Source organism: Nicotiana attenuata, unplaced genomic scaffold (genome assembly GCF_001879085.1).
Source record: "Nicotiana attenuata strain UT unplaced genomic scaffold, NIATTr2, whole genome shotgun sequence".
NCBI lineage: Eukaryota > Viridiplantae > Streptophyta > Magnoliopsida > Solanales > Solanaceae > Nicotiana > Nicotiana attenuata.
Genome location: NW_017671739.1, coordinates 155,923 through 209,534, shown reverse-complemented (window position 1 = coordinate 209,534; position 53,612 = coordinate 155,923). Strand labels below are relative to the sequence as shown.

Here is a 53,612-nt window from a genome sequence, read left to right as displayed (position 1 = left end):
CCCCACCTATCTTCCTTCTTCCTCCGATCGCTGGGATGGTCTGGTGACTGTATATGGGATTGCTACCGTCGCCGTGAATAATCACCTCTTGGTGATTCCATTCAAACTTCACTGCCTGATGTAGGGTTGATGCTACGGCCCCAGCGGCATGAATCCAAGGCCGCCCCAGAAGCAAGTTGTAAGATGCGGGCACGTCTATCACTTGAAAATCAACATCAAACCAAGTAGGCCCCATTTGCAGACATAAGCTAATTTCCCCAATAGTGGACCATTAGGAACCGTCGAAAGCTTTGACGTTGATGGCTCCATCCTTGATCTCATGCAGGCTCTTTCCCAACGTTCTAAGAGTTACCAATGGACAAATGTTGAGGCTGGACCCTCCATCAATCAGGATTCTGGTGATAAAATAATCTTCACACTGCACGGTGATGTGCAATGCCTTGTTGTGACTCAACCCTTCTGGTGGTAGCTCATCTTCATGAAAAGTGATTTTGCGACTTTCCAATATGTGACCCACCATGTTTGCCATTTCTCCTCCAGTGATATTACTGTGTACATATGCCTCACTCAGCACTCTTAACAAGGCATTCTTGTGTGCATCGGAATTCTGTAGCAAAGCAAGGATAGAAATCTGCGCTGGTGTTTTGTTCAACTGATCAATGACTGAGTATTCCTTCGCTTGTATCTTTTTCCAGAGATCATCGGGCCCAGTTTTAGTGATGGCTTGTCAACCAGAGGTCTGCTTACTCGACTAAGCCAAGTGTTCCGGAGTATAAACCCTGCCGGTTCTTGTCATACCTTGTGCCGCAACTGTTTCCCCAAACTTGGCTTTCCCCTTCCTTCTTGCCTCGGCTGTGTAGTCCCATGGTATGGCTTTTGCGTGGAATGGCGTTGCGGCTGTCATTGCTGCTAGAATGGGCACCCTTGCTTTGGAAGGTAATACAGCAACTTCAAATGGCTCAGGCGCCTTTGGGGACCCAAACTCGACCTCAATTGGTGTTGGCGTCTTTGCGGAGGCTGGTGTTTCAAAATCAAGTGGTATGGACATGTTCACCTCAGCATCTTCAGAAGGCTGAATCTGGACTACAATCAGATTAAGGGTGACTGTTGGTTTCTTTGGATCGTCGCCTTCTGTGATCAAACCGATTGATCCTTTAGGATCCCAATCATCCTCTATTTCAATCATATGAACACCTCCACCCTTGTGGTCCAGTAGAGGGTTATTGTGGACATTCGGGGCTGGCTCCTTTGCCACGATGATCTTGTTGTCAATCAAAGTGTGGATCTTATCCTTCAGAGAGTGGCATTCATTAATGGTATGCCCCTTCATGCTAGAATGGTGTGCACAGGTTTTATTTGGGTTGACCCATTGGGAAGGGTTTTCAGAGGTTATAGCAGGGATAGGGGTGACGTAACCAACAGCTTTGAGCCTTTCATACAGCTGGTCGATTGGTTCAGCAATGGCAGCATACTATTTGGGAGGTCTACGATCGAAATTTGGTCGAGGTCTAGGAAAGTTTGGCGAGTGAGAGGTGATTGATGGTGGGATGGTTGAGTGTTTTAAGCTTGGTAGTCGTGTGCGGGTTGGGAATATCTGGGTGAAGCAGGTTGGTATGTAGGAGGTGGAGGCGATTGATAGGTAGGCGGTGGTGTTTGGTAGGAGGGTGCGGGTGTTTGGAAATTTGGAGTGGGCTAATATGTAAGTGGAGGTATTGGGTAAGTTTGGTATTTGACAGGTGATTTGGTTCTCTGTGCAACCATTACGGCACCTACGTCCCTTTTCTTGGACGTACCACCAGACTGTAGCGCCTTGTTGGTGGTTTGCAAAGCTTCAAAGTTTGTAACCATACCACTCTTGATACCTTCCTCGATCCTTTCTCCTAGCTTGATGATGTCAGAAAATTTATGGTTTTCGATCAACATCAGTCTTTCATAGTATTGCGGATCCTGAGCCCGGACGAAAAACTTGTTCATCTGTTCTTCACCTAAAGTAGGTCGAACCTTAGCAGCCTCTAATCTCCAACGAGTGGCGTACTAGCGGAATGTTTCTGTGGGTTTCTTCTTTAGATTCTGAATGTAAAATACATCCGGTGCATTTTCCATATTGAACCTGAATCTGTCCATGAAGTCGGACGCCATACTCACCCAGTTTGACCACTTCTTTGGGTCTTGGCTAATGTACCAGGACAGAGCATCTCCTTTCAGGCTTCTCATGAAAAGCTTCATGCGGATCTTCTCATCTTCTCCTACTCCGACCAGCTTGTCGCAGTATGTCCTCAAGTGAACCCTGGCATCCCCTGTACCATCAAACATTTCGAACTTGGGAGGTTTGTACCCCTCGGGCAGTTCGACATCGGGCTGTATGCATAAGTCTTCATAGTTTAGCCCCTTAATTCCCTTACTACCTTCAACGCCTTGAATTCTGGTGGTCAACTTCTTAAGCTCTTCGGCCAGATTTCTGATGAGCAAGTCCTTATCATCGGACTCGAGTGTGCTTGAGATGGGCTGGGTGGAGTGTTGCATGGTCTCCACGTAGATGGGGGTGTTGTGTTGGGTGTGGCAGTGGTCATTTGTGGAGTTCAACGGTTACGGGATGATCAGTGGAGTGTTGTTGGGAGTGTGGCAAGTATTGCAGTGGTGGTGAGGAGCGGGCTGTTTTGGGATGTTTTGTGGAGGTATGGGATTCTGAGTATTTGGGAAGGTAACTTCTGGAGTGGTAAGGGAAAATGACAGACTTGCCAAATTCTGGACTTGATCAAGCTCTTCTTGGAATTTTAGTAGTTTTTGTTCTATCTGAGAGGCATTTTCCTTGGGGACCATAGCACCACGAGTGACCTCTAAACGTTCAGCTGAGTTGTTCGAATCTTCCATTTTTCTTTTGCTTTTGTGCCTGATGGGACTGGGAGGGGGAGTAGGTGGAGGGCCCCTGGATCTGGTAAAGTATGCTGATGTTGCCAGAGTTCACGAACTAACCTTTGGGGAGGGGAATAAATAAAAAGTAAAACAAAAGGTGACAAGTTAGTAAGGATCATAAGGAAAAATGTTGCGATATTTAAACACGTGTGCAGGAAATATAAAGCGTGTCCTAATTTTGGGGGACCTCGTTGTGCCCGAGGTAGGCCTAGCGACAAGTAAATTTGGAGAACTTGGAATGCTAAATGCCTCATTTTATTGATAAAAAGGTAGACGAATCCCAAAACGACACTAAATAACAGGAAATAAAAATGTCACTAGTGGCCATAGGCCTTATTACATTTCTCAAAGCAAAAAGGAAAAGCTCCTATCTATTTGGTCCCAGAAGGACCTTCCCCAGACTCGGCAGTATTAGCTTCCTCGAACAGCTCTCACGGCTCGCGCAATCCTAGCAGCAGGTAAGCTCTGGCCAGATGTCCTCCTTCATTCCCTTCAGCAACTCGGCAGTCTTCGACCCTCTTTAGAAACTTCTTTTCCAGTTCCACTATACCTCGCTCTAAATAGACCAGTCGTTTGTTGGCGCTGACAGCCATATCCTTCCATTCTTCAATTAGTTTTTGATTGGCTTCTTGTATTTCACGATGCTCATTTTCACATTCCCGCATCCTCTTGCGCAGTTGGTTGTACTTTACTTGTGCTTCAGCCTTTTCATCGATGATTCTGTGACCTCGAACAAACCCAGGTTGACCCAAACCGTTGTGATTGTCCTCCAGCCAGCCTGAATAATGTGGGGTGCAACCAGCATGGTAGCAATCCGGTTGGATGGTGTCTTTTCCCAAGACAATTTTGCAGTGCCACATATGCTGAGCCTTGCACCTATGCGGACTATCGTCGTTCTGGAAGTCAGCCCGAAAGTGACTCATCTTGTCGACCCTTGGTATAACCTGCTTCCTACCAGCCTGTCTCATAGCTCGAAGAGGGACATAAGGGTAGGTCCCCCTCAAACCGATCAATATCAGAAATGGCGCATCCCTAGATCGAACGATGAATTCTTCAGTAGGGAACCACTCGAACATCCATTGCACTCGGTCCTCACTCAGATTATCAAAGAGTTTGACCCATTCTCTAGCATTCTCCGGTTGGGCGAACATGTTGGGCATGTATTCGCTTCGGGTGATGAAAGGAGATATGATCGTCCCAGTCTCTACAATGGATTTCCTGTCGGTATTCACCCTTTTGTAGATGTTCCATGAGCCAAAGTTGAAGTAGCAGATTACAACCCTCGAAATGCTTGGCTCCCTGTTGACACCTTTCTAGGGCTCGGTATATCTCTGCAATGATCATTGGCACGAGACTGAATGGTTGTCCATCAATTCCTTCCATTAGAGTTTTGGTGACCATAGCTAGCCTGGTATGGATTCTTTCTTTCTTCATTGGAAACACTATCATCCCCAAGAAACAGAACGTGAAGACAAAGACCCTTCGATGGATATGCCCAATGATGTAAGGGCGAACTCGTCAGGATAAGTACGGTAAGATTTGCTGTGACCGTGCCTTTCGTACAGATAGTCAAAGGGAATGTACGACTCCTTCAAACATGTCAAGTCAAGATTCTTCTTTAGACCCATCGTTTTGAGAAAACCTCTAACCTTGCGGTTTTCCGGCATCAACAAACCTGGAGTTTCCCACGGTATTCCAGCCAGTCCTCCTATCTCCTCAAGCAAAGGTGTCATCTCAATGTCTCCGAAGCGGAATACCGACCTATCACAATCCCAGAATAGAGTGGCAGCTTCTATGATTTTGTTGTCGGGTTGAATTTCTAGGAGAGAAGGTAGGTTTCCTAGATATTTTCGGACAAGAGCTTGATCACTGGAATGAAGATCTTCCCACCATCTTAACAATCTGGGGTGAATGTTGGTGACCATGCTGAATCTAGGGACCTCGTGCCTTATTTCTGCAAGACAAAAGTGTTAGACCCTTACCCCCACCAGACTCGACTATTTAATATCAACAATTATCATAAGAAGCATTTAGTTCTCCAAATGAATCACAGAATCTGTTTGGGTTTCAAGGAAACCCAGTGGACTTTAGACAAGGCTATCTTAAGGAGTCATTATGCGGACAACATAACTGACTCGGCTAGGTTTGACAATGATGCATGCACAATTAAACAGAGTAGGGTTTCTATGGAGTATTAAACTGGTACCCTTGAGCGGACAACTCAAGAGGGAAAGGAACGAAAACGTCGACTACACCGTTGATCGACTGGTTTTACCGCAAATATGCCTTTGCCGGATTTAGGGGGTGATAATATCGGAAGGGCGTAACCACTAATTATAAGCGTTGCAATGGTATTTTGTTTGGCACGAGTGGAATATGATGTTGAATATGTAGTTACAATAATTAAACAAATTATCATGTATTTGCACGTTCATCGAGTAATAATTACAACAGTTTCTCATAATTTACAACAGTATTAAAGGAAAGCGATAAAGGAAAGCATTAAGAAAAGAAACAAAGGGCCAAGTTAATTTCGTAGTAGAAGAAAGAATAAATACTTAAAGGCATTTAAACAAGTAAAGACATGTAAAGAAACATAAAGTCACAAATAGCATGAAATGGTAAAAGCCTTAAAGAAGTCCCCAGCAGAGTCGCCATGCTGTCGATGCCCCCTTTCTCTCACGAAATCGGGTTTATGACATTTGGGCGGACAACTCATTTCCTTTTGGGAATTGGGTTTGCAATTGAAGAGTCGCCACCTAATGATTAAGTGCATTAGGACACTAAAGAAATTTGATTTAGAAAAACCAAAGATTGGGTAAGGTCTTGAAATTATCTCGAGGGGAAGGTGTTAGGCACCCCTCAAGATCCACTAGTGTGGTTCCCGGCCATGCTACAATTGTGACTTTAAGTGCAAATGACAAGTGAACAAGCAAGAATTGCAAATACGAGATAGTTTTCACATAACGGTTGCAAGCAACTGAAGCAAAAGAAGTTAAAGAAGCTGAAAGTTGGGAAGAAAGCAATTTTAAAGTTCTAAAAATAAACAAGTAAAAGGAAGGTTATACGTAATTGATGCAAGTAATTGAAGTAAAAGAAAAGTTAAAGAAGCTGAAAATTGAGCAGTTTCTCTTTTTTTTAAATAAAAGAAATTCTGAAAGATTAAACAAGTAAAGGGAAGGGGGTCCTAGGTTTATAAATAATATGGATCACCCCCACACAACACCCGGTAACCGTTTATACACGTGGTGTTATCGCATGGTCATCGTATCCATATCTACCCTTTCCCACCCCGTTAAGGTATTGAAGCGCGGAATAGTCTCGTTACTTATTGCATGCTATTATCCGTCCCAATCCTATCAGTCTCGGAGGCATTTGGGACTACTAGTCCTAAAAGGGGAGGGAAATTTGGGGCTTTTCAGAGTTTAAAAGGATAAAATTCTAAGGCGACAAACAAAAACACATAAAGCAGATATGGGAAACACATAACAGTTAAAAAGGCTCAGACAGGCCTCCTCACTTAAAGACAGATTGTTTAGCATGTTTTGCACGTACTGGTTATGGTCTGAATTAACTTAAAGCGTTAAGGCAGGCTGATTTATCACATATTTTCAGATAAGAAGTCTGAATTAGGCCTGCCTGCTGGTTGTAATTATAAAAGATTGGTGCAGTTGATTAATTACCTAATGGCTTGCCTAGGTGAAACCTATAGGCATGATATCTAATAATGCAGGAGTACACTGATTTTAAAGAAGGCTTGCTGATCATAGAAAAACACAAGTTCTACGGGTATTGGGTATCGTTACCACTGATTTTAGACTTGTAGACGATTCAGATTCAGCTGATTACTCCTATAGGACCCTAGTCCACACACAAGATTCAGCTGATTACTCCTATAGAACCCTAGTCCACACACAAGATCAAACTCGCCAAAAACCCCAAATCCTAGGGTTTTCAACCCGAATCAGATGCAGAGACGAGAAGACAAATAACTAAAACATGCTCAGAGGTCTCTTTCAGAGACTCATGAGAAAACACACAGGTAAAATAGCGGGTTCGAAACAAAATGAGTGAAGAAACTGATTTAAAGCATAAAGAACATGTTTTAAGAAGAGCTTGGAACTTAAACAAGTTCAGAAGACAAAGAGGTAGTATAAACTTAAGGAAACAGTAGATGAAACATGTTTAGAAAGAACTCAAACAAAGTCCTGAAGAAGGCAAATAAAGAACTAAGAGCTTAGTAGAAAATATAGTAAAGGAACACAGGGGTAAACGAACACATAAGATAAACGTGTGAAAGCATGATATAGAAACCAGTAGAAGAAAGAACGGAGCACAATAGAAGAATATGCATAATAAGGCAAACATAAGAACACAGGAGAATGGCATGCGAGGTAGAAAAGAGAACATAAAAACATAGCATAGACAGATTCACACAAAGAAAAGAAGAAGAGGAGTCTGAAAACATTTTAAAACTTTTTCAGAAACCCTAAATCGAAGAGAAACAAATTTTGAAAAAAAAGATTGGGGAAAACGTTTTAAAACTCCAGTAGAACACAGATATAGCATAGATCTAAGGAAACAAACAGAGAAAACCTCGAATAGCTTAGGGTTTCAGAGAAACCCTAGAAATGAGAAAGGCTTGGAAGCAAGTCCGATCTTGAGTCGGAGAGGTCAGAAATAGGCTCCTGATGCTTGGATACGCCGGAGCGAGGCCGGAGAGGCCTCAAAGCCATGGATCTGAGAAGATTTGAAAGAACACCATCGAGGTCAGACCTCGAAACTTCGAACACCCAGGGTTTAAAGGTGGAGGGGGGTGAGTATAGGCCATCCATGGCCTGAGAAGCCATGGATTCCGGTGAAAGTGCGGCTGAAAAGGGCAGAAGATGACTAGGGTTCCGAGGAACCTTCGAGAGAGTTTTGGGAGAGGAGAGTGTTTGAAGGAGGCTGAGAGATGGAAATGAGGGGATTAGGGTAGGGTTAGGTGAATTAAAAGGCAAGGGGTGATCGTGGCCGTTGATCAAAATGATCAACGGCCTGGATTAAAAGAAAAGGCCAGGCGGGTTAATTGGTTGGGTCGGGGGGTCGGGTTACAATTGAGATTGGGCTGGTCTAATTGGGAGTTTAGGATTGGGTCAGTTGGAGGGGTCAATTTGGCTATAATTGAAATAAATTGGGGCTACATATTAAATAGCCAGTTTTCCCTTTTTATTTTATAAAAAATAGTAAAAATGATTCTGAAATTAAATTAAAAGTACTGAATCAGTAAAAACTATATAAATATTAATTTAAAAATATTGGAACCAAATTTATAATTATAAAATGCTATTAATCTTAAAATAGGCTAAAATTGCAATTATATGCAATTGAGCTTTTAAAATACCAAATAAATTTGTGAAAAATATACAAGAATTACCTTAACTACATTTTGGTATAAATATGGGAAATAAAACAAATTATCCACCAAAATAATAATTTTGGGAATAATTATTGATTTTTATACTGCTAAAATGGCAATAAATTGATTTTAAAAATCTTTTAGAAATTAGGAAAAATACTAAAATACTTTGGCATGCTTATATATGCATGCATATGTTATTTTGAAGTATATATAGGGAAAAATTGGGTATCAACAGCATCGACATAGCCCCTGACAGGAACTCATTGTCAAATCTAAAGAAAAAGTCCTCGGAAAGCTTCCGAGAGTACGCTGTCAAATGGCGTGAGCAAGCCGCCAGAGTCAAGCCTCCAATGGATGAAACAGAGATGGTCAGTGTTTTTCTTCAAGCCCAAGAGGCCGATTATTTTCAGAACATGATGTCTGCGATGGGGAAACCGTTTGCCGAAGCCATAAAAATCAATGAAATGGTTGAAAATGGGTTAAAGACAGGGCGCATCCTAAGTCAGTCTGCTATAAGGGCTACCTCCCAAGCAATTCAAGGCGGGTCTGGAGGTGTAGCAAACCGAATGAAGAAGGAAGAGGCGGCAATGACAACTTTAAGTGTAAGAAAACCCCGTCCACCCAAACCTTATCTCCCTGAAAGAACCCCACAATATTACTATCCCCATTAGGATGTGGCCTACGCTATGGTTCCTCAGCCATACGCAGTGATGAACGCCCGACCCTACGTTAGGCCACAACAACAATTCAATCAAAACCAAGCTCCATTTCCCAGAAATCAACCTCCTCACCAAGCTCAGTATAATCCCCGACCTCCACAGAACAACTTCCCCTACAACGCCCGTGCCCGGGAACCACCCAAGATCACACACTTCACACCCATTGGTGAGTCATATTCCAGCCTTTTCCCCAAACTTGTCCAGATGGGTTTGTTGCAGCCTGTACCCTGAACCAGGCAGAATCCAGCGTCGCCCACTTACAGAGCCGGTACTCGATGTGCTTACCACTCAGGGGCGGAAGGGCATGATACAAATGACTGTTGGACCTTGAAAAGAGCTGTGGAAAACCTCATAGAACAAAAGCGAATAGTTCTAAAGGACGAAGACGTTCCAAATGTGACCAACAATCCATTGCCGGCTCACAACAATGGCCAGTTATTGGCATGATCTGTGAAGATAACGAGTTTGACCCAGCCCTGAAAGCTATCATTGCCATCACCGGTGTTGAGAAGAAGCCCAGGGCAGTTGTGAAGCAAGGTAAGGGAGAGAAAAAGAGCAACTCTACCCCTTAAAGTACAAAAGATAAAGTGGAAACCAAAACTGGGGCGGTACCCCCAAAAGATGCCATTCTTTATGTCCCTCGAGGGCCCAGGAAAGAACAAACAACATTCCTCCTAAGAAGTTCGAGCTGAATAGGGGGCCTAAAATGTATGTACCCAAAGGAACTTATATAGAACGGGGACCAGTGATTCCACCCAAGTTGAGCGAGCCAGTGATTATTAGCCGTGCAACGCAAAGGCCTATGAAAGACCCCACCGCAGTCCCTTGGAGGTATAACAGAACAATTGTGACATACAAAGGGAAAGAAGTCGCAGGGGAAGTAAATGAAACCAACCCATCCGGGAGGTACCTCAATCTGGAAGAAGTGAACAATGCCAAGCAGAAGCGCTTCCCACTGAAGAAGCCTGTGAGTGCTGAGGAGGCCGAAGAATTTTTTTGGAAAATGAAAACTACGGACTATGAGGTTATAGACCAACTCCGAAAATCTCCTTCACGGGTCTCATTCTTGTCCCTATTGGTGAGCTCAACCGAGCATCATAAGGTGTTGATAAAAACCCTCAATGAAGCCTATGTTCTGGTTGAAACCACAATTGAACAACTGGAGAGGATGGCGGAAAGATTCTTCGCAGTCAATCAGATTTCCTTTAGCAAGAATGATTTGCCCCCGGAAGGGGCCGCCCACAACAAGGCCCTTCATCTGACGGTAAAATATGAGGGGTACTATGTGAAAAGGGTCATGTTGGATGGCGGATCTGGAGTTGATATCAGCCCTCTCTCAACTTTGCAAAGAATGGAAATTGGAACTGAGAGGATCAGACCTAAAAATGTCTGCGTGCGTGCATTTGATGGCATCAAGAGAGACACCCTAAGTGAGATCGATTTGATATATACCATCGGTCCTGTGGATTTCGAGGTGACCTTTCAGGTTCTAGACATGGACACTTCTTACAATTTCCTCCTGGGAAGACCCTGGATTCATGCTGCGGGGGCCGTACCTTCCACTCTCCATCAGATGGTGAAGTTTGAACACGGAGATCAGGAAATTGTGGTTCATGGAGAGGACGAGCAATCTATTTATCGGGACCCGTCAGTCCCATGTCTTGAAGCAAGGGAAGGTAGTGAACATATAGTCTACCAAGCCTTCGAGGTCGTGGTCGCAGACCAATGTGAAGAAGGAAGCCCATGTCCTTAGCCCTTTCTCTCAAATGCATCAATTATGGTTGCCAAGGAAATGATCGGGCATGGATATAAACCCGGGAAGGGGCTCGGGACATCATTGCAAGGAATCACAGAACCTGTTACTTTGGCAATTAGCGAGAAGTTCTTTGGTGTAGGCTTTCAGGCCACGCCAGCTGATGAAACATGGGCAAATGAGCGGAAGAACAATGGTTGGGTCTTGCCTCAGCCAATCCCTCATCTGTTTAATACATTCATCAAGCCCAAGTACATAGAAGAGGAAGATAAGGCCTTCATGGCCGAGGAGATTGAACAAATATGTGGAGCTATGAGGCTGATGCTATATGAAACCCACATGGTTCAGCCGGGAGAAGGCTCGAGCACCGCTGAGGTGCTGTATATGGGGCCAAACGCCAAGTTGCAAAACTGGAAGGCTACTCCATTCCCAGTCAGGCGGGAATCCCAGTAGTCCAGTCTTGCCACCTTTTCTACATCACGAGTTATTCCAGGGTGTAACTCGGATGTTTCCTTTAGTTTACTGTCTTTAAAATTCCAATGTAAACCCTATTATCTTCAAAATTCAAAGAAATGAAATCAATGTTTCACCGTTCATCTCTCTCTTTATTCTTTCTAATTTTTTGTTACTTTTTTCTTATTTCTTCTTTCAGTTCTAATAATGCGGCTTTAAATAACATGACATGCTTGCGGACTTCATGCCCAGATCCAAACACGCTATCTAATTGTGAAATAATGAATCAAGAACCGGAATATGATGAAGAAGGGGCTTTTAGGGAAATAAACCGAGAATTGGAACAATTCGAGAACAAACCTAAGCCAAACTTAAATGAAATCGAGCCGGTTAATTTGGGTAGTCCTGAAGAGGTCCAAGAAACCATGATAAGCATTCATACGGATGAAAGAACCAGGGATGCATTGATCCAACTTTTGTTCGAATTTAAAGATGTGTTTGCTTGGTCCTACGATGACATGCCAGGATTGAGTGTTGACCTGGTGGTGCACAAATTGCCAATTTACACCGATTATCCCCCTGTCCAGCAAAAACAGAGGAAATTCAAAACTAATATTAGTGACAAGATCAAAGAAGAGGTCACGAAACAATTGAAAGCAGGTGTGATCCGGGTGGTCCGATACACCACTTGGTTGGCCAATGTGGTCCCAGTGCCAAAGAAAGACGGGAAAACCCGAGTGTCTGTTGACTATCGGGATCTGAACAAAGCAAGTCCCAAGGACGACTTCCCTCTGCCAAACATTCACATCCTCGTTGACAACTGTGCCAAACATGAGATACAGTCTTTTGTGGATTGTTATGCTAGATATCATCAGGTCTTGATGGATGAAGAAGATGCAGAAAAGACAGCCTTCACCACACCCTAGGGCACCTATTACAGGGTCATGCCTTTTAGTTTAAAGAACGCCGGGGCAACGTACATGAGAGCTATGACTACCACCTTTCATGACATGATGCACCAAGAGATCGAGGTATATGTGGACGGTGTGATCGTTAAGTCCAAGACAAAAGATGACCATGTTCGAGATCTGAGGAAGTTCTTTGAGCATCTGCGCAAGTATGATTTGAAGCTAAACCCGGCTAAATGCGCATTTGGAGTCCCATCTGGGAAGCTTTTGGGATTCATAGTCAGTCAGAGGGGCATTGAGCTAGATCCAACGAAGATAAAGTCTATTCGGGATTTACCTCCTCCAAGAACCAAGAAAGAAGTTATGAGCTTGTTGGGAAGGTTGAATTACATCAATCGGTTCATTGCTCAGTTGACTTCCACATGTGAACCCATATTTAAGCTATTGAAGAAAGATGCAGCGATCAAATGGACAGATGAGTGTCAAGAAGCTTTTGATAAAATCAAAGAATATCTGTCGAATCCGCCAGTCTTGGTCCCACTCAAACCTGGGAGGCCTTTGTTTTTGTACCTGACAGTTTTGGAGAACTCTTTTGGTTGTGTCCTCGGGCAACATGATGAGACCGGGAAGAAAGAGCGGGCAATCTACTATTTGAGCAAAAAGTTCACAAGCTATGAAGCCAAATACACCCTGATGGAAAGAACTTGTTGCGCCCTAACTTGGGTCGCTCAGAAGCTTAGGCATTATCTGTTAGCCTATACCACCTACCTCATCACCAGGTTGGATCCTTTAAAATACATATTCCAGAAGCCGATGCCCACGGGAAGGTTGGCAAAATGACAAATCCTGCTCACTGAGTTCGACATAGTCTATGTCACTCGCACGGCAATGAAAGCTCAAGCCCTAGCAGATCACCTGGCTGAAAACCCTATTGATGATGAATATCAGCCTTTGAGTACCTACTTTCCGGACGAGGAAGTAAGCTCTGTTGAGGTAATTTCAGAAGACGCCAATGCTTGGAAAATGTTCTTCGATGGAGCGGCGAACGCAAAAGGTGTCAGGATTGGGGCAATTTTGATCTCGCCCACTGGTCAGCACTATCCAGCCACAACTCGGCTTCGGTTCTTCTGCACAAACAACACTACCGAGTATGAAGCCTGCATTATGGGTATGAATATGGAAATTGATCAAGATGTGAAAGAGTTGGTAATTATGGGAGATTCGGATCTAATTATCCGACAGGCTCAAGGAGAATGGGAAACTCAGGATATTAAGCTTATACCATACAGGCAATATGTGGAAGATCTTAGCAAACGATTCAAATCCGTTGAGTTCAGGTACGTCCCTCGGTTTCACAATGAGTTAGCCAACGCACTCGCTACCTTGGCATCAATGTTGCCATATCCGGGCAATCTCCACATTGACCCGGGAAATTCAAATCCTAGAAAGGCATGGTTATTGCAACACAGTTGAGGTGGAGCCAAATGTACAACCATGCTACCATGATATCAAGATGTTTCTGAAATAAAGGAATATCCGGAACAAGCCAATGGAGATCAAAAGAGAACCATTAGAAGGCTCGCCGGAGGTTTCTTCTTGAGCGGTGAGGTCTTATACAAAAGGACTCCGGATCTTAACTTTTAAGATGCGTTGACGCCGAGGAGGCCGGAAGAATCATGTATGAAGTGCACGCAGGAGTGTGCGGGCCCCACATGAATGGGTACGTTTTGGCAAAGAAGATCCTTCGAGCAGGCTATTATTGGTTGACTATGGAAAAAGATTGCTTCAGTTTCGTCCGGAAATGTCATCAGTGTCAGGTGCACAGTGACTTGATTCATGCACTGCCTATAGAACTGCATCCCATGTCAGCACCTTGGCCATTTGTTGCCTGGGGCATGGACGTCATTGGGCCGATTGAGCCAAAAGCTTCAAATGGGCATAGATTCATATTGGTCGCTATCGACTATTTCACAAAGTGGGTTGAAGCAATTACTCTAAAATCTGTCACCAAGAAAGTTGTGGTAGACTTCATGCACTCCAATCTCATCTGCCGTTTCGGTATCCCTGCAACTATCATTACAGATAATGTTGCGAACTTGAATAGTCACTTGATGAGGGAGATATGTGAGCAGTTTAAGATCACGCATCGAAATTCTACTCCTTATCGGCCCAAAGCCAATGGTGCCGTCGAAGCAGCAAACAAGAACATCAAAAAGATTTTGAGAAAGATGATTCAAAGTTCCAGGCAGTGGCATTAAAAGTTGCCGTTTGCATTGCTGGGATACCGCACTACTGTGCGCACATCAGTCGGAGCAACCCCATATCGTTTGGTTTATGGCACTGAAGTCGTGATACCCGCAGAAGTTGAAATCCCTTCTCTTCGGATCATTGTTGAAGCTGAAATTGAAGACAGTGAGTGGGTCAAAACCCGTCTAGAACAGTTAACCCTGATCGATGAAAAGCGAATGGCTGCAGTTTGCCACGGGCAGTTGTATCAACAAAGAATGGCCCGTGCCTACAACAAGAAAGTGCGGCCTAGGAATTTTGAAGTGGGGCAACTCGTTTTAAGGCGTATTCCTCCATCATCAGGAAGCAAAAGGAAAGTTTGCTCCTAACTGGAAAGGCCCATACATTATCAGAAAATTATTGCCAAGAGGGGTGTTATACCTGGGAGACATCGAAGGAAATGACCCCGAAACATTTGTAAATGCAGACGCAGTCAAAAGGTACTATGTCTAATCCTTCTGCAGCAACGACATTATCCGATTGGGATGACGAAGGCTTTCATTCTCGCTACCCCAAACACTCCAATCCTTTGCTAACCCTTTGAGCCGGTTACCTTTCTTTCATTACCCTCTTTGGAACTTGAAGACGTTTGTAAAAAAAAGCATCAAGAAAAAAAAAACAAAAGAAACAAAAAAAAAATATTTCCCTGAACTACGTTCGACTTGATTCCGAAAGGATACGTAGGCAGCCTCTCTCTGGGGTTCAGTCACACCAAAATAAAAATCCAATTTTCCCCAAAAGTGAAACTGGGGCAGATGTTATAATGGTCCGGTGATAATCCCGCCTGAACGGTTCCAAAGTTGTATTTTAATCCAAATTCTTTTTACCCCAAACCTTGTTCAAGTCCTTCCGATCAATTGGTGAAAAGTGCTCAAAATCGGAGAACGCAGTTTGTTTGGATTCAATGCAATCAAGATGAGAGAAATAAAATGAGAGAGTCTTATCAGTGAAAACCCACGGGCACCATAAGTCGATGGTGAGCAGAGAAATTGAAAATGAGAGAGTCTTGTTAGTGAAAACACGTAAAGAGCACTATAAGGCGACAGTGAGAAGAGGAATGAGAGAGGTCGATTAGCGAAAATCCGCAAAGGGCGCCGTTGATCGAAAAGAAGAAACCCCTCACCACCATTGGCACTGAAAGAGTCCCGGGAAGGTTTCTCGGTTTTAAAAACATGGGTCGAAATGGGTTTATGAGAAGTTGGATAGTTGTGCAGATCGGGCATCCAGTCCAAGAAGCATGTCATGTCTATTAAAGTCTGCATGCACTCCAGATAAGTCCTTCTTTCCTCCCCGACAGGGATGCTTCTCTTTAAATTCACTTTCTCGTCTTTTGTTTACTTTTCTTTGAATCCCTTTCGGTATGACTCTGTTCCGAAAGTAATAAAAAGAAAAGGTGGCAAGATTGGTTTTACGGGGTTCTGCTTAATAAAAGCCAAGTCTAAAGAAAAGTACCCAGCCTCAGCGGGTACATCAAGTCGATCCCGACTTGCCATGATGGCCGATGCTCTGAAATCAAAGTTATTGAAAATGAAAGAAATCCAAAGTCAAGTGCCCATTAGAAGCAGAATAAAATGAAAGGGCCAAAACCCCATACGGGTGAACCGTCATCTGGAAAGTTTGGAAAGTTGAGTTCCTTGGTTTTAGGAAAGAGATCAATCTTCAGAAAAGCCAGCAAGCAGCAGAGGTTCTCGCCAAAAGAGTTGGGCCGAGATCAAGTGATCAAAAACAATCAAGGCCACAAAACCAACCACCGTTTCAAACTAACAATTGTTCTTTGTTTGAAAATTTGAGACAGGTGCAATCCAAAGCAATCGTGCAAGAATCAGGTGCAACCAAAAAAGGAAAAAGAAATGCTCAAGTGCTAGAAACGGCTTTGCACCAACAATCAACAAAAAGGGAAGTCCCCTCCGAGTTTTTTCCGCATTTACTCATTCTATGAAATAAGTAAAAATGGAGAAAACAAAACAAGATGAAAAAGAGATAAGAAGAAAATTAAAAAAAAAATAATAATAATAATAATAATAATTAAAAAAAAATGATAGTTCGGAATCCCCAATCTCAATCTTTTACGTTTTTCCAACATAGGGCTCCAATCCCTAGTTGAGATTTTAGACATAGGGCCTCCATTCCCTAGTCGCCTTTTGCCAACATAGGGCTCCAATCCCTAGTTGAGATTTTTAGACATAGGGTCTCCATCCCCTAGTCGCCTTTTGTCAACATAGGGCTCCAATCCCTAGTTGAGATTTTAGACATAGGGCCTCCATTCCCTAGTCGCCTTTTGCCAACATAGGGCTCCAATCCCTAGTTGAGATTTTTAGACATAGGGTCTCCATCCCCTAGTCGCCTTTTGCCAACATAGGGCTCCAATCCCTAGTTGAGATTTTTAGACATAGGGTCTCCATACCCTAGTCGCCTTTTGCCAACATAGGGCTCCAATACCTAGTTGAGATTTTTAGACATAGGGTCTCCATCCCCTAGTCGCCTTTTTCCAACATAGGGATCCAATCCCTAGTTGAGATTTTAGACATAGGGCCTCCATTCCCTAGTCGCCTTTTGCCAACATAGGGCTCCAATCCCTAGTTGAGATTTTTAGACATAGGGTCTCCATCCCCTAGTCGCCTTTTGCCAACATAGGGCTCCAATCCCTAGTTGAGATTTTAGACATAGGGCCTCCATTCCCTAGTCGCCTTTTGCCAACATAGGGCTCCAATCCCTAGTTGAGATTTTAGACATAGGGCCTCCATTCCCTAGTCGACTTTTGCCAACATAGGGCTCCAATCCCTAGTTGAGATTTTAGGCATAGGGCCTCCATTCCCTAATCGCCTTTTGCCAACACAGGGTCTCCATTCCTTGGTTGAGTTTTTATAGATACAGGGCTCCATTCCCTAATCTCTTTCTCTTAAAGACGCACAATCCTTGTTTTATCGCTTTCAAATAAAGAAATAGTTTTGATTTTAGTTACAAATAACTCACGAAATTTTCCTAGTGAAAACTAGGGCAGAAAAATTTCGTTCGTTTGTTTGTTTTGGTGTCTGAGCAGGTTTGACCTCGAGGCACAGGGTTCGAGACGACCCAAAGAATGAGTCTCAATCCAGAACAAAGAAAAGAAGAAAAAAGAACAAAAAGAAGTGAACTCAAAGTGCAGAAGCGGAGAAAGATGCGAGTTACTTAAGATATGATTAAAGTCGCAAGATTCACATGTCCCGCCTTGATCCAAAAGCTGAAGAAAAAGGAATCAACACCTACAGCTGACGAGCATCAAGATTCAAATCGGAGTCTGCAGCAAGAACCAGCCAAGACTCAAGATCAAGCTTCAAAAAATTTATAGATAGGAATCTTGTAACTCGTAGCTGATAGGCTTAGCTAGTTTAGCTTCTTTTTTTTTACTTTCCACTTTGTTATAATAAGGAGTTCAGCAAGCAGTAGCAGTAGCAGCAACAGTGAAATCACAGCTTTCCAGTAGTCCCAGCTACCAATACTTCCAGAACTACACTGACCTGATTCCTTTATAGCCAAGGATATGTGGGCAACCTCTGAAGCAAGGTTCGGTCAGGCTCTTTCAAAAATACTTCTCTTGGAGTTTCAAATGGGCAAAATCCCTCATAATTGCTCATTTTATCTTTGCCCGAAAACCCTTCGTGTCTCCGAGCAAAGAGGGGCAGCTGTGAGCACGTGATTTTTGCCTCATACGAAATACTCCTATAAAATCCCTAAAAAAATAGGTTTTCTGTTAATTATTTGCCATTATAGGAATTTTTATAGAATTTTTCTTAATTATTTCTGGTTCTGTGCACGTTTAATTTTTATTTAAATCATGAAAAATACCAAAATATTATGCATTGCATTTAGGATTTGTTTTTACATTTTTAAGAATTAATCAGTAATTATTTGTTTTATGAAAATTTGAAAATCACAAAAATAGCTCATTTTACATTTTTATCTTTTAATTCTTAGTTTATTGATTTTTCTCTTTTAATTTTGAGTTAAGTGATGTTTACAATTTTTGTAATTAATTAATTAGTTTAATTTCATATTTTAGGTAATTTAGGATTTTTAAATTGCTAGGATTTTTAATTAAAAAAAAGAAAAAAAAAAGAAAAGAGAAAAGGAAGAGATTTTAAAAGGATTTTCAGAATTGGATCTCCAAAAAGAGCCCAAAGATTCCTACCCAAACCCAGGCCCAAACCCCAGCTAACCCGATCCAGCCCCATTTGACCTCAAAACGACCTCGTTTCGTTCCGATTTGATCTCAGTCGTTGGACTTTATCCATCCAACGGCCTGGAACTGATTGATCTTTTAGTATATTACTGTCCGAAGAGAGCCTACCCCCCCCACCCCAAACCAACCTCGACATCCACATCTCATCTACTAAAGCTACCCCAAACCCTTGCCGTCTAGGATTCCCTCGCCGGCTCCGCCATCAACCGCCCACCGGAAATCGCCCACGGCGGCACCGGTACACCAAACCTCTCCAAATTTACACCATGAATTCCCCATACCCTCCTCATTCCAAATCTCCAACCCTCTTCCCTCGAATCCCGGCCAAAATCCTCGAATTTTAGATCAAAAAATCACGGCCAAAAACCTAACTACTCCAATCCGCTCCAAATTCACACCCTATTATCCTTGCCCCACTCTAAACCTTAAGCTACCATTAGCCCCTCCAAATCGGCCTCAATTTGTTCAAATTTCAGATCTTAGATTCTGAAGCCCTAAAAACCTAACCTGGTCACTTCCAAGTGTTTTAACGGCTCAAACCTACATGAGTCAGTTGCTCTTAACAAGAGCAATTGATTTATGTGGGTTTGGTTTGTTTCCAAACCTGCCAGAGTCCGGTCAAACTCCGGCAAGTCTACTGTTAAGCTAGGTATTTCTCTTTTGCTCTTTCTGTTATTTTTCTTCTTTTAGGATTTCTTCTCTTTGTGTTCACGTCTCTGATTAATCGCATGTTTAGGTTTAATTTTAGAATTTTCTTTTCTTCAAGACTGTTTAGTTGTTTAATTGTTCTTGGTTAACTGAAGCATGTTTTCAATTACATGATTTAAGTTTAATTAGGGTTTCTCCTTAGGATTGAATGCACGAAATGTTTCTGTTCTTCTTTGTTGTATTTTGTTTTGTTCTCAACACTTTATCTAGGATAATTTATGTTTTCTTTTGTCTTTAAAATTCCATTTATGCTTTCTGAGTTTAGTTCATGCTAAATGAATTTTGGGTTAGTCTAAGATTCAATTGCATTTCTGTTTGTTATTTGATCTATTTGCCAGTATTTGTTTGCCTTGTTCTTGTTTGCCATAGTTTGCATCATTAGAAACTTAAGCGGGATCAAATGAACAAATAGAAACTTTAGGGGGCTTAATTGAACCAAAAGGTTTAGGTAAAGATGAAATAGGCAGGAATTTAAAGGGTAAAATTGGTATTTTACATTGGGTAAAAATCAGAATGTTCTAAGAATATCACAGTTGTCCTTATCCTTACCAAAATGCTGATTTTGGATAAGGAAAAAGGACAATACAGCTGTAAAAATGTACTGTATTAGGTTAGAATATTCCCTTTTGATGCTTTGTTTGTGCACTCTATAAAAGGAAATATTCCCTCACACAATGACACACACAATCATTAGCAATCATAATCGTTAGATATTCCTTAGCATTTTCTGCACTAAAAGTTCTGAAAAACAAAGAGAAAATTCCTAAAAAGTTCTCTGAAAAACTTCAACTTTTCCGGTTAGATTTCTAGGCTGGTATTCTGGTTTTGGAGGTCTTCTGATTTGGTTGATTCTGGATATGTTCTAGGTTTGATTCTCACTGTTGCTGTCTGTTTTTGCTGGTCGCTTCTTTTCCAAAGTTCTGAACTAGTATTCAGCTCTTTTTTACTGCTTGTTTCCTGCTGTTACAAGGTATTCTACCTCCTTTCATGTATTGTTTTGTTTTGAAATAATGTAGCATCAGTAAGTTTGTGATAAAACATGTATAATGAATGAGCTTCCATGTGATACTTGGCTGTTTTCTTATGAATGTAGTAGATGTGACTGTTTGAAAAATGAATATTCAATTGCTGAATGGTCTCCTTTCTCTTTTTGTTTAATTGTTTATCATTTAGATTAAAACATGTTAGTTAATGAATCTAAAAAATGTTGAAACCTGCTTTTATCTCTGTTGTCTTGTATTTGAGTGACCACAAGGTCAAGAAATCTCAAGGTTGGAAGGCTGACTTGTGAGAAATAGCTCCATAGCTGATTTCTTGCAAGTTTGAAGCTTGTTTCAAGAAATTCTGGTGGCAATGGAAGTCCTGAAGTTAGGAGAATTGTTACTTTTCTGTTTATTTTAATTTTTGAGATGTTAGTTACACTTAGGAGTATGCTGTAAATTCATAGTAAGCGGACAGTAGTAAATATGTGGATCATGCTATAAACTTATGGATTGTCAATGGACTGTTGAACTATTTTAACTTCAAAAAAGATTGATTATGTCTTATTATTAGCTTAGGTTTATGGCAATATGATTTCTTTGCATAGCCTATCATCACAGAAGGGTTTGAACGTAACACAAAGTTGGGCCAGACTTGCGATTGAGTCCAGATGGGGAAAATAAATTTCAACAAGTTTGGGCCTAGGCCTTTGGGCCTGGGCATTGAACCCAATAGTTTGGCTCAATTATAAAATTTCTTTTGAAGATACATAGTATAAATGTATATATTTTATGTCTTGCAAATCATGTTAGTGAAATTAATCTTCGGATTTGGATTGCATTTTAAAGTTTTTATTTCTGATTTTCCTATAACAAAAGTGAATCATTTCTGCAATTTTTAGCTTTGGAACGTGAAGGGTAGATAGGCCCAGCTAGTCGCAACAGGGCCCGCCTGACATAAGCCCAATGTGGGCCAAACTTGGTGTAAAAATCAGGTGTAGCAATGGCCCTTAAATTCCTCATTTCTGGGCCAAATTCCAAGCCCAAGGCAGCTTTAAAAACGCTGATGGACCCTTAACCAAATGACCTAACGGGCTACTGCTGGCTCAATTCCCCTTATCCAAAACGATTAAAGGTCCAGTAAATGTACCCCAAACCTGCCGATAATAATAACTTTGTTAAGCTTAAGTTAGTTTTAAAATAAGTACATTCTTAGAATGCCTTAATTTAGTATAATCCTCTTAAAATCAATTGAAGTGTGCCATGCCAAATAAACCCCTTAACTCATGGCCCTCATAAGATTAGACCAAGAAAGAACCTTTATAAAAGATTTGAGGCGTGCCATAAACTAAATATTGATGGCCCTCATAAATATTGTTATTAAAATTGGACTTCCGTAGTTTTCTTTAGGCTCGATTTAGACTAGTTTTGTGATTATGTATACGTTCGCGTAACATAAATTGCGAATTTAATTCTAAAAGAAAGTAACTCAAGGGATGCGTTCGCGCAACTTCAACCAAACTTTTCTTAATAAAATAAACAAATCATTATTAATTGTGGACACGTTCGCGTGACATAGTTTTTGACGCGCCAAAGGAAATGAGTATACGTACGCGTACCTCATTTCTTTACTTACGAATAATTAAAGTGATTTAAAAGCGGTAAACAGATAAATGCACATAGGTCTTAAAAATGAGTAGTTAAACAATTTAAGCCAAGTAATAATCACTAAGCGACCGTGCTAGAACCACGGAACCCGGGAATGCCTAACACCTTCTCCGGGGTTAACAGAATTCCTTATCTAGAATTTCTGGTTCGCAGACTCTTTAAAAATAAAACTTTCTCGATTTGGGATTTAAAATAAACCGGTGACTTGGGACACCATAATTTATTCCAAGTGGCGACTCTGATAAATAAAAATAATCCCATCTCGATTAATGTCACTTTAATTGGAAAAACTCCCTTATATACCGCCCTCGGCGGGTGGTAGAAAAAGGAGATGTGACACCCAGATTGCTTTAAATCGTACAAAGACCTTTGTAATATGGTCGAGTACGTTTCTCGAGACTTTGAACTATATGCTTCAGGCATTCTAAATCTTTTAGGGATCTTCATATAGAATTAATCAAATGAGTCATATAGGTTATGACTTACATTTAAATGGCATGACATATTCAGGTGTCTGGACTACAGGTCCGATCCTCACAATCTTTTACAATATTGTGTACAATATTGTATCAAATATATCGTCGACGATCATTTTGTATCGGTTCGCAAGCGACATAACTTGTTGAGATCTCATCACTTTCTTTATTTTCAGGTACCTGAACTTCTTCAGGAGTTTCATAAAATGTTATGTCGTGGGCTCTTCTACAGCTTATTTCCTCCTTATTATGATCATTTTGATCATTTTCTCCTATCCTTTTCAAGGATTGTTACCTTTGGAACCGAATGGTCTACCACGTTTCATGCATACAGTAAACTCCATCCTTCAGGGACTTTAATTTTAATAGAAGCATTTGCAACAGAAATATGATATTTAATTTTGGATCAGCAAATGCTTCTGGCATTTGACTTGAAGTATCTTCTGAGTAAGGATCATACTAATGATAATTCGATTCATATAACATTTTTTCAACTGCTTATTCCATCCCCTAATGTTAGAAAAACTAACATATATCCCAAATCTTCTTTGGGAAACCTATCTTTGTGCTTTCTGGTAGAGAAATTAATCATATACCACGCATCAAAAGTTACTAGATAGTAAAAATATTTGGTTTCTGATCCTAAACCAATTGTGAGGGGAGGACTTATCATATATTGTTGGTCTGATGTATACAAGTGCTGTTGTATGCAATTTAGAAAATCTTAGACCAACACATGAAGCTTTGTTCTCATAAGCAATAATTTAGCCATTAATATGAAGTATTCAATGCTAAACTGGCTTGGATATAAACCAGCGTTATCAAGATGAACTGTCTTGATTTCATAATCTGAAAATTATGCTCTTATTTAAGAAAAGCAATTTCAAATGCCAAACTGTAGGTTGACAATAATCACACATGTAACCATCTCATATATGCATCTATAAGTGGTTCACATGATAGGTGAATGGACTCGTATTCACCTTTTATATATTTCAGAATCATGGGTCTTAGTCCCAACTTTAGCTGGTATAATCAATTTATTATGAGAACAAGCAACACAAGAGAATTCTTGAAGAATCTTCTAGTTCTTTAGTATATGCTTATCTGAATTCTCAAATAGCTCATTAAAAAATGGCAAATGAAAACTTCAAGTTTATCATGGCATGTTCTATCTCTTAGTAAACTTCTGGTTTACTATGGCATAAACTTTTGCAGTAGTAAACTTCTGACTTACTATGGCTACTTTTGCTACAGTAAAACTTCTAGTTTACTGTGATACATGTATAATACAAATTGAAGAATAAGGCGGGTAACTTTTCATATATATATTATTTTACCCCCTATGATTGTGGAAGCATGAAGATTTTTAATCTTTTAATCATTCGTAGTCTCAATATGATAGCCATTTGTATTAGTAAACTTCAGGTTTACTACAATATATGTTTTGACCATAATCATATAATATGAATGACGTATTTGTATATAAGTTCTTCGAGAGCCTTCATTTATTATCCACAATCTAATATTTATCGGACACTACTGGTGTCATATGTCTTCTAGACAAACAATTAGCTCTTCAGGAGTTGTTGATATATTTTATACTATCAAATATTGCTCAGATACTTCTGGTATCAGGAGAGAAAATTACAATCAAATTAACATGATAAAGACAATTCTAAATTTATAAATGTAAGAAATTAAGAATTTCAGTATTTTTACCACCAACTTTATGACAAATATCTCCTTCAGGCAGAAACGCCATTAACATCTAAATATTTTATATCAAAGCGGTAACCACATAGTCATTACATCCTTCAGGGAAAGATACATGAGTTGTTATTTCCTTCGGGGAACTCGATAACTAACCATAACATATTAATGTGGTTGTAGTAGAAAGTATTCTACAAGAATACTTTTGCCTTAGAATGATACTTAATAAAATTATCCAAGATATTTTACGTACAACAGGTACGTGCGGCAATGATCTTTATGCCACAAAAATAATATTTATATCCTTTGTTATTCTACCTCTTCAGTAGGTGAGTTGTGGTATTTCTTCATTCACTCCAGGGAACGAAAATATGCTTCAAAAATAACTTTGAATAGCTCATTATTTTGTTTAAGTACAGAAAGACACAGTTTCATAATATTTTCCTGCTTCAGGAGGAAATTTCAATTGTTTACTACTTCAGGGGCAAATTTGAAGTACGAAAGATTAAGGATATATTCTCTCAATCGTATTTCCTCTTCTGGAGGTGAGTTGTGATATCTTCACAACCAAGAGCACGCTCATATTTACAAGCTTTATTAAAATTGTCACATTCACTTCTGGCAATTAATCAATATTTATCAAAGTTCTCATCCTTTAGGGAATGGAACATAATTATCTGAACGTGCATAATCACATCAAATTGTGATGCTTCGAACCAATTTTAAGATATTTACTACATCAGGAGCAAATCGAGGTATGCATATAATATAGAGAATTTTCTCTAACTTATCTTCAATTGTAACCATAACAAACCTAAATTGTCACTTCTGGTGGTCATCGGCACATACCACTTCTGGTGATTAGTAAAATTTAGTTACAATGAGATATATAAAGCACAATCACTTTTGGTGGTTGTATATTTTTTGCAAACTCTACCGGAATTTAAGTGGGACTTTTATTGTTATCCACATGACAATTCAAATACGCTTCATTAGACAAGTAATGATATAATATTTAAGGACATGGCTGCCAAAGCGTACATGAAACCTGAAAAATTAATTAGAGAAGTAAATAGTGATGGCTATATATACGTTGGTGCTTTAGTCCTTGAACAGGTACCATCCTTCTTAATCATTAGCCATATGTATTGATTGCAGCTCTATCTCAAGATGCAATATTGCTCACATGGCTAAAACAAAATTGTTAGAGCATCATAACGTTTGTAGTTAATAATAGTTGTCCATACGGAAAATACTTAACATGCGAAAGTAAGATTAGAAACAAACCTTGTTCAAAGTTATGAGATTTCTAGGTACATCTACCTAAGGCAGCTTTAGCTTCCATCGTCTTTTGCTCCAAATTATCTCAAGTTAGAGATAACTATACTGATAACGCGTTATAAAATAAAAACTGTAAAGTAAATAAACTGAAGAGAAGTAGAGAGAGAGGTTGATATATTATTCAACTTCAAACTGATTACATAATGAACTGAAATCTCCTCTATTTATAGAAAACAGGAAGCAGCTGCGAGGCTTTTCAGGAAGCTGCTTGTAAGTTGTCTGCATGAGCTACTTGCAACCTACCTGTTTAATAAGAAGCTGCTGCAAGTCATTTCATTGAGTTGCTTGCAACCTGCCTGCATCAGCTGATTGTAGATAAACTTTAATGGAGTACTGAATGGATAATCTTCTTCAGGAAGATTATCTATAGCGGAGTAATAAATGGACATCCACAGTATAATATTTTCATAACAGATTTAAAATTATCCTTTACTATATTTTACGTTGGAGCTTTGTTAGGGGTCTAAGGAAAAAATGGCACAATTTACTAAAAATATGGATACAATCAGTGGCGGATCCAGGATTTATAGGTCATGGGTGCTTCGCAGATTTTAGTTTAAATTCTAGATGACCAAACGTGATCATAGTGGGTGCTCATGGTCAGTTATTGAATTTTTTAGGTATTATTAATGAATATATTTCATAATTTGGCCAAAGCAAATGGGTGCTTCAGCACCCATATCTCCAAAGGTGGATCCGCCACTGGATACAATAAACCTAAAGTCTACTCCCTCTGCGTCAAGTTAGATGACACTTTTTGTTTATTGAGAGTCAAACAATGTAAAGTTTGACCAACATTTCAAAATATATTTTTATCATAATGACATGAGAAAAATTGCAATTTACAGTATTTTTCGTATAGTTTTTGAATATCTAAATTTCAATTTTAAAATATTGAGTTAAATTAATCCAATTTAACTTCAAAGTTTAATCAAATCGACTAAAATTGAGCAATTTCTTATGGTAAAAGGTTTACTTTTGACCACTTTACAAAAAGTTTTCGGACTATTTTTGGAGTATTCCGTTTCCCGGATGTCTAATGCACCAATCTACCTTACCTTTCTCGAGAAAAGTCTCTTTCTTTCTCTAAAAAAGCATTTTAATTTGTTATCTAAGCAAGATCGATGACATTATTATATTGCAAAAGTCACGATATTAAAAATTACAAAAAAGGAAAGAGGTTGATAATCTAGAGGTATTTAGAAAAATTAATCCAGAGAAGAGGGAAAGAAGGTTATAACTCTAAGTTGGAAGGTGTCTTTTTCTTAAAACAAATTTAGGGAAAGAATGATTCTTACCATTTTAAAAAATATCATGTTTTAATCAAAAGTGAATTTTCAAGGACGTGTTCAATAAACACTCATTCATGTTTTTTCCCTTTTTTTTTCTTTCTTCCTTGGTTAGTGAATACCCGTACTTCATTACGAGAAACATTTGTAAAAGGTACTAATAAAAATCACTTACTTTGTCAAATAAAGAAGAAAATCGAAAATAAAATCAAGAAAGTTGATAGCATTTACTAGTTAACCATAGCTAAACTTACTTTGATTGTTCGAGTATGATATCAATTTCTTCTCAGGCTTTCTTTTTTATTGGTAAAATCCAATATCTATTCTATGATAAAGAGGAAGGCAATAGATTTTCCTTTATTTTCTTTTAATTATTGGAAGATCAGAATTTGAAAGATTCGTATAGCAATAGGTAAAAGAATTAAAATCGATTGACCAAACCACAACTTTCTTAAGGAGGGAGTGGGGTTTTGATGGAAAAGACGCACCGACAACTTCATACTCTTGTTAAAATCAGCATTCAGCAAGACAATTTTATACAAGGAAAATAGAAAGCAACCAACCACAACGGACGCCACGCCATTGCCAATACAGCAAAAATAAAATAACGTGACATGAATAGGACAACGACTATCATTCAAATGCCACCCCACAACAGTGACACCATTTTCACCGCCACGTACAGTCGTTTGGTAGGATACATTAGAAAAAATAATATATGCATTAGCTTTTGGCATTACTAGTTCGTTATTTGGTACACTTTTTCAACATATATATTATTAATACAAGTATTAGTTATACAACCTACATATATATATATATATATAAAGTAGGGAAAAAGAATGCTGACTTGGCACCTCTCTTTGGCCAAGAAAGCTAATTATCTTTTTTCTCCTTTTTTTTGACTTCTTTCCCTTTATTTCTCCATTTATCTCATCTCATTTTTAATAGCCCAAAAGGAGAAACGGCTAAAAAAAATGAAACGACGCTTTTCCAATTCTTCTAATGCAATCTCTCTGTTTTCCTTTAAAGCAGTAACGGTTACATGTACCGTTTCTTCTACTAATTAATGTGCTACTAAAAGAAGAAAAAGACTTAAGGACTCTTTTATTATTATGATAGCACCTTTTCCTGCTAAATACCTTTCCCTCGGCCCAGCAAATATTTAGCAACAAGATAACTTGCTATGACAAGCACCAAATTCATTTATCTTTCCTCTCTTTTTGGAGGATTAGGATTATACGTGCCAGTTAGCCTAAGATGGTGATCTAGGTGTTATCTTCCTCTCAATTGCTGTTCGTAAATCTGTGAAATCCTCCACTTTGGTTCAGGTTTTAATTTCTGGACACGGAATGAACTTTTCTAGCATTTTTTTTTTGTTGCACTTTTTGTATGAGTTCATTTTTGGTTGCAGGTGATGTGTTCATTTATCCATTTTTATTCATGTTCCAAGTTTCATTCTTTTTAGTAGTATTTTGTTTCTTTTTTGATTAAATCGCCATCCATCTTTATCTATCGGCATTTTTAATTGATGACCTGCACTGAAATATGTTCATCTGCAGTAGTTGGAGTGCTTGGAAGAAAGGAGAATCATTAATCATCTTTGAATTGGAAGACGATCAGTATTCAACAAGGTTACAAGGAAATTAGTGACGAAGAAGATGATGCAAACAAGAAACCGTAAAAGGGCGATTTTTAGACTGTTGAGGAGGACAGAGACAAGGAAAAAGGTAAGAAGAAGAAATAAGGAGATCTCTCATCTTATTAACAACTAGCAGAATCCTATCCGGTTTGCAGACGACCTGGTTATATAGGAGGAAAACGTCTCTTTCTACAGAAGTTTAACCATGGCTGGGATTTGGGAAGACTAATTGTGCGGTCAAGTACTTCTATGTTGAGCGGCAACTTGAATTCAAGGCAGTCCTCTTCATGTCTGTGTAGTAGGACTATAGGAGTATGTTTTATGAGAGGTCATGTGCTCAGAATATGTATTTTTTTTTTTTTTTTTGAGTAATTCCCTTTTTATTTGGTTACTTATATTTGTTTGTTGGTTTGCAAAATTCTGACTTCTCCGTTGAGTAGATAATTTGTTTGGTTTTATGATTCTATTTGGGGGAGGGGTGGTGGCAAATTATTTTGGAAAAATTGCACATACGAACAATTGATATCCCTACTTTTCAATTTTATAACCCATATTCAATTACAATCAACTAGCCCAAAATAATAGGCTAAGATTCAACATCCAACTCCAATAGGTTCTTAAAATTACTATTTAATTTTTAAAAAAGATTGCTCAAGATTTTAAGTTAATTTTCGAATCAGTAACTGTAACTCAAATATTAGTTCAACAAACCAAATCCATTTGAGTGGTGAAAATTAGATTTTTAACAAGCTTAAATATGTGGGTTTAGATTCCGGATATGATTTTATGAGAAATTTGGAGTGGGTATTATCTAGAATTGTTAGAAATAGTATAAGGAGGTTGTATATAAAATTTGAAGTCATTTAATGAAGATTTGGACTGATTTTGAACAAGAATTGCAACTGAAAATCGTGGAAGAAGTTCGTCTACAGACGCTTGTATAAAGGTGTATAATAGTGTATAAAATGCGTTTATACACTCATATACACTATTATACAAGATTATACATAATTATACAAAAAACTGACTTCGTCTTCTTCCTTGCGTTTTTTCTGAAATTTAACTCAATCTTGCTCAAATCTACTCCAAATCACTTCTAATTTAAATTTTGAACTCCTTTTAATATTTTCAATCAATTGGAACAACACCCAATCCAAACAACTAACAAACTCAAAAAATCTTATTTTTGAAAGCAAAAGCTTTGAATGTCTTTCAATGCATGGTGGAATGATGAATCTTCAATTTTCTTATATTGTAACTAGGTGACACAGGGGAGAAGCAGTAATGGCAGACGGCCCCTTGAAGCATATGTAGAAGATGTGAGAAGAAAAGAGAGTGAAAGCAACGGTTGTGAGAACATAGATTTAACTTCATAGCTTTTAGAAGCATTGGTTGTAAGAAAACAGATTTTGAATTTGCTAGTGCTTTCAAAATATATACAATATGGGTTAGGTCAGGTAAAACTTAAAAATATGAANGACTAATGCAAGATGTGCACAAGCCCCCACTTGGTACGTATCTACTATATGAACCTGCTGCTTCTGCCCTGATTCCTCTACCTTTTTGGTGAGGATGCTCATTTGTGTCAAGAGAGTCGCCATATTTTCAGCCATTGTATTAGAAGGATCAAGAGGCACTGAGTGCACCACTGGAGTGATAGGTGCGTTCCTAGTTGTCCAACCTGAATTCTGCGCCATCTTGTCGAGCAAATTCTGACCTTCTCTCCAAGTCTTGCTCAAGAATGCCCCACCAGCAGAGGCATCTACGATATTCTTCATGCTGTCTGACAGTCCCATGTAAAATCGTTGTCCCACATCTGCTCTGGAACACCATGATGGGGACACATAACCAACATTCCCTTAAACCTACCCCATGTCTGGTGTAGTGTCTCCATTGGTTTCTGTTTGAAACTCACAATCTCATCAATTTGTTGAGCAGTTTTGTTGGGCGGATGGAACTTGTTGTGAAATTGCTTGACCAACTCATCCCAAGTTTCTATAGAGTTTATGGGGAGCGAGTTTAGCCAAACCTGAGCAGCTCCTGTCACCGAGAACGGAAACAATAATAGCCTGATTGCTTCCGGAGTCACGTTGGGTTGCCTTTGAGTTTTGCATATAGACAGGAAGTTCTTCAAGTGCTGCTGAGGATCTTCTGTTTGTGTCCCAGAAAAGAGTCTCTTGTTCTGCAACAAGTGTAGCATGTTATTTGTGATCTGGAACGATTCAGCTTGTATTGCGGGCACAACAATGGCAGTAGCCAAATTGTCAGCTGTTGGTTGTGCCCATTCATATAATGCACCCTCAGGCACAGGAGGTGCCCCTTCCCTGGCATTTAATCCAGCTTGCTCATTCCTGACGTTTCCGTTGGGATCGTTTACGTCTCCCATGTTAATTTCGATTTTGAGTGTTTGTTGGGATTGTTGAATTCTTTTGTTGGCACGGTTCAATGCCCGGAATGTTTGCTCGGGGTCTGAGAGTCCTTCAAGTAGTTCTCCAGTCCTCGTAGACTTTCTAGGCATACACCTGAGCACCCAAGTCAACAACCGTTAAATTTTCAATGAAAAAAAAAATTTTGGTAGAGAGAAAACTAACTACAATAAGAATCTTTGTATTTCTGTCAATGGTAATTGATAATTCCGTTAACTCCCCGGCAACGGTGCCAAAATTTGATCACGCCCAACTATGCCTTATAAAAAGGACTCTGCGGACGTTGCAAATATAACCCGAGTATTACGCCCAGGATCGAATCCACAGAGAGTTAACCTATCAACCACTATCTTCAGACCCACTAATTCTTCAGAACCAGCTTCCCAAATATGCAAATCTCCGTTGAATGTTCTTTAACAACTACGCTTGCAAGTAACTAAATAGCTGTAAACTAAACTAATAAGGTTGTAAACAATTATGATAAAAAGCTAAGGCAATGATTTCCCCTATTGATGGAATTCCTTCTGTTTATGCTCATACAAATTTACCAACACCTCTTTATCAATCATGAACGCTAATCTTACCGTAAATCTCTCCCGAGTAATCACAGTAATTTACTATTGCACTCTCCCGAGATACACTAGCTTACTTTATTTAGCACGATTCACTTTAGATTACACCCAAGGCTTCGTTATCCCTAATCCCGCCTTTAAACCCGCAATTATAGATTCCTCTAATAATCTAGGAGTGGTGTTGTTCAACAATACCCTAAATATGCACTCTTTTCCAAGTTATGCACACTAAATAGGCACAGCTAATTGAGGATCCTGTCAATTAACTACAACAAACACGAAGTTGAACAAATAGAGATTAAACTAGCAATTTGTATTCACATAAACAAGAAGTTCATCACCCAATAGGTTCCATCAAAACCTTAGACAAGGAATTTAGCTACTCATGGCTATGGGAAAATAAACTAAGATAGAATTCATCATAAAAATCAAAAGTAAAGAAGAAAGATGTTTGGAGTATTCTCTCACAATGATTTTTTTCTTGCTAAGAAACCTTACAAATCAATACATGCCTCTCTTGGGCGAAGTCTAATATTTTAAATAGGGTTTAGGTCTAAAAATCCCGTGTTTTACACTTTAGTCCCTGAAGTTTTCTGCTTCCGCCGCGGTTCTGCCGCGGTCGCGGTCAAACCACTGCCAAAAGCCTTCTCTGAATCTGAACTTATCTGCAGATATCTTCCACCGCGGTTCTAGCGCGGTCGCGGTGGAACCGCGGTCAACCTAGTCCTCTGAATCTTCAGGCCTATTTTGCGTGGTTTACTTGGGGAATTTCACAGTTGGCCTCTTTTTCTTCATTTTTTTTGACTCCAAAACTGCTCCTTAGCCTTCCTTATACATATATCACGTGCAAATCATGAAAAGCACTAATAAGAGCATTTTGTTATCACTTTTAGCACTAATACTACACAAGAAGGTGATTATTTAAGGTGTGATTATAGTCAAATTCACCTATTATCAGTTGGAGCTAAGAACGATCATCTACAACTCCATGACCCGAAGGCGATGGAGGCTGTTAATAATGCTCTGGCCTAATGACCATGATTCATCCACCATACTTGGTTTTGTGTCTCCTTAGAACTCAAGGATATAGTAGTACGAGCCTATAGAACAGATCCTGTTCAAGTAAGGTCGTAGATATACGTATTTGTTCCTTTTTTATACCTTAAGGAATATTTGGTATGATGTATTAGAAGAAATAATCATGGTATAAAACTTTGTACCTAATTATCTAGTGTTTGGTATTCCTTATTAATTTCTGCAAGTTACTCCTTGTATAAGTTATACATCAGTTGATGTATATTATTTCATACTTAATGCAATATGAGATAACAATACTTGTATTAGTCATACCATGATAAAGTTTTATAAGACAAAATTGCCCTTGATTTTAAGGTTTTTCCTGATCAAACCTCTTTTAGGATACTTAAGTCTACAAATTTCTTATTTGTTAGAGTATGAATAAATTGGACATACAATCCAAGTAATAAATGCCCAAGTTTCTTTTGGATCCCAAAGGTTAATCGTAACATAAAATATAAAGGAATTTTTATATTTCTATGCCACATAGGAAACCTTATTACCCTCAATGTTTAAGGTTTGACTTAATTACACTTAGTATACCAAATTACCAATTCTATACCATAATTAATTAAGGGTATAATTAATTGTACATTTTTTACTCCTTAATTAAAGGAATCTGCACGTTTCTCTCTCCTAACCCCTCAGTCCCACCCACGTTTTACCCATACCCACGCTCTTTTTACCATTTTCCATCTTCTGAAACCAAATTCTCCCTCTAAATTCACAGAAAATGGAAGAAACCCTTCAACAAAGTTGGTTCCCCATTTTACTCCAGTTGAAGTTCATCAATGAAGAACAACAAAGTTCATCAAAATTGAAGTCAAATCTTCAAAGTTCATACACACATTTACCTTCAGCTTCAAATTTTCTCAATGAAGAAGAACAAACCTTCAAAGAGACATGGGAGCAGCAATTCCACCATTGACAGCCATTAAAAAGCTTTGAAGCTTTGAATTCAAATTTGGGTTTTCAAAAATCATTATTTATTTTGATTGGGTGTTGTTGAAAATAATTGGGAATATGTTTTGGAGTTTATATCTCAATTTTGAGGGGTTTTGGTGAAGATTAGACTTGGTTTTGACTGAAATTCAGATTGAAACTCGAAGAAGAAGAAGAAGACATATTGCAGAAATTGTAGATAAATTATAGAAAAATTGTAGATAAATTGTAGACTGTTTTTTGCAGAAGATTTTGTAGAAGTTTTAGTCGTTTTGGATTTGTGAAAACAGAAAACGATGCATCTACAATCAGAATACAAATAATCTACAATTTATCTACAAAATATCTACAAACTGGATACATTGAATTTTAATATCCCAATTCCCATTTCAATTGTAGCATAATTGGCATTTTCGACATAATTGCATTTTTTGCAGAAGATTTGTAGAAGTTTTAGTCGTTTTTGATTTGTGAAAACAGAAAACAAAGCACCTACAATTAGAATACAAATAATCTACAATTTATTTACAAACTGGGTACATTGAATTTTTATATCCCAATTCCCATCCAATTGTAGCATAATTGTGATTTTTGACATAATTACGTTTTTTCAGAAGATTTGTAGAAGTTTTAGCCGTTTTTTATTTGTGAAAACAGAAAATAAAGCATCTACAATCAGAATACAAATAATCTACAATTTATCTACAATTTCTGCAATATGTCTTCTTCTTCTTCTTCTTCTTCGAGTTTCAATCTGAATTTCAGTCAAAACCAAGTCTAATCTTCACCAAAACCCCTCAAAACTGAGATATAAACTCTAAACCATATTCCCGATTATTTTCAACAACACCCAATCCAAACAAATAATGATGTTTGAAAATCCAAATTTGAATTCAAAGCTTTCAAGCTTTTTAATGGCTATCAATGGTGGAAAATATCTAGAAGAATATTTACTTCCATAATTGTAACGCGCCTAAATAGGAATATCTGGAAGAATATGACTTGATCTGATTTACACCAAATCTTTTTAGAATATTCTGTTCCTCAATTTTAGCTCGACAAATTAGGAAGATTCAGCTACTATTAATTAGTATTTAATGATTGGCATAGTAACTGTAGAAAAAATGTGGACAGGGCGGGTAAGTTAGAAACTATGCACATTTTTGGTAATAAGGTTTCATATATGGTATAGGAAAGAAAAAATCTCAAATATAAATTTATATCAAATTCAAACTGGTAACGTATCTCAACATGGAAGTATTGAAAAAACTCAAAGCCAGGGACCCAAGTGGGAATAGTGAAAGAAAGAGAATAGGATGCGGGGTAGACGAATTGGTCAACTCATTAGGCATTAGAAATTTCTTTTGTTGTGCATGAGATTGCCCGGAGTACGTTCGCAAGAATGAAACTCAACGGAAGTGACAGGGGTCGCAGAAGCGGTGGAGCATGTGTTTTATTTCGATTGCAAAAATTCTACATTGATATACACATTACTTGTCCTTGAAAAACAAACATATTTGCTATGTACCTGTAATTTACATCTTGAAGATAGGACACTGATCTTAGGGCTCCCAAGCCAAAGATACCAACTTCCTGTCTAGAATTCACAATTTGGAAATAACTACACATTTTCCCACATAGTTTGCTCTGGACTCAAGTGAATGTATTTCTCAAAGAAATCTGTTTATGGTGTAATACAAGAAAAGAATAGACAGTTATCACTTGAACAAGATATTATATTACTAATGTACATTACAGGCCATCTGCACAGCAATCTGGTGAATCTGTTAGCTTTTCAATACTTAGTGAAGACTTCTTAAGTATGCTCTCAGTCGGCCAACCTGAAACAAAAAACAAAACTTTGTCAACATATTTTTTCCTTTTCGGTTATAGGAAAGAATGGACCTTCAGATATCCAATTACAAGCATATAACATCTTACAACTACAACATTTTTAAAACTCCATTCGTAATGACTGCTGAATTTACTAAACCGACAGTGTCCACAAGAGCTAGCAAAGCAAAAGAGTCGGTCATCGTCTGTTGTTCAAATATAATTTCATGCAAAGCCATTTACCTTTTTAAACAGGTTGAGCAATGTCAGTTGCGCTATATCAATATAAATTCAAGAAATAACATCTATTCAGGCTGGTGGAAGAGGACGTCGACATGTTGGACACTCCATCTTTATGTCCATCCATCTTTGCAAACAACCGGAATGAAAGAAATGATCACAAGGTGTCACCTGAATATCGAGAAATTTTGTAGCTAAAATCACTTTCTAATAGGAATTCTAGATTAAGCGAGAAAATCTTTTATGACTATATATTACCATGCAATTATTTGAACGTAGAGTAAGATCAATAGCAGCCATACAAATAACACAATCAGCGGCACTATTGGCACCTTGATCAAACCTTCTGTAATAGTTATACTTCTCGGGTAAAATCTGCAACACGACAATAAAGCTTACATAAGATATGTAAAAGGGCAGAATGAAGTATTTTCAGTTTTTCCAGCTTTCAACAATTAATCCTTTCGAGAGATTCAACTGATGGAGCAGTATCAAACCTGACGTGGAATGAACCAACGAGATCCAAGATAGTGCTGCAGAAGAAGAATTGCCGCCTGCAACGCCATAAAAACTCCCAAGCAAATGCACCAATTCTTGTCAGGCTTTATACGCATGAAATTGTGAGGACAGCCAAAGACATATAATGGGATTGCCAGACGAGTTATACTCATTCCCAAGATGTAATGAGGGTGCAACGGTTTTCTCGAGTCACGAATGACATTAGTTACAATTTGAGGTATCCAAAAAGAGTGTAAAAGGAGAAGAATAGGGCGTAGAAGCTTGTGAAACTCGTACATGACCAATATACCACCTAAAAGAATCCCATCTGCAAAAAAATTCAGAAAATAATAAAAAAAGGTTCTTAAAAGAGGAAAAAAAAAAAGAAAAAGGAAAAGTAAAAAGCGAGCAGATTTTTTATGACCAACTGCAAATGCAACTCAAGCGGCCCAACTTTCAGAGGAGAGGGAGATGCGAAAGACTCGAATCAAATGCTTCAACATTTCTTTAGGAAATCTTTCTCTTGTACTTGGTCAAAGTTCGTTGGCTCACAAAAAAAAATATTGGGGAAAAGTGATAGAACAAGAAAGCAGTTAATTCATTAGCCTGTCCACCAGCAAGTTGGACAAAGAATGACGTAAAATGCTGGTGAAACCAGATATGTTATTTGATTTTAACATCTAATGACCTTTTCAATAGCAGCATGCATATTGATAACAAAGGCATGTGTATTAAACAAATCTCCAGTTGCTGATTCTGTTAACTATTTCTATACAAGCCCACATTAAGTAAAAGATACTTACAGAAACGGCTGTAAAGTACTGACAGTTCACGCCTCATTGCTTCCCAACCCTCTCCACTATTCATTGGCCTATTTGCTTTCCATATAGCGAGAAGATATCTCATCTCAAATATCGAGAAGACAACAAACTTGAAGAATGCAGCAGTTGCAAAAGCATTGAAAAGGGATTCTGCAAAAGAATTAAAGGGAGCGGCACACAGTTCCATAAGAAATCAGTGACCACCTTATACTTATACGACTTCATTAACATAGCAAGAATTGGATATAAGTTTGGAGAGACTTCTATGAAGAAAAACTACATAAAAGTGATACTTGAGAGTCAAGGGTAGGGCTTCATTGACAATATCCAACAACATAAGTTTGTTATGAGAAAAGAATGAACACGTCAAGAATGTCAATCAGCTGAAGAACCATCTGCATAAACTTTTAACAGTGCTGCTTTCAAAGTGGCAAATAACGCAGAAGAATATGACATAGGTATGACTTGCACTCTGACCGAAGAACACCTGATCACCAGAGGCGGATGCAGAGTATATCTGTTCCGGGTTCATCTGAACTCGGCACTTTCAACGCAAAGTATATATTTATGTGTAAACATTCATGAAAACTGCAAGAAATAGTAGATACGAACCCATAACTTTAGAAATACAATGGGTTCATACTAAGAATCTTAGAGGTTGAAACCAAAAAGCTTAAATCTTGGATCCGCCTCTGCTCACAAGGAATGAATAGCTTACACAGAACTCTGTGACTATATTAGTACCAGTTAGAATGACCAAGACAACAACTACTGATCAAACTTACCAACAAGTATTCCAGCGGTCAGATGCAAAAGACAAAGATAAGCATCCATGATAGCCTGTTGTCCAATCATCAGAATTGAAACTTTGGCAGCTCCCTAGAAAAAAAAATATCACATATCATTCTTCTACTTTATCACCACAGAGAGAGAGAGAGAGAGAGAGAGAGAGGAGGAGGAGGAGAGAGAGGAGGAGGAGGAGGAGGAGAGAGGAGGGAGGGAGGGAGGGAGGAGAGAGGAGGAGAGAGAGAGAGAGAGAGAGAGAGAGAGAGAGAGAGAGAGAGAGAGAGAGAGAGAGAGAGAGAGGGAGAGGGAGAGGGAGAGGGAGAGGGAGAGGGAGATAGCACTTGTTATCATGTGACTAAGATGGTGGTAGTCTTACTGATTGAGTGTTGCTATGTTCCATTTGTCGAATAAGGAGGAGTACTTGCAGAAAAGATATCTGGTGGATTAGGCAATTAAAGAATCCAGACAAGTGCAATTTACAGAAAAAATGATACTAATAATCCCTCTGTCCCAATTTATATGTCATACTTTTCTTTTAAGTCCGTCGCAAAAAGAATGTTATACTTCCTTATTTAGAAACAATTTAGCTTCAAAATTCCAACTTTACAATTAATTAGATGATTTATAGCCACACAAAGATCTATGGCTTGTTTTAAACCACAAGTTTCAAAAATCTTTCTTTCTTTCTTAAACTCCGTACCGAGTCAAACACCGTCACATAAATTGGGACAGAGGGAGTAAAAAAGAGAAGTGCTTTAGGATACAAATGTGACCATCAATGTATAGTTCACTGCTTTGTTGTAATAAACCTCTATATTGACAGAGGTGGCATTCAATAGCATTGGTGAGAAACAGTCTCCGTCAGCATCCACTGAAGGGCTCTCTATCAATCCTTCTAGGTGATAATGATCACGAGCACCATCTGACAAAAAAAAGATAAATCACTTCTTCCTGATATTCTGCACAAGCTTATGGATAAGGTATGATCAAGGATCTTGTATCATATCAAAGGTGAAAGGTAAACAAGAAAACCCGAAGTACCATTAGTGGAGGATGAGACACGAGCAATTTTTGCAGCAATTTCAATATTACAATGTTTCTCCATCTCATAAAACGGTGCTGCAGAAACAAAAAGATACATAGCTTAAGCGAGAAGTTACAACATTAAAAACCGGATCGACGTTGAGTAAACGTTATTACAGTGTTTCTTTTTCCAAATCTTATCTCGAGAAGACTCCTGGAAGATGTGGGATGAGAAAACTCCAAGCTGTCAACAAAGATAATGGATGAAGCAAGTCATTTTCAATGACAAAAATCTTCTTAACAGCTAAAAACTCAGATTACTGTCACTGGAAGAACGGAACATCCAAAAACATTTTTAAAAAACCAAAAAGAGAAATAAAAAGCAAAGGATAAGGGGAAAGGAAAATCATCTACAGGATATGAATAGTATTAGAAGTTCCATCTCATTATCCCGCTTTCGAAAGAGAATTCTACTTATGGCTATCCAAATATGTGCTAAAATTTCAAATGATAATAAAGAGATACACCCTGCAATTTTCTTTAGAAAAAGAAAAATACAGTAGACAAAAGGAGCTCTAAAGAAGTAGAAGAAAAAACTTATGAAATTTGTTGTGCCATTACCAGAATAAAGGGCAGCCCGGTGCACTAAGCTCCCGCTATGCGCGGGGTCCGGGAAAGGGCCGTACCACAAGGGTCTATTTTACGCAGCCTTACCAGAATATCATATAAAATTCAAAGTATGCCAAATTCTCAATGGAATTCAAGCATGGCGTTCTTCAAACATAAATCATATAATCATATAAATATGTGACACATTTGAAGAAAATTAAAGTACTTCAACTGATTCTAGCAGCAGCAGAACTCAATGTTATTGATGATCATAAGGTGACATGTCAAAACTCTTTTCAATAATCCATGCTGAGGACAAATGACATATTGTTGTAATTAATACCAAGTGATATGGATTCGACAATAGATAATCATCTTCCTGCCCAAACTCACCATCTTTGCCACTGCAAATTAGAAGCACGACTGTGAGTTGATGAAGCATGTTAAGATAGGATCTCCAAGCATGTTATGTGATGAGTGAACCAATATCTAAAGTTTAAATTCCATCTTCTGAAGAACACAAGATTTAGATACTCTAAAGGTGAGTAAATATCTTAATACGCAGCTACTAACTGCATCAAAACAGATAGGATTATTATTCTCGCACTGAGAATAGCTCCGCTTTCAACTTAGCAAGTACAAGGAAGTAGTCAAGTATAAGTACGTACACTGCTATTTTGGTAATTTGAACAATATGGCCTTGATAGTTTCATGCACTATAAAGCACCTTAAGTGGAACTAAACCTAGGAAAATGAAGAGGTAATATATGAGGCTTTATCTTGTTATCTTTCTTTCTCACTGTAGTACCCAGGCCTTATTTATAAGCTAATAGTTCCTACGTGAGGCCATATTGCTTGAACCCGAATAGAATACCATTATGTTCTCTAGACAGTCCAAGACATAATACAAATCAAATTTAACATAGATGCACCAGTCATAACCATCCATTGTCTTATGTATCACATTACAGTTCTTATCTGAGTTCGTAAATACAACTTTTAATCGCAATCCTCAAGCATGATAAAAGGACTCTAGCAATAAAAGTTAGAAAAAGTTGTACACTATTTTTTTTTATAACCGAGAACTACCCGAGGGCTAGTGGCGCACGGTTCGAAGCTCGGTTGGATATTTGGCCCGCCCCTCTACCCTTCTCCACTTAAGTACCGGGCTTTTGTCTGCAGTAAGATTCGAACCCCTAACATGCGCCACCTAACCCACACTTTACGCGATGCACTCTTACCACTAGACCAAAGGCCTGGGCGACAATTGTTGTACATTTTTGGCATGAATTACTTCAATTTCAGCAAAGACACCAGTTCTGACCATCCATTGTCTTATGTATCATATAACAGTTCTTCATTGGTTTTGTTAAATACTAACTTTTTATCGGAATCATTCAGCAGGATAAAAGCTGGTTGCATTTCAAAGCTAGAAAACAACTATTGTACAGTTTTGGCATGAGTTACTTAATTACTTTAGCATATTTTTACATCAATTTTTTTCCAGACTAGGTACCAATTAGCAACTAGTACCTGTAAGCTACCATTCGAAGTTGTCTGAATGGCCATATATATACACCTTCTACTCTGATTTGAGCACCACCAACTCCATGTTCATTGTCAAAAACATCATGGAAAATTATTGCACCCTGTTGTGTACAACATGAAGTTAAATTGTAGAAATGTGCAATTTCTGCATAAAAAGTTTCATCATCTGAGCAAGATCAAACCCCTGCTAAATATTACTTTTAATAGTAAATCTGCAATAGAGAAAGTATTGGACTTCAATTTTCAGAATCGTGTGTTTCACTGCTTATGCACAACTCATCAAAGGATAGCAATACATTACAATAACGAAGCAAAGCTAGAATCAGTAGGCACATCAGACTATTCCTAGTAAGGTGTTGAGCTTACAGCTCTATAATTCACTGGTTTACAAATTTGCAGGTATATTTGGATAAGTTACAATTTGTCAAAGGGATTACCAGGAAGAAGTTTGCATATTCAACAAACAGCATATTTAAGGGTATGATAGAAATGCTAGGAGAAATAAAAAGATGAAGAACAATTCCATTACACCACTAACACCACAAGCTATAGACTAATAGTAGCAATAGACATTTGTTCCACAATACTGCTGGGATGAAATACCAAAGTGGTTGTGGGGAACTTTGGGTGAACGACTGATGTTGTGTAAGAAGGGGAGCCTCGGAACAACGGTAAAGTTGTCTCCGTGTAACCTACAAGTCACGGGTTCGAGCCGTGGAAGCAGCCACAAATGCTCGCTTTAGGGTAGGCTGTTTACATCACACCCTCTTGGGGTGCGTCCCTTCCCTGGACCCTGCGTGAACGCGGGATGCCTTGTGCACCGGCTGCCTCTTTTTGCTGTGTAAGACTTCTTCAGCAAAATAGCAGCACAATCCTTGTCATATGACAGTGTTTGAATGAATGCAAAGTATAAAATCTTAAGTTGATTTATGTACTATATTAGTGGTAGTTGGAAAAATATTAAAGAAATTCTTGACTAGTTAGTTTGATAAAGAACATTACATCAAAGTTCAAAATTTTGTACAGCTAAATGAATTTGAATTCTTGAAAGTTGCAAACAACAGTAAACGATACCTGGTATGACTTATGAGAGAAGCTCTAATAGAAAGAGCGAGTAAACTAACCAGAACATCTACTTAAAAATTAAGTAAACCTATTGGGACACAATGACATATACAACTTTATTTTTTTAAAAGGTCAGAGACAAGTACTTACGTGGAAACAACAGAAGTTAGCACAATAATTTGTAGAGAAATTCACTTATTTAATGATGACGGGACTACCTGAACATAATGTACACCAGTTATTTTTGTTGGATTACTTATCAATTCAAGGACCGAGTTGCCATTGGACTTCCTAAAATCAGGAAACCTGGAAGAGCCATTTGTTGAATCTAGGAATCTCCAAGACCCTGCACAGCTCAAATGTCCAGAAGAAGGTATTATTAGATTCAAGACAGAAACAGCAACTGAGCTATATTAATTGATATGAGCATGAGATTTTCCTTTATGTTGTGTTTGATGAGTTCCACTGAATCACTTACAAAATTGGCCATAAGTTCTTAGCCCAGTTGGCTTAACAAAACAAATAAGGCGTTATTTTGAAAGGTAGAACAACAGGAAAGTATTCTGTTAAACTCATATGAAATATGAGCAATGCACTAAAGTATCATATTTACAACCAACTTACAAACCTCTATAAGTTCCTGTTATATTCCAAGCAGAAAATGGCCCCAATTCATTTTCATCCTTTCTAACAAGAAGCCACTGCAACAAACAATAAGGATATGATTAAAGGTTAGGTGGAAACAAAAAGGAGGCCTTTTTCACTTTTGGAAATGAAATTATCTTCAGGTTCCATGTTCAAATGCAGGACTATATTCTTTCCAGAGTTCCATACTCATAAATGAGCTCCAAGAAGTCATAACTGAGTAGAATAATTTCATATCCCATTGACCGAGTTTATCCATCTAGTAATTACAAATCTTATTGACTGAATTTATCTAGTCATTTCATCATCCCTGATTTTTTTTATATGTAAACACCAGCTCTTTATTGGTGTCAAGAGTTGATTGGAGAGGCAGATATCTTGGCAGTAGGCATATACATGAAATAGTTCCAGAGAAAATTCTACTTTGTTCGGGATTTTCCAATATAATTAGACAAGGTAATACTCATAAGAGCAAGTTCCATATAAAAGAATGGATAAATAAAGACGGATTATTCCTTCTTAGCTCATATAACTTTATCACCCATATCTCCTCATTTTTATACTAAACTTACATTTAGTAAGATTCAAAGAGTATAAAGGACTAGACCTATCAGCTGCAGATTAAGCCAAATAGCTTGAATTCCTCTCACCAGCCTATGGTTGCCGCACCTAGGCTGCATCTAGACATGTGTTTTGCTTAGGCCCGTCGATGCTTACATGCAACATGTGCAAGAAAGAAGGAATGGCGTTTCTTTTAAATGGTACATATGTTGAACAATTTTTTATCATATACTAGAGATATGCATTATTTCTATCATCAGATGTTTCTCCAAAACACTACTCAGGCTTTTCATGTTTTTATTGGAGTAATCATCATACAGCAGATTTTTATAGCATCATTCACGAACTGGCAAGCACATAAAACTTTGTTCTAATTTCACATTTCACCTAGTTTTTTTTCTTCTTTTTTTTTTTTGGCGAAAAGCATACAAGAACATTGGCATCTGTTGAGACTTCAAAGAGAAAGTCTAATAGATGTGTGGGTTAGTCAAACGTATCACCTTTCTATCGCAGGTTTTTTTCCCGTTTTTTTAATCTATGTCATATAAAGTTCCATCAATGTTATAAAAGAGCTCAGCCTTTGACTGACATAAGGTCAAGTTAGCTAAGACTCAACAAGAATAAAATGAAAAGTGAAAATTTGCTCCGTTAATCAACCCACTCAAACTTGAAGCATATGAACATTAACCACATTGCATATGCTACATCCCCCATATATGCTTGTCATCGCTAGCTTATCCAATTAACAACAACACCGAATCACTTTAGACCCTCACCAGTCACTTCTTCTTTCCTATCAATCAGCTTTCACGAAAGCCCTTTCGAGTTTCAGCCTAAGCTAAAACCTTTTTCTTTTCAATCAGAAGCCTAAGGTTAAACTTAGGGACAGAAACTCAGTGCCACGCACCAAAGTCAGAACTTTCCCATCAAGAATTCCAACAATAACAACAACAACTAGCCTTACTCCCAAACTAGTCGGTGTAACTATATGAATCCCTAATATCTGTTCCATTCCACTACGGCCCATTTTATAAATATCGAATGTCTAGACAGTACGTAGAAGACCAATAGTACTTTTCTTGCTCGCCAGGAACCAAAGATATCAATTCCATTAACCACATAGCTCAAGCTACTTAACAGAAGGAGAGAGCAATTTAACATATCAGCAGAAATTAAACCATGCAAAGTCTTTCGAGTACATTTTTAAACACTGCAAAACTACACAAGAAATAGAACCAATCATAAACAATACGATCATAAGACTAGAATTCACCAGCTAGCTAACACAACTTTCGCACTTTATGTTAGCTGAATGAGTAAAGCTTCATTTTTTTAATATGCAATTCAGTATTAAAGTAGCAAACTTCACCGCGGATACTTTTACAACATTAACCAATCCTGTTTTCGAACAACAGCAACAACAACAATCGACGATCAATCAATTAATCAACTTTGTGGCTATGCTACGATCTAAACTAGTAAGAGCAGTACTTATTCCACTATTTGGGCACATTTTATTCCAATAAAAAATAATTTCTACTTGCAGGCAAAAAACAAAGAAGAGCAAATAGAATATAACTCCGAATACTAACCTCATCGCCCCACGATTGATATCTTTCCCTGAGAGGCCTGAGGCACATTACTGGACAAAACCCACCAAAGATGAACCACAAGCTGAATAAAACTCTAAGCAAAACCCCATCATTTTTCCTCAAAAAGATCAAATTTTTAGCCACACCCATTTAAGATCAATTCAAAGTCTTCTCCTTTAAGCAATTCTTGAACATCCCAGATGAAGAAATAAAGCCCATTACAGTTACAAAGAAGAGAAATTTAAGAAAAAAAAATTAAAAAAGAAGAAATACAAAACATGGGGGTTGCTTAAAGTGAAGTCTAAACAACAAAAAATCAAGAGACCAATCAACTTCAGAGAAAATGAAAGCTCAACATAAGCAGAATCATTTGAATTGTTGATTTGGGGTTTACCAACAATGCCTTCACTGGTCAATTCTTGAACCAGAAATTAAGAAACCCCCACTTGTATTTGTTTATTCAAAAACAGTTATAAGTAAACATTTATCCCAATATTCTATTAATTAATTAAATATGTTCTAATACATAGATAAATAACATGGGGGTGAGGGGGGTTCAGTTCTACAGAAAGTTTATTTAAGACTAAGCTAAAGAGCATTTGATAATAGTTTTCTCCTAATTTTCTTGGTAAAAATGGAGTCTTGGTTCAGTGGTGTGGTCCCGTGTGGATGATAGTTTGACTGGTGGGTATGAAGCATAAAGCTAATGCTTGCCTACAGTTAGTATGTGACATTGGGCTATGGAATCTTCAATGATTTTCTAAAGATCATTGAACGGTTGTGATTGAGCTGTCACCGAATGAAAGGGATGGAACCTGTTTCCTTATCTCTTCTATGTTGTTCTGGACAGGCTGACAAATTGTGGGCGAAGTGCACAAATAGCCGTTTCTAGAAATCCCATTTAAAGATGGGAAAATTTCACATAAGAATAAATGGGCTCTCTATCTTTCAATTTTATAGCTTATATTTCAATTTTCAACTAAATATCCCAAAAATATAGGCTAATACTCAAAATTTAATTCCAATAGATTCTCAAAATTACTATTCAATTTTTAAAAAATAATTGCTCATATTTTTAAGTTAATTTTTGAATCAGTAAGTGCGACTCAAATATTAGTTCAACAAACTAAATCCATTTGGATGGTGAAAATTAGATTTTTAACAAGCTTAAATATGTGGGTTTAAATTTCGAATTGAATTTTGTGAGAAATTTAGAGTGGGTATTATTTAGACTTGTTAGGAATAGTATAAGGAGGTTGTATATAAAATTTGAAGTCATTTAATGGAGATTTGGACTGGTTTTGAACAAGAATTGTAACTGAAAATCGTGGAAGAAGTTCCTCTACAGACGCTTGTATAAAGGTGTATAAAAGTGTATAATAGTGTATGAGATGTGTTTATACACTCATATACACTATTATACAAGATTATACATAATTATACAAAAAACTGACTTGTCTTCTACCTTGCCTTTTTTCTGAAATTTAACGCAAATCTTGCTCAAATCTACTCCAAGTCACTTCAAATTTAAATTTTGAACTCCTTTTGATATTTTCCATCAATTGGAACAACACTCAATCCAAACAACTAACAAACTCAAAAAAAATCTATTTTCGAAAGCAAAGCTTTAGATGGCCTTCAATGGTGGACTTCTACTCTTCAATTTTCTGACATTGCAAACAGGGGGAGAAGCAGAAAATACACGGCCAATCTACTCCAAATCACTTCAAATTTAAATTTTGAACTCCTTTTAATATTTTCAATCAATTGGAACAACACCCAATCCAAACAACTAACAAACTCAAAAAATCTTATTTTTGAAAGCAAAAGCTTTGAATGTCTTTCAATGCATGGTGGAATGATGAATCTTCAATTTTCTTATATTGTAACTAGGTGACACAGGGGAGAAGCAGTAATGGCAGACGGCCCCTTGAAGCATATGTAGAAGATGTGAGAAGAAAAGAGAGTGAAAGCAACGGTTGTGAGAACATAGATTTAACTTCATAGCTTTTAGAAGCATTGGTTGTAAGAAAACAGATTTTGAATTTGCTAGTGCTTTCAAAATATATACAATATGGGTTAGGTCAGGTAAAACTTAAAAATATGAACCATTTTTTGTTATGGTGTGAAGTCAAGTGTATTTACTTGTAATTCTTTCAATTATTTTTTCTTCCTCAGGTAGGTTTTGATCAATTTGTTTCGGTCTAAAAAGTATATATACTTTTCTTGGCTAGGTTTAATTTAATTTTATTTTGTTCACTTTTGTTAGAGAAGAAAATGGACATGATTACTTAGTTCTGCCTAAATTGATTTTTATTTTAATTTTAGTGTGTTTCAACTAATATTAGATTGGTGAAGTACTTGTGAAGAAAATGGACATGAGAAAATATTCCCATGTTTAGTGAGGTTAAATTAATTTCCGATTTTTTTAATTTCTTCTCTTTTCTTCAATTCGTTTTGCTTTTTGGGTTGAAATGAAATGGGAATTATGTTTGGGAATTAGCTAATATAAAAACATCAAACTATTTTGTCATGTTAGAAATCAAGAAATGAGGTGGAGTTAAATATATGATTTTGAGATGAAATTTGAAGTAACTTGAGAATAATATTTTTTTCCTTGATAGTTCATCTTCAAAAAATGAAAAACATCTCAACAGATTTTGCTGAATGTAAGGTACCTTAATTTAGATAGAAATTAATTTTGCTTCATAATGATTGTTTATATGCCCTTGGCTTTGGTTCCTTCTTCGTCCATTATCTTAGACGTGAATTAATTAGGCTGGTGGTTACTGGGATATAATAAGTTGTCAAAGATAGAAATGATAAAGAATATTGCATCATTAGTATAGAAATTAGTTGATTATTGCTTCATCTCCATTATTTCACTAACATCTTCATAAGATAAGGTTTGGTTATAATTTTTGAGAAATAACATCATTACGTCAGTATGAATATTTGGTCGAGACATAATCATTTTTGAGGAAAAAAATTAAATCGTAGTAGTTTGGCTTGTGTTAGAGGTGAAATTCGCAAATACTAATATGGATATATTTTTTAAAATGGGTTTAGTGAACTTAATTTGTAAAAAATGGTTATACAAATTAAAATTATCTAAGAATGCGGCTAATGATAACAAGGACAAAATTATTCCAAGGCATATGCTGCTAACTATGAAGAAGAGTGATGAACTGAAAAAAACTTTTTGCTATTATATTGTTACTGTTGCACATCGTACTGTTCATCCAAATATCAATCCCATTTGATGCCCAAGAAGCTTATGACAATCAAAATATTAGTAATATTTATTATGCATGAATTAACCGAAATGTATGCTGCTTATGAGTATTTTATCGAAGATACTGGATTGCTTATCATTTCATAGATTGATATTCTTTTATAATCGCGCGAAGCGCGTACATATTCACTAGTTTGGTATAATTCTATGTATAACTAATACATAACAAACCATGATATTATCAATGCAAGGCTATTAATGCATGCATTAGCATGAAAGACAAAATTATCCTCCCTTAAAGCTAAAGAATACGGAGGGCATTTTTGTAAACAACTAATTTCTTAAAAAATTATGCAATACATATCAATTTTTAATACACCACACCAAACAGTGAATAAGAAATAAATTGTATATAACTAATACTTGCATTACTAACGTATACATTACCAATTCTTGCATTGCTAATACACCTTATTCAGCACTATTTTTATACACCCTACAAAACGCCCACTAACGTTTGGTATGAAATATAAGAAAATATAACTTATGTACAAAATTTGTGTTACTTATGCAGCAATTGGTCTCTGGTATAAAATCTAATAAAGCGTATTTTAGTTTGTTAAACCTGAAAATCTGATAAGGTACATCTTTAGTTTCAATGTTAAACTCCGAAAGTCAAATATTGTATTATCAATTTAGTTTCGGCATTATTTTATACAAGATACATATGGATAAGAATGAAGGGGAGCCTTGGATCAACGGTAAAATTGTCTATGTGTGGCATATAAGTCACGGGTTCAAGTCATAGAATCAGCCCACTGATGCTTACATCAGGATAGGCTGCCTATATCACATCCTCATGGGGTGCGACCCTTCCCCGGACCCTGCGTGAACACGGGATACTTTGTACATCAGGCTACTTTTTTTTTTTTTTACTTGTGGCCAAGACTATGACAATTCATGAATAATAATTCAAACACATAAACATGTCGCCATTTAAATTTTAATTGTCTAATATTTAGTGCTCGATCATTTATTATAAGTTTATAACAATATACATGACATACTATGTGCAATGAGCTATAGCAAGATTGGCACTAATAGGTAGCCGTAGGCGTGGAGCCGTGGATACTACTATCACACCACGAATCAGTGTGTACAGATTTTGTTGCTGGTCCCCCTCCTCTTCAGAACCAAACTTGATGGCCTACTAATCAAATTCACATGCTTCTTAGCCCTAACTGCCAATGAGGCAACTTGGGCTTTTACTCTGAAAACAGTCTCTATTCCATGTTAGGTACAATTACCGTCCAATAGACAGTCCAGGCAAGTTGCAGAGGTTATAAACTTAATGCAACCATATGCACAGAACAACATTTATTCCTGAATCATTCAACTAACTAACAAATCATTCCGAACTAAAAGTTTCAGATGTTCAACTTCCCCTCACAAACAATTATCGAGTAATTCCGTACGCTAACAACAACAACAACATACCCAGTCTTATCTCACACCGTGAGGTCTGGGGAGGCTAGTGTGTACGCAGAACTTATCCCTACTTGTGAGAATAGAGATGCAATTCTATCAGCTAAGAGATTAAAAAAATCACCTAGTGATGCTTTTAATGAGAATTGGGGGAAAAGGCGTTAAGTACCCAGACTAGCCTCAAATCTGCAGTTACACACCTGTACTTCGTGGGAGTCTTATTATGGTGCGAAAAGAACACCTCTCTATTAAGGACTTCCGCAAAGTACTGGTGTGTAAATAGGAATCCCTAACAAGTGAGAAGTACTTATGCCTTTGCCCTGAATGAGTTATAGGTCTAAATTACTCTGCTCATTAACTGTACAAGTGTTTAGAACCAAGAAAAACACATCAGAAGAAAAACTTGTAATGCATTTTACTGACTCTTCATCAAACTTGTTACACGAAGAAGCTTTAACGCATTTTAATGATTCTTCATCAAATCTACTGAAGTACCAGTAACTTACAAACAACTAATATCGCAAATAAGAAAATGAAACCGAATTTCAAAATCATTGGCAAAGCATTTATTAAATGGTCAATCAAAAATTAAAATTTTAATTTCGAATAGAATTACACCAACTAATAAATCCAGTGAGTAAAGAATCAAATCAAATAAATCTAATGATATTCTCATACAAAATATCAAATGCAAACAAATCTAATCATGAAGATCTATCAATGCAATAGATTTATATATATCAGTATAGTATGTTATATATATAAATTGAATGCATCTGATAATTCAAAGAACTTCTCTCCTAGCGTCGTACCCGAACTGCGATCGTTGAATATTCTGCTGTCGTTTTTTGTAAACCAATGCACCGAGACCTACGAAACAAACGGCGGCGATCACTCCGATTGCTATTCCGGCCTTCTTCCCGCCGTTGATTCCACCGCCTGACGATTCCTTCGAGTCCACCGCACTCTCGTGGCTTATATCACTCGCAACTTCGGAATTTGGCGCCGGAGACGGAGACTTTGAAGAAGTAGCGTCACCAGAATTCGCCGGTGATGGGGCCGGAGATGAATCCGGTGAGAGATCTGAAGGCGGTGGCGCCGGAGGAGAAGTCAGATTTGATGAAGGTGAAGGAGCCGGACTCTCCGGTGGAGAAGCCACATCGGCACCGGATACCGGTGCCGGACTTGGAGAATTTGTCGACGGATCTGCAGAGATACATTGTTGTACGAACAGAACTGCAAAGAGAAGCATGAAGGAAAGCACTCGAATTGTCGCCATTGCTATCAAAACCTAACACACAACAGAAAACTAAGTTAAAGTAAATCAAAGCAATTTACAGTGCAAAAAACAAATGCAGATCTGGAGATTTTCAGAGAATTTTGTGGTGAAGTTGAAGGCTTAACGTTGAAGTAAAAGGAAATTCAAAATTCAAAAGTCTAGAGAGAGAAGGAGAGTACCTTTGGAAGTTAGAGAGAGAAAGGCGATGAATGAGGGACTGCTAGTGCTAGATTAAGGGGAAAATGTTTGATATGTTTTGGTGGCGTGAAGGAGAAAGAAACGGAATCGTCTCGGTTAAAAGAAAGGTTGCGTATTTTGGGTAATACTATAGTATCGAATCTCATGAGATATCATAGGTTCTCTTTCTAATTCTAATTTGAATATATTATATTTTTGTTACTTAGTATATTGTAAACATACAAAATATTTCATATTATTCTACGGATAGTTTTATAAGTGGGCGTTTGGACATAAGAATTGTAAAATTTCAAAATAGGGTGAAAATATTTTTCAAGTGAAAATGGTATTTGAAATTTAAAATTTTGTCTGGACATGAATATAATTTTGGGTTGTCTTTGAAGTTTTGTGAGTGATTTGAGTGAAAATTTTGAAAATATAGCTTTTCGGAGTTCTTCAAAAATTTTCAAAATGCGTATTCAAGTGAAAATTGAAAATTTTATGAACAAAGCTGATTTCGAAAAAACGAAATTGAAAAAAAGGGAAAAATTTCTTATGTCCAAACGATATTGAGTTCTCTTTGTCATTTTTTTAGAATTCAAATTTAGATTTAACCGTTATACTTTGATTTAGTGATTTCTATCAAATTTATTTAGAAATCATTATCTTGTTATTTTTTTGGTCCTAATAGTATAAGTCGAATTTAAGATGTACTATGTGTCTCATCTAAAATCATCGTGAAATGTGATAACTATTTTTAAATTTGCATATATACAATTACCAAATGGTTTACCATAATGGTAAATGAAGAAGAAATTAATTATCCAAGACAAGGGTTTCTAGTGAAAAAAGCTACATCTAATACATGTACCGGTGAAAAGTATGTCAACTGATTGAGATGAATACAAAATATTTACTCCCCATTTTAATTTACGTGAACTCATTTGATTGGACACAAAATTTAAGAAAAAATATAAAACTTTTTGTGGTGTAAAATAAGATACATATATTTTATATGGCTATAAGCCATTGTATAAAAGTAAATTATTTTCAAATAAGAAAATGAGTCTTTTTTTTTTTGCACAGACTAAAAAAATAGGCTCACATTTATTGAAACGGATTTAGTATAATTTGAAAAGAAAAATAAGAGCTAGTAGAAAGTTTTTTAAGCATTCTTGTGTCCTTTCTACAAAAAAGGAAAATTTCTTGAGTCATAAGCGATTTGGGTGAAAAAGTGACCTATTTTGCTTCAATTAGAAATTCCAGATAGCAAGGACGATAGCGGACCTGAGTGGTTGAGATTGAAGGTGAAACTTCCTTATCTAGGCCAATCAAAAGAATCACTATATAAACGGTTTTTAACCTATTGCTTGATTAAGATTTTAGACCAAAGGTTTCAATTCATTTTTAAATTCAGATTACTTACATTAGCATCATCGGGAAAGGATCAGCTCCAGTGAAATTATGCCCAGTAATGTTCAATACTGTTACTGATTATTGCCATCTGTCCACCCATATTTTCTATGGCTGGGATTCATTCTTATAATACAACCAAAAATGGCACGACAATTATGAGCAAAAATAATGAAAAAAGGGCATTGCTATTAGCGGACGTTTTTATTGTAACGTGCTTGCCCTTTTATTTTTAAATAAACACTTGCAAGTTTTAAAGCTGCACAATGCAATAAGTAAGGCTCCTTTTTTATGTAAAGAAATATTTTCTCATTTGTCAAAACATAAAGGAGTAATTCATTCCTACTATCTACAATAAATTTTTATTTTTTTGGAATCATCTTTTCCTTTCTTTTGGAATCATTTGTTTCATGTTGACAGAGGTCTTGAAGGTGACATAATGACATTATATCAGGTTGTTTAAATGCTACTCCATCCGTTTCATATTAGATGAGGTAGTTTGACTCGTCACGGAATTTAAGAAAAAAGAAGAAGACTTTTAAAACTTGTGGTCTTAAAGCTTAAGGGGTAAAAAATTTGTGGGGCCATAACATTTGTGTGGCTATAAAAATTTCTCATTAAGGGTAAATGGGTAAAATGAAAGAGTTTAAAGTTGAATTATTTCCAAATTTAGAAATGTGTCATTTTTTTTTGGTTAAACTGAAAATTTTATTTAACCAAGTAAATATTTACATCCACCCGCTCATTTGACTCTAGAGTCGGGTCTACAAAAATAGCCTCTTTTGTAACAAATTGATCCCCTATCTACCTTACTAACTATGCTAGCATGGGAATCTATCTATCTTTTCTAATACTCTTTTCCATTTACAATAATTCTCTCCTCTCATATGTAAATGAAGTACTATATCTCTAACTAAATCTTTACTTTCTCTGCTGATTTGTTGAAATCTTCTAAAGTTTCCTTCCCTCCATATTTGGTACACTGCAGCAGCAAAAGCATTGCCCAGAATTGTCCATTTCATATCTCTGCTCTTTGTTTTCTTTGTCATCCAGTTGACTTCCTCTTGCCAATTTCCTACTGTTCTATTGATTTCAAACAGCTGGAGAAGTTGATCCCACACAAATTTTGAATATGCACACTCAAAGAATAGGTGTTCCATAGTCTCATCTTTTCCACTTGTGTACAATACACATTCCTTTGCTACATTGATGCCCCATTTGATTACTCTTTCCACAGTCGCTAACCTTTGGTGTAATGCCATCCACACTTATGAACTGATGCCTTGGCATAAGTCCTTTTAGTTAGATATAGGTCT

The 53,612-nt window shown here is 37.6% G+C and overlaps 2 protein-coding genes across 2 annotated transcripts; both read right to left on the bottom strand.

The window, feature by feature from the left end:
- Positions 1 to 34,914: 34,914 nt before the first annotated feature.
- On the bottom strand, positions 34,915 to 45,310 carry LOC109209944 (transmembrane E3 ubiquitin-protein ligase 1-like). The gene is made up of 15 exons (XM_019373308.1): positions 44,708 to 45,310; positions 42,538 to 42,610; positions 42,128 to 42,255; positions 40,830 to 40,945; positions 39,640 to 39,700; positions 38,865 to 38,931; positions 38,706 to 38,783; positions 38,429 to 38,586; positions 38,041 to 38,100; positions 37,664 to 37,757; positions 36,861 to 37,028; positions 36,057 to 36,385; positions 35,818 to 35,934; positions 35,563 to 35,730; positions 34,915 to 35,327 (listed from the first exon to the last, which is right to left on the bottom strand). Exons 1-14 carry the CDS (start codon positions 44,855 to 44,857, stop codon positions 35,629 to 35,631), a joined length of 1,701 nt encoding a protein of 566 aa, XP_019228853.1. The 5' UTR covers positions 44,858 to 45,310; the 3' UTR covers positions 34,915 to 35,327; positions 35,563 to 35,628.
- A 4,682-nt stretch (positions 45,311 to 49,992) lies between these two features.
- Positions 49,993 to 51,035, bottom strand: LOC109209949 (arp2/3 complex-activating protein rickA-like). The gene is made up of 2 exons (XM_019373312.1): positions 50,886 to 51,035; positions 49,993 to 50,718 (listed from the first exon to the last, which is right to left on the bottom strand). The coding sequence occupies exon 2, from the start codon at positions 50,704 to 50,706 to the stop codon at positions 50,212 to 50,214; it is 495 nt and encodes a 164-aa protein (XP_019228857.1). The 5' UTR covers positions 50,707 to 50,718; positions 50,886 to 51,035; the 3' UTR covers positions 49,993 to 50,211.
- Between the last annotated feature and the right edge of the window lie 2,577 nt (positions 51,036 to 53,612).

Coding starts and splice junctions, on each gene's coding strand:
- LOC109209944 (XM_019373308.1), bottom strand. CDS start 44,857: ATGGGTGTGGCTAAAAATTTGATCTTTTTGAGGAAAAATGATGGGGTT. Junction 38,101..38,428: donor ATACATTGATGGTCACATTT/GTATCCTAAAGC, acceptor CTAATCCACCAG/ATATCTTTTCTGCAAGTACT. Junction 35,731..35,817: donor TACGTTCAAATAATTGCATG/GTAATATATAGT, acceptor CTCGATATTCAG/GTGACACCTTGTGATCATTT.
- LOC109209949 (XM_019373312.1), bottom strand. CDS start 50,706: ATGGCGACAATTCGAGTGCTTTCCTTCATGCTTCTCTTTGCAGTTCTG.